We start from the raw sequence: 60,061 nt of genomic DNA, 5'->3' as shown, positions 1-60,061 counted from the left end.
ATCATTTTCTGCACGTAACTTATAGTCATCGTTCATATTAAGATTTTTAGTAGTTAGTAACATATGCACATGGCCACAATTTCTATTCTCATAATGTTTTTATCTAAATACGAGAATGACGTGTAAACACTTAGAAATGTTTTACGAAAAGTGTTTCTTTTTAAAAAAAAATTAACAGCGTTTGGAATCACCCACAATATCTAACTGATTGTTCCTAAGATGGTATGTCAACTATTTATACTGATTTTTATGTTTAAGGTGTGACTCACCCAGGAAGACAGGAACACCATGCATCAAAGAAGAAACCCACAATTATGAGAATTCTTTACTAAGTCAGGTATGGAATCATCATCCCAATGTCATTAGAACAGAAGGTCAACTGTTTCTTTTTAGATTCTCGAGCCGAAAGCTTTATTCATGAATTTTATATCATGATCGGCATGCATTCAGTTATTTCTACTTATAAATTCAATCAATATATACCACATTTGTTTGTAGATCACCGTATCAAAATAAAGCATTTGCCTTTTTCACCATACACTGTAAAAATTTTGATGTGAGTTGTTTGTTGTTAAACTTTAAGTGGGAAATATTGCATCTTCTAGTGCAACTTTACATACCCCAATTGCTTTTTTTCTTTTCTAGGGTTATGTTGAGATGTTGATTCACCCAAACCTAATTATTTTGAAGGTGTGAGAGACATATGTTTTTTATCATTAGATGATAATGTAGACACTCTTTTATAAAGTCGGCGAATGTAAATAGAAATTTTCTTCTTTAAACTATGCATGTGTTGTGAATTAGTTAGTTAAGCATCATGTCACTGTCATGTAAGTAGTGACTTTTAACTAACCAACTCATGAATCATGTGTAATGGATGGGGTAATTAATTGAGATGATGATGGTTGGACCAACAAGAAACTTGTAATGGTGTTGATGTTGTGTTATTGTGACGCTACTCCCTTGGTGTGGCTTCTTGATGACGCCCAGCTTCACATGGTGTGTAGTAGTGTTTGGCGCCCACCTTGCTTGTGTGGCAGGTGGGTGAGGCCCAAATAACCACCAAAAACTTTGTCTTAATAGATGGTTTACCTCATAAAATATTGCTCATGAATTTTTCTACTTGAATGTAATTAGATGATTTCTCAATGTTAATGATAGCTGGTGATAACGTCATGTATCATTGGTGGAGGTTGTACTTTGTCAAATTCTTGTACTTGAATATCTTGATTTAAATGTCTTTTCAAATTCGTAAAATTTATCTCGTGTTTTTAGTCTATATATTGTTCCATCAGTCGTCATGATCTTAACAACTTGACATGGTTCGCACCAATGAGTGACTTGCCATTATATTTCACGATAACGTTTCTAATATTTCAATGCTATGTCACGTATAATGTTCCTGATATAGTATAAGCCAATCAATATGAGCACAATTAAATATCATTAACAATCAAATAAAACATCATGAACACCATCATGTTTAGAGTTAATAGTAGTGCTTCAACAATTCATTTCCAGAATATGAGTACCATTTTATGGGTATAACTATAAAGTCAATCAAAGATAGCTATTAGTTATTATGGAAATGATTTGTGATGAATTGGTTCATCATTTGTTGATGTACGTTATTGTGACATTCGTTAATTTCGGGTCCTATTTGTATTCGTTTGTGTAGTCGTTTATCTCGTTAACCGGCCCGATTTATATCCCGAACATTTCAAATATATAAAATATTGGATTTTATGTTACCAAATCATTCCCATTTGTTTAACCTGAAAAAACCCTTTTACGGATTCGAAAACGCCTTTAAAACGAGCAAATTACATCAAAAACGAACTTCCGGGACACATAACGAACCTCGCAAGACGAGCTGACCAACCCCACCCCTGAGGGGCGTCGCGCCACGCGGCCACCAAGGGGCAGGGTGGTCGTGGGTGGCGGCCTCAGGTTTGCAGCATATATTAGTTGTTGTTTGTGGCTTATATCATTTAACCCAAATCCGAATTTTTTACCCTCTACACCTCTTGCTTATCCTCTCAACCTTATCCCCTTTTATCAAGACCCTTTCCTTCATTCACCATTGCTCTCACTTCATCTTTACACTCAAAATTCTCAAGAGATTCAAAGGTTGTTCTTCATATTTTTAGTAATTGACTTCTCAAGTCGAACTAACCATAATCTTTCATTCTAACTTGTTCATATAGTCTTACTAACACTTGAATATGGTGGCACAACATATATATAATACACACCCCTTGTTACCTTTGGTAGTTACTTTTTCGACTCCGGTTGGTTAAGTTTCAGACTTCGTAAGGCAAGGATTCATGTAGGACTTTTGTGGTCCTTGATATATATACACTTATATAAGTTGTTGCACATATTAATCTTGTTTAACTTATGCTTTTTTTAGTTTGTTTGTCATATTTATGAAGTTCAATGATGGGGTTTGTAGAGACTAACCTCGGTTTAACCGTAAATTATCCAAACTGTGAACCGAACTTCTTTACTAGTTTTTGTTAAATAATTGTTTTAAACATGCTTTATGTTAGATTTAAGTTTCAAAAATCATTTTTACAAGTTATTTAATATTTGGGCGTGTGGAACCCATCAAGGAACATGTTGTGAGATGAAACCTGAACCAAACCGAACTTTCGTTTAAAAGACTTTATTGTTAACTTTTTGGTTGTAAAACTTAAGTATTTTCATTTGTACATTATTATACAAGTTCTTGGTTATTTGAGCATATGGAAACCATCAAGGAACGTATTGTGAGATGGAAACCGAACCAATCCGATTTTTACTTGCTTAAGACACACAAGTGTGTTTTTAGCTATCAAGACTTGTATATTTCTTTAAAAATAGTTTACAAACTGATTTTAAATATTTTCTTAAGTATTTGAAAATGTTGGATCCAACTTGATCTCATAACATAGTTTGGACCGACAAAACCGAATACTCGCTTAACGTGCGTTGTTAGTTCTAAAACAATAGAACTACATACTTGGTTAAGTCTTAATAAGTTTTATTGAGTTATCTCATAACATTCATTATCTTGAAAGGTTGACTTTGGGTTTGACCAATTATCAAGACCCGAACCAACAACCCGAAACACTCATTAAAGACCCGTTTTAGTATCTTTATCCCAAAGGAACTTGCATTTTTTGCATTTCTCTCACCTTATTACTTAACATAGGTTAAGTAAATATTAAGGTTAGATACTTTAAACCGGTTTCGAGCAAACTTACATTTTTAAAGGGTTATTATCATAATTTCTTAAATTGTTACATTTTAAACCTTAAACTTTAATCGTTTACACATCCTATCTTTTTTATTTTAAAGATTTCCTAAAACAACCATTCTAATTCAAGGCTTTTACTTTTATTTAGGCCTTGCTCGTTAGACTCGTCCTTCCGTTTTCCCGTCTTTTACCGACCAAGTTTTATACTTAAATGTGAGTACTTTCATTTCGCTGTTTTCCATCTTTCGTATTGGGGGTGATATTGCATACTTATTTCAATCTAAATGTTTTATACTTGAGTCGTAAATCACAAACTTTATTGTATACTTTACTTAAATAAATGCTCGATTTGGTGTTCTATACTTACATGCTTATGTACTTATGCGTTTACCGCTTTTGGTTGGTTAATTTATAAATCCGTGAACTATCTGGTATTCTCTTATAGCACGGTGCCTTTAGTGTATTCTTATTAACGACCTCATGAAATCCGAATCTATTTGGTATTCTCTTATAAACGGTGCAGTTAATGTATTCTTATTAACTACCTCATATAAAAATCCCGAACCATCTGGTATTCTCTTATGACAGGTGTCGCTAATGTTTTAGCGATCTCATTATTATCCAAATTGTTGCTTTTATTTATTGTGTTGTGTACAAGATTGTGGCATTTCTTATTATATACATATTGTTCAAAAACCATGAAATTGCTCACCAACCTTTGTGTTGACAAACTTTATTTTATGCAATGTTACAGGTTTGACTTTTGTTGACATGAGGACTTGACGAAAAACGTTACCAAGACTATTAGGATATTAGTAAAACGAACAATATAATTGTTTACTTGTATTGAGTTTGTTTGTATGAACGAGATGTGTTGTTTATTGATTTATGAAATAAAAATGAGTTGAATAAATATTGTCACTTTCAATAGTGTCTTGTGTATTTGTCCAATCAACGTTGCACCCCGGCATGTTCCGCTGCCTTTAGTCGGGGTGTGACAGTTATAGCTAAAAAAAAGTTTTGGAGCAAGTAACTTACTCATAAGTTTATATCTGTATCCATAATGAGAACAGAATCCTCAACTATTTTGAAAGTATCACCATTATATATAATTATATACGCTAGGTTGGGATACTGTACAATAATGTCTTAACGTACGATAGGTACGCTAAGCAAAAACTAAACGCTCAAAGGCAAAAAATTCTAAAACGCTAAGCAAAAACTAAAACGTTTAGCCAAAAAACTAAAACGCTCAGCAAACGCTCAAAAACAGATTTCGTGAAAAAGGTATAAAAAAATGATCCATTAACGATCCAAAACTGTTTTTCGGTGAACCAATGATTAATTGGATATATATTGACGATTCCAAAATGTTTGGATGTGATTTCATGGATCGATTTCGTAAATATATGGTATTCGCGTACCTATTGTACGCTAATGTATTATTGTATCCTATCTTTTCTCCGTATACACTTTAATAATGTTAGACTAAAAAGTAAAAAACTTTTGATAGATGATCAAGTAAACTATTTTATAATACCAAGATTATTGATATCATTGACTTAGAAACATAATATGTTAGTTGAATTATAAACCAACAAACATCATAGTCGTGTACCAAGGCCAATTTTAGTTGATCACGCTATTAGTTAGAACCTTGGAATACACGTCATGTATACAACATGATTCTTTAGTGAAGAATCTTAGTGGTAGTTTGACATTACTTTCGTATCAATAAATGCATGATTTTGGCGGGTAGTGGGGAGAAATTTGATTGTATCTTATAGGAAAAAAAATATGTAAAAGACAAATTCTAATTTATAAAATTAAACCTTTAGCTTTAAAATGTATGAATCATATTAAAAGTCGTAACGTGTGATCATATTGTCAAGTTATATTCATGACTTTTCAGATTCAGATAAATTTATTTAAACAGGATATTGACACGTAATGGTCTCATCTATTATCAATCGTTATCAAATTTACTCATTTTATTTTAAAATCCTCTTATAACTTAGTGTTCAGAGGCAGACCTACATCTTATTTAGCATACACGTTTGTGCGTGCACACACACATACACGTTATAGCTTTATTTATATCAACAAATCATGATCGCCCCAAAGAACAAAAACAGGTTAATGTTTATTGATAGAATGAATATAAATAAATTATGATTATGGACAAAAAATTATTTGTTTCAGTTCTTGGAAAGAACAAGAAGAAAACAGAGAATCCGTTGGATTCCAAGTAGTAAGTTTCTGAAGAAACACTAAGTGACCCCGACAGATTAAGGATAATCTTAGGGTTAAGTAGATGTTTCCCACGAGGGTTAGGTCCGGAAAACATGGTTATTCTTCTCAACCTGCAAAACAGACACCGTGAGCTCGTCACTGAGAATAGGGGGGGGGGGGGGTTCCTCCTTGTGACCACCCTCCGGCGTGAGAATCAGACTAGGTTGCTCTGAATATAAATGTATATAGAGAGAAATAGCTAGAGAGAAGATGATGATACCGTTCCAGGGTGCTGGAGTATTTATAGCCGAAGGTAGGTTTCCAAGCAGGTACGGCCAGCTGTATATAATATTCATTTTCCACCAACTATGGGCTACGTTCGTGCCATGATGGGAGTTGGTGGGTAGGCAGCGGCTGATAGTGACATTTTGTACTGGAGCGTGCTCCTCCTTGTACTATTGTCAGTGAGCTGTCACCCCGTGATTGGTTCATGGGTTGCTTTTGTCAGATCTTGTCTATTTGTCCATACCTTGGTAGGTATATTACAAAAGATCTTATAGAAGCGTACGGACTGACTCTTTTGGGCGGGAATATTCCCGCCCTGCTCATTCCTTCTTCAGGTGACATTACTGAAGTATAAGAGTTAGTGCCTTATGCGTGTAGCCTTACTGTTAGTGCGGGTAACCTTCCTTCTTGGCTTGTACCCACAGCTGCGGGAACAGGCAGGGTACTGTACCAAGGGAGGCTTTCCTGCGGGGACAGCTGGCTTACTGCGTGTAAGGTCTTCATCTCTCTGAGCATGGTGGGTCCTGCGGATCCAGTTGGTCTTTGCGCAGACGTACCTCTTCAAGGTGAGTCTTGCGGGTCCAACTGGGCTTTGCGGGGACCTACCTCTTCAAGTCCCCCCAGTCCATTGTTCTTCTCATGAATTGTTAATAAGTGAGGGGAACTTGTGGATTTAAGCAAGGGGTTTTAAAAAGGGGTTTTCGTTTTTTAGGGTTCTCCGTGGGGATTCTTCCCGCAGTTTTCCTAATGTCACTTGCAGAAAATTCCCGACTTTTCCGCCTGATATTTGGGTATGATGCGGGTAGGTGTGTAACCTCTTCGCAAGTCGGGAGCGTTGAGTTTCACTTGTGTAGATTCTCCACGAGGTTTTGGTAGTTTTAGACATAGTGATCAGTTATGTTAAACAACCAATTCCACCTTGAAGCTTCAAACAATCTAGTTCTCAACGTTCCCGCTATGCGGGGGTGTTACTTCTCTTTCCGCAAGCATGGCCCATAAGATCGATCTTCTTGGCTTCAATTCCCTGCAAGTGCTAAGTATTTGAAGGGTTTCGCCTTGACACTGTACCCGCACTTGTCTTATGGTTTCTTGCTTTCCAAGGTAAGGGGGTATATTCCCTCTTATTTTTGAATCTTTTTGAAATTCGAAGGGTTGGTGAAAGGATAAGGATAGTCCAAACGGCTGAAAGGACGTTGGCGTCTTCTGGCGGTTTCAGGATGTGCAGGAAGTTATGACGACGTGACAGCATGTGGTCAATCTGAACGCTTTTTCAGGTGTGTGGGCGCGAGTTTCATGGCACGCACCATTCTGACATCTGTTGCCAGCTTGCTTTACCCACACGTGTCGCCGTGTCATTGCTCCTACGCTCTCTCTCTCATCCGCATTAAATTCATCGCATTCATTGCGATGAGTATATAAGGTGGAGAGGGTGTATTTCGTCCATTATCTTCACTTCACTCTTCTTTTTCTTTTAAGCGATTTCCGGCGAATACTCATCTTTTCCGGCGAGCATTCTCCTGAAACCGCTTTATTTCATTAACATTAAAAAATGACTTCTTCATCTCCTCATAACCCAGAGGTTAACGTCGAAGAGTCCGACGTTTTTCCCTAGAACCTGACGTCAGTGTCTGATAAGGACGATAAGAGTACTGCTGGCGAGTGTCAGTGTACTCTTTCTGTCGATGTATACCATTACATCGTCAAGAAATTCATGCTGGAGCCCTATGAGCCGGAGTTTCCGGAGACCAACCAGACGGTATACGACGCCCCTAAGGGCAAGATAGGGGTTTACGCTTCGTTCTTCATATATGGGAATCTAAGATTCCCATTAACGAAGTTCGTATACCGTGTTTTGGAGAAACACGGTGTTCATTTGACAGAGGTGCACCCAATGGCAATTGCTAAAGTTCGCCATTTCGAATGGGTGTGCCGTATTTTGGATATCGAGCCTCGAGTCGACCGCCTGATGACCTTCTATACTTGGAGGTGCGTCCAGGGTTGGTATACCCTTGTCACTCCGATCAAGGGTTTGAAGATCTGCGCTACTGAGCGTAGTCTTCGTTCTTGGAAGCGTGAATTTTTCTACATTTCCGCTCGCGTCATTCCCATTGCGATGACGTTCAAGAATGGGAGGGCACTTCCTAATCTTCCGGCTTCCAATTACCAGGAGACGGAGTGGTTCACCAAGATTTCCCAAATTCAGACTCCTGTTTATCGCTTCCCGGAATCTGGTGTGACATCTGCCCCGATCCGACCCGACCCAGGTACCCGTTTCTCCTATCCGATCTCTTTCTTTTATGATTTAATATTTATTTATACTTATATTTTACTTTTAATAAAAATATATTTTCCTTTCCGCCGTCCCATCCCTCTTCTTCTCTCTTTCCGCCTTCTTTTCCCTCTTGTCGCCGTCCCGCCCTTAAGCCTTGTTTCCCTGTCCTTTGTTCCTTCCCGCCTAAGGTTGTCTGCGCAGCTCCACGCGCCAGACTCCTTACAAGGAAGCCTGCGTGAAGACCACCTGTTACTGCGATACGCGAGACGAACTGTCCCCGCAGCGCGCTAAGGATTTTAGTTCTTCCCGCGGCGCGCTATGGATACCGTTCTTCCCGCGACGCGCTAAGGAATATAGTTCTCGCGACGCGCCTAGAATTAAAGTTCTTCCCGCAGCGCGCGTAGAAATGTAATTCTTCCCGCGACGTGTTAAGGTTGGTTCTGTCTGCCTTCGCGCTCGCGCACTTTTGCCTTCGCGCTCGATGCCTTCTCGCGCTTAACCCTTGAGTCTCCTGTTTAATCTAGCCGTTAGCTTTGTGTTGTCTTATCTTCTGTGCTGTTGACCTAATCTGCTTTATGTCTGAAAAGTTACTTTCGGCGCAGCATGCGTACCAACCCCATTGGTTGACAGAAAAAGTGACTGACAATATCTTTGGAGATCTGCTTTTCCATGCTTTGACCAGTACCTTTATCTGAACCGCCCATGCCTGTTTACTGTTCCCTGTCAGCTTTTCCTTTGCCCCCTGCAGCTGCCATATCTTTTGATATCTTTTGCTTTTGGAATCTTTTACTTTTTGGAGATCTTTTCCCCTTTTCTAGGGATTGTGTTCCCTAGGGTTTCTCTATAAATAATAATATTATTTTTCCTAACACATCACACACAAACACTTAAATTAAACTCTCCTGTTCTCTCTTGCTCCTTGCTGTTGTCTTCCTCTCTGCCTTCGTCTCTCCTGTTCTGCCCTGATTTCCGGTAATATATAGTATATATAATAATTTACTTATTAATTATGCTAACCTATAATCAAGACTTAAAACAAATCATTAAAACGATAATCTTATTTATAGGTTAACTTGTGCTTGTTTAAAGTTGGTTCTTGCTTTATCTTACACCGCATCGATTATCAAGTGAGTAATCTCGTACCTAATCCCTTTTTGCTTTTAATGTTTTGGGATGTTCATGTGTTCATACAAACTTAGAGTCTTAAACTTGTTTATGAACTTTAGTCGCGCAGTATCCCATGTGTTGAGGACGTAGACTTGGCTGTTTATTTGTATGTGTGGATCATTAACCGTCTTGTCGGTCTATTCCGCAGTTCTCATGGTACCATTAGATGAACACGGGAGAACTATCGTTTATGATTTTCTCTTTTGTTTACACATGCACAGCTTGTCTTGTTTGTGAGCTCAATTGTGAGCACTGGCAGTCTATGAATCTTAGAGTTGGTCCCGATCGGATTACACCCTTGTTGAAAACCAGACATACACATGTTGCGTGCAGCTTAATCTATGTATTGACTATTAAACTTGATTTCTCACCAACACGCAAGTGTTTGACGTTTATTTTAACACATGTTCAGGTTTGCAGTAGCTGTTTTGGAGTTCGAGGACACGTAGGAAGTTCTTTATTTTGGACCTAGATTAAAATGTATCAAGACAAGTTATTGCTGTTCGAATATTTTGATTTATAATATATTGATTTATGTTGGTTTATTTATATATATCTTGTGTATACGTTGCGCATGCGTGAATGAATATATTTATTAAATATTGATACCCAATAGTGTCACGAGTAATGAAACAATATGTGGCGCCCCGATGTATAATCCGCCTTTGGTCGGGGTGTTACAGATTGGTATCAGAGCTCCGTGACTTTAGGATAGGTGGTTAGACGTAACGGCCTAGAATACCTAAGAGTCCCCTCTCGCGCATGAGAGAAATCTCATGTTTGCGCGCTTATTGTTAATTACTCGTGATTTATAAATATGCTTGCGCAGACGCAGTATATGATTTTATTCCGCGATATTTCGATTTTTGTTGAATTTCGATTTTTATTGATTTTACTTACATATTCGTTCGTTGGGGTTGAAAATCCGAAAAGTCATGGTGATACATGAATAGTTGATTTTCAATTTCCATCTACGATTATGTCCTGAGGTTGGAGACTTGAAAAGTCATGGTGATACATGAATTGTCAATCTCCAATGCTCATTTTCTTGTATATTTTATATTGAGGATTGAAAAGTCATGGTGATACATGAATCGTCAATCTCCAATACTCGTTTACTCGTATATTTTAAATTGGGAATTCGGAAAGTCATGGTGATACATGAATTGTCGATTCTTGATTCGAATTTGTTACCCTTATTAAGTCTGCATTTGGGGTCATTTGTTTTACTTTAACTATTGATGGTATCTAACCCCGCGAAACTAAGCTTTATAAGATTTTACTTTACGCTAAGATATTAACTAAAATTAAAACTTTTATAGAATGCCTCCGATATCTCGCCGACATCAGAGGAGAGAAGCCTCGCGCAGACGATCGCAGCACCGTTCCCAGGAAATGGCCATCGCAATAGCCCAAGCTTTGAGCCAAAACAATACCAACACCTCCGGTTACAACATTAAGTCCTTTAATGCGGGTAACCCTCCCAAGTTCACAGGTCTTGAAGGAGCCACCGTGATGCTCCAGTGGCTCGAGAAAATTGAAAACACTTTCCTCCACACCCAATGCCCCTCAGACAGACGAACCCTATATGCCTCCAGTGTCCTGGAATCTAGAGCGCTTACATGGTGGAATGGAGTAGCTCATGCGCATGGCGCAGAAGCTGCTACCAGCATGCTCTGGGAGGAATTTAAGGATCTCTTGACGCGAGAATTCTGCCCTCCCAACGAAGTTAAGCGCCTGGAGGAAGAATTTTGGAATCTTAAGCAATGCAGCGGTGAAGCGCGCGAGTACGCGACGCGCTTCCACGAACTAAGCCTGCTTGTCCCTCACCTTGTTACCCCTTCACGCCGAGCCATAGAGAAATTCCTTGGGGGTCTCCCCATGGAAATTCAAGATTCTGTATGGGCCAGAAACCCAGTAACCCTCCCTGACGCCATTGAGTTGGCCGCTGTGCTCAGCGACAACCATGTCAGAGCAGGAACCCTGTTCCTGCGGGGAACTGAGAAGACCAAACTCACCAAAACTGCCCCTGAACCAACAGAAACCAAACCAGAACCCTCAAACCATAACAACCTCAAGCGCAGGCGCAAAGCCTATGCGCTTACCAACCCGCCCATTGTCCAGCAACCCACCTACCAACCTCTAGTATACGCCCCTCAACCCCTGTCAGCCTACCCAACTCCCCCTATAGTCCACAACTATGCCTTAACCAATCCAGCACTCCCTGCTCCGCCAACTAAGAAACCTTACACAGGAAACCACCCTTTTTGCCCAACCTGTAGACTCCACCACCCACCTCAAGTCCTATGTCGACTTTGTACCCAATGTGGCCGCGCTGGTCACCTTGCAGAAAACTGTAGAGTCCTTCCCGCCAATCCAATTGCGCCAACACCACCAGTCTACCCGCAGAACCCACAACCAACTTACCAAAACCCACGACCCAGATCGTGCTTTAACTGCGGTGATCCCAGTCATTTCCGGAACGCGTGCCCGAGACTACAAGTTCAGATTACGCAAGCGAATCCGGTGAACCAGATTTCGAACCAAGTAACCCGCGGACGAGCTTTTAACATAACCGCGCACCAAGCGCAAGCGAATAATGACGTAGTTAATGGTACATTTTTACTTAACGGAAATTATGCTTCTATACTTTTTGATACTGGCGCCGATCGAAGTTTTATCTCTCGCGCCTTTGAGCAGAAGCTTGCGCGATCGCACGATAACTTAAAAGAAGATTTTTCAGTTGAATTGGCTAATGGTGAAATTATTTTAATTAACTCTGTGATCAAGGATTGTACGCTTAACCTTAACGAAAACGATTTTCTGATCGACCTCATCCCCATGCCTCTTGGAAGTTTTGATGTTATCATTGGTATGGACTGGCTCTCGAAGAACCGCGCTGAAGTTATTTGCGCCAAGAAGATGATTCGCATACCTCGAGAATATGGTGATCTTCATATTTACGGCGAAAAACCCTCCCGCGGTCTTAAACTTATGTCTTGCGCCGAAGCTCAAAGACTCATGCGGAAGAGGTGTATTGCATTTCTAGCCCATGTGGTCAAACCTGCTGAAGAAAATAAGCTTCGCGATATCCCTGTTGTGCGTGATTTCCCTGAAGTTTTTCCTGATGATCTTCCTGGTATTCCTCCCGCTCGTGAAGTTGAGTTTCGTGTTGATCTTGTCCCTGGTGCTTCCCCCGTAGCTAAATCTCCTTACCGTCTTGCGCCCGCTGAGATGCAAGAATTGGCCAGCCAACTTCAAGAGTTGACTTCTAAAGGATTCATTCGCCCTAGCTCTTCGCCCTGGGGTGCTCCGGTGTTGTTCGTTAAAAAGAAAGATGGTTCGTTTCGCATGTGTATCGATTACCGCGAGTTGAACAAACTCACCATTAAGAACCGGTATCCCTTACCGCGTATTGACGACCTCTTCGATCAACTCCAAGGTGCCTCTTGTTTCTCGAAGATTGATCTCCGTTCTGGTTATCATCAGTTGCGTATCCGCGATGAAGATGTTCCGAAGACTGCTTTTCGAACTCGTTATGGCCATTTTGAATTCTTGGTCATGTCCTTCGGTTTAACCAACGCACCCGCTGTTTTCATGGATCTAATGAATCGGGTGTGTAGGCCTTTCTTGGATAAATTCGTGATCGTGTTTATCGATGATGTTCTGGTGTATTCTAAGACCAAGGCCGAGCATGAGCAACATCTTCGGTTGGTGTTGCAAAAGCTTGGAGCCGAGCAGCTATATGCTAAGCTTTCCAAGTGTGAATTCTGGTCTGATGAAGTACAGTTTCTTGGCCATGTTGTGAACAAGATGGGTATTCATGTCGACCCATCCAAAATTGAAGCAATCAAGAACTGGATTACGCCGACCACTCCTACCGAAATCCGTTCCTTTCTGGGCTTAGCTGGTTACTACCGGCGATTTATTTCAAACTTCTCGAAGATCGCTTTGCCTTTAACAGCTCTAACGCACAAAGGTAAACCGTATATTTGGGGCTCGAAGCAAGAAGAAGCCTTTCTGACGCTCAAGCGTTTGTTGTGTGAAGCTCCTGTTCTTGCGCTACCTGAGGGTAATGATGATTTTGTCGTGTATTGCGATGCCTCCAACCAAGGTCTCGGTTGTGTTCTTATGCAACGAGGCAAGGTTATCGCTTACGCATCAAGGCAACTTAAGATTCACGAGAAGAATTATACAACTCACGATCTCGAACTTGGTGCAGTTGTTTTTGCCTTGAAAATCTGGAGACACTACCTTTATGGTACTAAGTGTATCCTCTACACCGACCATAAAAGCCTTCAGCATATCTTTGATCAGAAGGAACTTAACATGAGACAACGCCGATGGAACGAACTCATCAGCGATTACGATTGTGAGATCCGGTATCATCCTGGTAAAGCTAATGTGGTAGCCGATGCGCTCAGCCGAAAACCCTGCCAGCTTAACTGTATCTTGCCGCGCACCCAGCTTCACTTTGCGCCGAATCAGAGCAATCTTGAATCACGCATTCGTGACGCGCAGCGCGCATCCATCAGTAATGGTAACCTTCGCGCCGAGTTAGCGTGTGGCGCGGAAGCCCACTTTGTCCCTAATCTGTCTGGAACTCTTTGTTATCTCAACCGTATCTGGATTCCCTTTGATGAGAATCTTCGCGCTGATATCCTGAGTGAAGCACACAAATCTCGGTATTCTATTCATCCTGGCGCTGATAAGATGTACAAGGATTTGCGCATTACTTATTGGTGGCCCGGTATGAAAAAGGATATTGCTGTGTTCGTAGCTAAATGCCTGACTTGTTCTAAGGTAAAAGCTGAACATCAACGCCCATCTGGTTTGCTCGAACAACCAGAAATTCCTACGTGGAAATGGGAATGTATAGCAATGGACTTCATTACCAAGTTACCTTTGACAGCAAGCAAACATGATAGCATTTGGGTAATAGTGGATCGATTGACTAAGTCTGCTCACTTTCTGCCCATTCGTGAAAACTACCGTGTTGAGCAACTCGCGCAGCTTTATGTCAAGGAAATTGTCTGCCGCCATGGCACTCCTTTGAGCATCATATCCGATCGCGATGGCCGTTTTATATCCCGCTTTTGGAAATCTCACCAATCTGCGCTAGGAACTCGCTTGGACATGAGTACGGCATATCATCCTCAGACTGACGGTCAGTCTGAGCGAACTATTCAAACTCTTGAGGATATGCTCCGATCTTGCGTTCTTGATTTTGGAGGTAATTGGGATTCGCACCTACCTCTGGTCGAGTTCTCTTATAATAACAGCTATCATTCCAGTATTGGTATGGCCCCATTTGAAGCACTTTACGGTCGTAAGTGCCGCTCCCCGATCTGTTGGAGCGAAGTGGGTGAAACTCAAATCACAGGACCCGAACTTGTTCAAGAGACAACCGATAAAATTGCCAAGATCCGTGATCATCTGCTGACTGCCAGAAGCCGACAGAAGAGTTACGCAGATCGCAGGCGAAAGCCTCTCGAATTTCAAGTTGGTGATCTTGTTCTCCTCAAAGTGTCGCCTTGGAAAGGTGTTGTCCGCTTTGGGAAGAAAGGTAAGCTTGCTCCTCGATATGTTGGACCATTCAAGATTCTCGCGCGTGTGGGAAAAGTTGCCTACAAACTTGACCTGCCGCCCGCGCTCAGCAATGTGCATCCAACGTTCCATGTATCCAATCTCAAGAAGTGTTTAGCTGACGAGAACCTTCACATTCCACTTGATGAAGTTCAAGTTGATGAATCTATGCATTTCGTTGAGAAGCCTGTTGAGATTATGGATCGCGAGGTTAAGCAAACCAAGCGCAGTCGTATCCCTATCGTGAAAGTTCGCTGGGAGTCCAAGCGCGGAGCCGAGTTTACATGGGAAAGGGAAGATCAAATGAAGATCAAGTACCCGCACCTGTTCTCTGCGCAACCTACTTCGAGATAAATTTCGGGACGAAATTTCTTAAAGTAGGGGAGACTGTGACATCTGCCCCGATCCGACCCGACCCAGGTACCCGTTTCTCCTATCTGATCTCTTTCTTTTATGATTTAATATTTATTTATACTTATATTTTACTTTTAATAAAAATATATTTTCCTTTCCGCCGTCCCATCCCTCTTCTTCTCTCTTTCCGCCTTCTTTTCCCTCTTGTCGTCGTCCCGCCCTTAAGCCTTGTTTCCCTGTCCTTTGTTCCTTCCCGCCTAAGGTTGTCTGCGCAGCTCCACGCGCCAGACTCCTTACAAGGAAGCCTGCGTGAAGACCACCTGTTACTGCGATACGCGAGACGAACTGTCCCCGCAGCGCGCCAAGGATTTTAGTTCTTCCCGCGGCGCGCTATGGATACCGTTCTTCCCGCGACGCGCTAAGGAATATAGTTCTCGCGACGCGCCTAGAATTAAAGTTCTTCCCGCAGCGCGCGTAGAAATGTAATTCTTCCCGCGACGTGTTAAGGTTGGTTCTGTCTGCCTTCGCGCTCGCGCACTTTTGCCTTCGCGCTCGATGCCTTCTCGCGCTTAACCCTTGAGTCTCCTGTTTAATCTAGCCGTTAGCTTTGTGTTGTCTTATCTTCTGTGCTGTTGACCTAATCTGCTTTATGTCTGAAAAGTTACTTTCGGCGCAGCATGCGTACCAACCCCATTGGTTGACAGAAAAAGTGACTGACAATATCTTTGGAGATCTGCTTTTCCATGCTTTGACCAGTACCTTTATCTAAACCGCCCATGCCTGTTTACTGTTCCCTGTCAGCTTTTCCTTTGCCCCCTGCAGCTGCCATATCTTTTGATATCTTTTGCTTTTGGAATCTTTTACTTTTTGGAGATCTTTTCCCCTTTTCTAGGGATTGTGTTCCCTAGGGTTTCTCTATAAATAATAATATTATTTTTCCTAACACATCACACACAAACACTTAAATTAAACTCTCCTGTTCTCTCTTGCTCCTTGCTGTTGTCTTCCTCTCTGCCTTCGTCTCTCCTGTTCTGCCCTGATTTCCTTTAATATATAGTATATATAATAATTTACTTATTAATTATTCTAACCTATAATCAAGACTTAAAACAAATCATTAAAACGATAATCTTATTTATAGGTTAACTTGTGCTTGTTTAAAGTTGGTTCTTGCTTTATCTTACACCGCATCGATTATCAAGTGAGTAATCTCGTACCTAATCCCTTTTTGCTTTTAATGTTTTGGGATGTTCATGTGTTCATACAAACTTAGAGTCTTAAACTTGTTTATGAACTTTAGTCGCGCAGTATCCCATGTGTTGAGGACGTAGACTTGGCTGTTTATTTGTATGTGTGGATCATTAACCGTCTTGTCGGTCTATTCCGCAGTTCTCATGGTACCATTAGATGAACACGGGAGAACTATCGTTTATGATTTTCTCTTTTGTTTACACATGCACAGTTTGTCTTGTTTGTGAGCTCAATTGTGAGCACTGGCAGTCTATGAATCTTAGAGTTGGTCCCGATCGGATTACACCCTTGTTGAAAACCAGACATACACATGTTGCGTGCAGCTTAATCTATGTATTGACTATTAAACTTGATTTCTCACCAACACGCAAGTGTTTGACGTTTATTTTAACACATGTTCAGGTTTGCAGTAGCTGTTTTGGAGTTCGAGGACACGTAGGAAGTTCTTTATTTTGGACCTAGATTAAAATGTATCAAGACAAGTTATTGCTGTTCGAATATTTTGATTTATAATATATTGATTTATGTTGGTTTATTTATATATATCTTGTGTATACGTTGCGCATGCGTGAATGAATATATTTATTAAATATTGACACCCAATAGTGTCACGAGTAATGAAACAATATGTGGCGCCCCGATGTATAATCCGCCTTTGGTCGGGGTGTTACAGATTGGTATCAGAGCTCCGTGACTTTAGGATAGGTGGTTAGACGTAACGGCCTAGAATACCTAAGAGTCCCCTCTCGCGCATGAGAGAAATCTCATGTTTGCGCGCTTATTGTTAATTACTCGTGATTTATAAATATGCTTGCGCAGACGCAGTATATGATTTTATTCCGCGATATTTCGATTTTTGTTGAATTTCGATTTTTATTGATTTTACTTACATATTCGTTCGTTGGGGTTGAAAATCCGAAAAGTCATGGTGATACATGAATAGTTGATTTTCAATTTCCATCTACGATTATGTCCTGAGGTTGGAGACTTGAAAAGTCATGGTGATACATGAATTGTCAATCTCCAATGCTCATTTTCTTGTATATTTTATATTGAGGATTGAAAAGTCATGGTGATACATGAATCGTCAATCTCCAATACTCGTTTACTCGTATATTTTAAATTGGGAATTCGGAAAGTCATGGTGATACATGAATTGTCGATTCTTGATTCGAATTTGTTACCCTTATTAAGTCTGCATTTGGGGTCATTTGTTTTACTTTAACTATTGATGGTATCTAACCCCGCGAAACTAAGCTTTATAAGATTTTACTTTACGCTAAGACATTAACTAAAATTAAAACTTTTATAGAATGCCTCCGATATCTCGCCGACATCAGAGGAGAGAAGCCTCGCGCAGACGATCGCAGCACCGTTCCCAGGAAATGGCCACCGCAATAGCCCAAGCTTTGAGCCAAAACAATACCAACACCTCCGGTTACAACATTAAGTCCTTTAATGCGGGTAACCCTCCCAAGTTCACAGGTCTTGAAGGAGCCACCGTGATGCTCCAGTGGCTCGAGAAAATTGAAAACACTTTCCTCCACACCCAATGCCCCTCAGACAGACGAACCCTATATGCCTCCAGTGTCCTGGAATCTAGAGCGCTTACATGGTGGAATGGAGTAGCTCATGCGCATGGCGCAGAAGCTGCTACCAGCATGCTCTGGGAGGAATTTAAGGATCTCTTGACGCGAGAATTCTGCCCTCCCAACGAAGTTAAGCGCCTGGAGGAAGAATTTTGGAATCTTAAGCAATGCAGCGGTGAAGCGCGCGAGTACGCGACGCGCTTCCACGAACTAAGCCTGCTTGTCCCTCACCTTGTTACCCCTTCACGCCGAGCCATAGAGAAATTCCTTGGGGGTCTCCCCATGGAAATTCAAGATTCTGTATGGGCCAGAAACCCAGTAACCCTCCCTGACGCCATTGAGTTGGCCGCTGTGCTCAGCGACAACCATGTCAGAGCAGGAACCCTGTTCCTGCGGGGAACTGAGAAGACCAAACTCACCAAAACTGCCCCTGAACCAACAGAAACCAAACCAGAACCCTCAAACCATAACAACCTCAAGCGCAGGCGCAAAGCCTATGCGCTTACCAACCCGCCCATTGTCCAGCAACCCACCTACCAACCTCTAGTATACGCCCCTCAACCCCTGTCAGCCTACCCAACTCCCCCTATAGTCCACAACTATGCCTTAACCAATCCAGCACTCCCTGCTCCGCCAACTAAGAAACCTTACACAGGAAACCACCCTTTTTGCCCAACCTGTAGACTCCACCACCCACCTCAAGTCCTATGTCGACTTTGTACCCAATGTGGCCGCGCTGGTCACCTTGCAGAAAACTGTAGAGTCCTTCCCGCCAATCCAATTGCGCCAACACCACCAGTCTACCCGCAGAACCCACAACCAACTTACCAAAACCCACGACCCAGATCGTGCTTTAACTGCGGTGATCCCAGTCATTTCCGGAACGCGTGCCCGAGACTACAAGTTCAGATTACGCAAGCGAATCCGGTGAACCAGATTTCGAACCAAGTAACCCGCGGACGAGCTTTTAACATAACCGCGCACCAAGCGCAAGCGAATAATGACGTAGTTAATGGTACATTTTTACTTAACGGAAATTATGCTTCTATACTTTTTGATACTGGCGCCGATCGAAGTTTTATCTCTCGCGCCTTTGAGCAGAAGCTTGCGCGATCGCGCGATAACTTAAAAGAAGATTTTTCAGTTGAATTGGCTAATGGTGAAATTATTTTAATTAACTCTGTGATCAAGGATTGTACGCTTAACCTTAACGAAAACGATTTTCTGATCGACCTCATCCCCATGCCTCTTGGAAGTTTTGATGTTATCATTGGTATGGACTGGCTCTCGAAGAACCGCGCTGAAGTTATTTGCGCCAAGAAGATGATTCGCATACCTCGAGAATATGGTGATCTTCATATTTACGGCGAAAAACCCTCCCGCGGTCTTAAACTTATGTCTTGCGCCGAAGCTCAAAGACTCATGCGGAAGAGGTGTATTGCATTTCTAGCCCATGTGGTCAAACCTGCTGAAGAAAATAAGCTTCGCGATATCCCTGTTGTGCGTGATTTCCCTGAAGTTTTTCCTAATGATCTTCCTGGTATTCCTCCCGCTCGTGAAGTTGAGTTTCGTGTTGATCTTGTCCCTGGTGCTTCCCCCGTAGCTAAATCTCCTTACCGTCTTGCGCCCGCTGAGATGCAAGAATTGGCCAGCCAACTTCAAGAGTTGACTTCTAAAGGATTCATTCGCCCTAGCTCTTCGCCCTGGGGTGCTCCGGTGTTGTTCGTTAAAAAGAAAGATGGTTCGTTTCGCATGTGTATCGATTACCGCGAGTTGAACAAACTCACCATTAAGAACCGGTATCCCTTACCGCGTATTGACGACCTCTTCGATCAACTCCAAGGTGCCTCTTGTTTCTCGAAGATTGATCTCCGTTCTGGTTATCATCAGTTGCGTATCCGCGATGAAGATGTTCCGAAGACTGCTTTTCGAACTCGTTATGGCCATTTTGAATTCTTGGTCATGTCCTTCGGTTTAACCAACGCACCCGCTGTTTTCATGGATCTAATGAATTGGGTGTGTAGGCCTTTCTTGGATAAATTCGTGATCGTGTTTATCGATGATGTTCTGGTGTATTCTAAGACCAAGGCCGAGCATGAGCAACATCTTCGGTTGGTGTTGCAAAAGCTTGGAGCCGAGCAGCTATATGCTAAGCTTTCCAAGTGTGAATTCTGGTCTGATGAAGTACAGTTTCTTGGCCATGTTGTGAACAAGATGGGTATTCATGTCGACCCATCCAAAATTGAAGCAATCAAGAACTGGATTACGCCGACCACTCCTACCGAAATCCGTTCCTTTCTGGGCTTAGCTGGTTACTACCGGCGATTTATTTCGAACTTCTCGAAGATCGCTTTGCCTTTAACAGCTCTAACGCACAAAGGTAAACCGTATATTTGGGGCTCGAAGCAAGAAGAAGCCTTTCTGACGCTCAAGCGTTTGTTGTGTGAAGCTCCTGTTCTTGCGCTACCTGAGGGTAATGATGATTTTGTCGTGTATTGCGATGCCTCCAACCAAGGTCTCGGTTGTGTTCTTATGCAACGAGGCAAGGTTATCGCTTACGCATCAAGGCAACTTAAGATTCACGAGAAGAATTATACAACTCACGATCTCGAACTTGGTGCAGTTGTTTTTGCCTTGAAAATCTGGAGACACTACCTTTATGGTACTAAGTGTATCCTCTACACCGACCATAAAAGCCTTCAGCATATCTTTGATCAGAAGGAACTTAACATGAGACAACGCCGATGGAACGAACTCATCAGCGATTACGATTGTGAGATCCGGTATCATCCTGGTAAAGCTAATGTGGTAGCCGATGCGCTCAGCCGAAAACCCTGCCAGCTTAACTGTATCTTGCCGCGCACCCAGCTTCACTTTGCGCCGATTCAGAGCAATCTTGAATCACGCATTCGTGACGCGCAGCGCGCATCCATCAGTAATGGTAACCTTCGCGCCGAGTTAGCGTGTGGCGCGGAAGCCCACTTTGTCCCTAATCTGTCTGGAACTCTTTGTTATCTCAACCGTATCTGGATTCCCTTTGATGAGAATCTTCGCGCTGATATCCTGAGTGAAGCACACAAATCTCGGTATTCTATTCATCCTGGCGCTGATAAGATGTACAAGGATTTGCGCATTACTTATTGGTGGCCCGGTATGAAAAAGGATATTGCTGTGTTCGTAGCTAAATGCCTGACTTGTTCTAAGGTAAAAGCTGAACATCAACGCCCATCTGGTTTGCTCGAACAACCAGAAATTCCTACGTGGAAATGGGAATGTATAGCAATGGACTTCATTACCAAGTTACCTTTGACAGCAAGCAAACATGATAGCATTTGGGTAATAGTGGATCGATTGACTAAGTCTGCTCACTTTCTGCCCATTCGTGAAAACTACCGTGTTGAGCAACTCGCGCAGCTTTATGTCAAGGAAATTGTCTGCCGCCATGGCACTCCTTTGAGCATCATATCCGATCGCGATGGCCGTTTTATATCCCGCTTTTGGAAATCTCTCCAATCTGCGCTAGGAACTCGCTTGGACATGAGTACGGCATATCATCCTCAGACTGACGGTCAGTCTGAGCGAACTATTCAAACTCTTGAGGATATGCTCCGATCTTGCGTTCTTGATTTTGGAGGTAATTGGACCTAGATTAAAATGTATCAAGACAAGTTATTGCTGTTCGAATATTTTGATTTATAATATATTGATTTATGTTGGTTTATTTATATATATCTTGTGTATACGTTGCGCATGCGTGAATGAATATATTTATTAAATATTGACACCCACTAGTGTCACGAGTAATGAAACAATATGTGGCGCCCCGATGTATAATCCGCCTTTGGTCGGGGTGTTACATCTGGGATGGTCATGCTTGGGATGAGTCGCGTGTGGAAGGATGCCGGGTCTGGGACGCCACAAATACCCATCGTTCTTGAATACGGTTTGAACTATATTCCTTATGGTACGCCCCGTCTTTTGTGTTGGTTTAGGGTTTCCTTCTAACATTGTTATCATTTTTATTTCAGAAGGGAACGACTTACAGTCGCTTTTGCACTCGCGGGAGACTGGTGGTCCAACGCGGTTGGGTACTCGTGATGTTGATGAGAACGAGTTGCCCATTTTGGAGAAAACTGCGGATAGGTTCGTAGAGGTCTACCCGCCGGGTCATGAGATTTTAAGCGCCACTCGGCCAGGTAATGAGTTTTTTAATCCTCGTCCTCTTTATGCTCACACTTCTGCTGGAATTCCTCTGATCTTGTCATCTTCTGATGAGGGATCCGCGGATGGGCCTTTTGTTATAAGGAAAAAGAAGGCGGCTAGCGTGAAGGGCAAAACGAAGGTTGCTACCTTCATTGACTTGGGGGGTCAGTCTGATTCCGAGACTGAGAGTGAGGAGGCGGCAAGGAACCTTGGTGGTGGTGGCGAGACCATTGTCTCAGAGATTGAGACAACGACTGTCACTTCCGAGCCGCTAAGCATTGCGAAGGTAACTGGCGTGAAGCGGCCATTTTCATCGGGTCCATCTCCGCCTATCCGGACTTTCAAGATCAAGAAAACCAGTGTATTTTTTGTTTACCTTTTCCGCATCTCCTTTCGCCTTCGTTTTTGATATCATAAGGTTTTTCTTTATGCAGAAGTAGACTTATCTGTTTTTGTGGAGAGCGTTGCGGGAGGAGTTAGTTCAGGACCCACGACGATAGGTTTGGTCAACCTATCCGAGGCGATGACCCAGGCGGCTGCGTCTGTTCCGGTTATGACGTCGTCTGTCATGGCTGCTGTGCCGACGGTGGCGTCCACTTTCATTGCTGCGTTGAGCAGTTCAACTTCTTCGCCAGCCGTCAGTGCCATATTCACCACGTCATTCACCGGACCGGCGGTGACTTTTTCCATGAGCTCATCTGCGATGAGCTCATCTACAGCGAGTGCATCGGTTATGAGTTCATCTCAAATGAGTTCATCTCCAATGGTCTCTACCTTTGTGACTTCTACGGTGTCACATTCGGCGTCAACGACTACTTCGTTCTTGGCCGGTTCTTCAGGTATGTTTAGAGTTGAGGCCTCTAGACTTACCTCTGTTGATGAGGGGGTCCGATCTTTGCCTCCTTCCCATCTCCTTGACCTCTTGGATGGATATCCTTTAGGTTCGGGTGATGGGTTTAGCGGCTATCGGCCTGTTATCGACCCTACAGGTGCGTGGGGTTACTTTGGCCTATTATCCATCCTTAGTCATTTTTTCTTAACTGTTTTTGTTGTTGCAGTTTCAGATTCCAATGAGGTTTATGCCCCAAGGTGGAATATCCGCCGAGGGACAACTCTCAGGACGGCTGCACACTGCGTCGATTGGGCGCGCCATGCCGCTCCAAGTGGCACATTGGGGAAGGCAATGGTTAGCAACTAGGAAGGCAGGTTGTCCACCGAGCTCCGAATTATACTCGCCCGGATGCAGCCGCGTGTCGAATTACTTTGTCGTGAAAACGATAAGTTAAGGACTGCGCGTAGCTTGGAGGGGTCTCAGGTGCGATCGCTGAGGGAAGAGAACATGAAGCTTGCCGCCACCGCTACTGAGAGAGAAAAGGCCTTCAAGGATCTTGAGGCCGAAATGCAAGCTAGGCATGAGGCCCGTTCCAAGGCTACTCAAGTTGTTAATGAACAACTTAGGTTGGCTAAGGAAACTGTGCGTAATGCGACTGAAAGGGCCACCAAAGCTGAAGCTGTTGCTGAGCCTCTACGCACTGAGAATGAGGAACTGAAAGCTAAACTGGAGAAGCTTCAGCAGGCTCATGAGGCTTTGGCTTTGGAGGACGCCAAGAAGCTACAGGAGCTCTTGGATCAGAAGGGTGTGCTTGATCGTACTGAGCGCAAGCTTAAAGGCGTTGAGGAGGCTGCTGCCAAGGAAGTGTTGCTTGCCAACCTAAATAAGAATGAGGCCGAACGCGCACGCGATCAAGCTCAAGCTACCCTTCAAGAGGCTCTGTCCAATAAGGATTGGCTTCTGCGAGAAGCGTTGCCGTAGGTACGCGTAGCTCAATTATTCTTTGCTTTTTGCTTTTTATACTTATTTCTAATTTTTTTTTTGTAGGTTGTGCATCGGATTTTCGCGAACACATCCTATGATGATGCCATGAGCGAGGCCCTCAACGCTTCTCATGATGATGGAGAGAAAGTTGGTTTCTTACTTGGTCTAGGATTTGCAGAGAAAGGTATCTCGCCTTCCAAATTTCCTCTACACGATGTTGATAGTGAGGCTGCCTATAACCAAGCTGTGAACCAGTATGCTGCTTTCTCTCATCCGGTCGCGGAGAAGGTGAATGAAGTTGCTGCTGCTGATGACGGGCTAGCTGTTCTCAAAGCTTTCCTTGAACAGCCGCAGCCAACTGATGGTGCGGGTTCAAGTGGGTTTGGAGGGAGTGGTCCCGAAGCCTGAATCTTGAGATTCCTCCAAGCCGTTAGGATAGATTTGCACTTTTGTAGGCGGGTAGATAGCTAGCCATTTTGTAATGTTTGAACAGCTTTTATCGTAAATATAAATGTTTTGTTAATGCCTTGCCTTATAAACATTATATGATTTGCTCATGCATATTTTTGTTTAACTTAGCAATTTTCTAAGTGTTTGAATAAGTTAACTTCTCGACGCGTGTCAGATAATAGGTTAATGTTCTGTTTCCTCTATCATGATTGTGCGAGTAGGACCGTCACTTTCACTTAGTAGGATGACCAAACTTCGTCTATATCTGACCTGCGTGAAGATTTTCCTCATCTTTTCCTTAGAAATTTTTACTGTTTATTTGTGTTTATGCGGGTTGTGCCGCCTTCCACACGCAACGACTTACTTCCTCCCTCACTTATTTATGCGGTGAATACCGGCATATCAGTGTGGTCAGATCATAAGTATAAAGGTAAGGCTATCAGCATCAATGTGATAAGGAGAATCATTTCCATTAGAAGTGGCTCTAGGCCTGTTCGTTACAAGTTTGGAATTGATCTACATGTAGCATCTGCGTAATTGAGCTCCATTCCATGTTCTTGGGATGGGGGTGCCATCGAGCCTTTCGAGCCGGTATGCGCCCTTTTTCAGAACTTCTTTAATAATGTATGGCCCTTCCCAGACCGGGGCCAGCTTTCCTGGGCGCTCCTGGTTCGAAGCCTCGTTGTTACGCAGTATGTAGTCTCCGACATTGAAGTTGCAGAGTTTCACCCGCGTGTTGTAGTACTTTTGCATTTGTCGCTTGTAGTTCTTTTCACGCGCTGCGGCTAAGTCTCTGCGCTCTTCGGTCAGCATAAGGTCTAACCGTAATTCCGCATCATTGTCTTCTGGTTGAGTTATGACTCTTGGTGAGGGTAGACCAATCTCGATTGGAACCATGGCTTCAGTGCCATAGGTGAGGCTGAATGGGGTTTCGCCCGTGCTTGCTTTTTTCAGCGTTCTGTTTGCCCAAAGGACATGTGGAACTTCGTCCACCCAGCCGGATCTATGCTCCAAGAGTCTTTTCTTTATGCCGTCGACGATGCTCTTGTTTACTCTTTCCACATCACCATTACCCTGCGGGTGTGCCACTGAGGTAAAGGTGTGGGTGATTTGAAGCTCTTTCAGCCACTTTTGTAGCTTCTGGTCAGCAAAGTTGGTGCCGTTATCGCTCACCAAATTCTGTGGAAGTCCAAAACGACAAATAATAAATTCCCAAATAAATTTTTTGATATGTTTTGCGGTTGTTTAGGCTAGGGGTTTTGCTTCTATCCACTTGGTGAAGTAGTCGATGGCTACCACTAGGAACTGAACATTCCCTGCTGCTGTGGGAAATGGGCCTGTAACATCGATGGCCCACTTCTGGAATGGCCATGAAGAAGTGACTGGAACAAGTTCATTCTTCGGGCGATGCGTGTTGGGTGCGTAGAGCTGGCAGGACCTACATTTTCTGATGTAGGCCAGCGCATCCGTGTGCATCCCTGGCCAAAAGTATCCCGCGTTGTTAAGCTTAGCTACAACTGCGCGTGGAACTGCGTGTACTCCACAGATGCCTTCGTGTACTTCCCTTAGGAGGTAGTCGGCATCTTGGTCATCAACGCATCTGAGTAGTGGGCCAAGAAAATTACGCCTGTAAAGTATGTCATCAACAAGTTGATAGTTCAGTGATTTATAGCGTATCTTTCTTGCATGTGTCTTTGACTCTGGTAGTACACCCGTCGCAAGGTAATTTATGATTGGCGTCATCCATGTTCCCGTGCCGGTTTGGATGACACAAATTTCCTTGTGCGGGACTGATGGTGCTCCAAGAAGTTCAACGCGGATGTCCTTTCCCAAGTGGGTGAAGGCTAACGATGCAAGCTTGCTTAGCGCATCCGCAGATTTGTTTTCGCTTCGCTTCATGTGCACAACTTTGCAATTGTTGAAATCGCGCATATGGGTTTTTGATTGTGCGAGGTACAGGGCCATTGTGTCATTCACGGCCGTGTACGTCCCGTTTATCTGGTTGGCTACTAACATGGAATCCACGTGGGCTTCCAAGTTTTTCACCCCCATCTTACGCGCAATTCTTAATCCGGCCAAGAATGCTTCGTACTCCGTTTCGTTATTCGTACTTGGGAAATCCAGCCGAATAGCGTAAGTGTATTCTTGGCCTGCTGGGTTAGTTAGTTTCAACCCTGCGCCTGAACCTTCGTTGTTGGCTGCTCCATCAGTATAGAGTCGCCAGACATCGTTAATGTCTTGTGCTGGAGAGGGTTGAGCCTCTTCCTGGCACTCTTTTTCCCGCGAAGCGGGGACTTCTGCAATAAAGTCGGCCAAGACCTGGCCTTTTATGGCTGGTCTTGGCTTGTACTTTATCGCGTATTCTCCCAACTCAATTGTCCATTTGGCTAGGCGCCCTGACAACTCGGGTTTGCCTAGAACGTTTGCAAGTTTGAAGTTGGTGAGAATGGTGATTAGGTGGCCTTGGAAATATCGTCTTAGCCTGCATGAAGCCTGTACAACCGCTAAGACTAATTTTTCCAGGGTGGAGTACCGGGTTTCCACGTCTGTTAAGACGCGGCTTACATAGTAGATGGGCATCTGGATGCCCTTTCGTTCTACTAATTAGACTGCCCCAGTTGCTCTGTCTGTGGCAGAGAGGTAGAGAATTAATTCCTCCCCCACTTCTGGTGCTGTGAGTGTTGGGAGTTCGACCAAGCGTGACCGAATCTCTTGAAAGGCTGCTTCTGCTTCTGGTGTCCAGCGGAAGTGCGTTTTCTTCAGACAATTTCTCAATGTTGACACGAATGGGAACGACCTATCCGCATGGTTTGCCAAAAAGCGGTTAAGTGCAACTAGTCGTCCATTCAGTGTCTGAGCCTGTTTGATGGTAGTAGGTGATTCCATTTTCATAATGGCTTCAACCTTTTCTGGGTTCGCTCTGAAGCCATCTTTGGTAACGATGACTCCTAAGAACTTCCCATCTTCCATCCCAAAGGAACACTTGCTCGGGTTGAGCTTCATGTTTATCTTTCTGAGCGTGTTGAAAGTTTCTTCGATGTCTTTCAACATCGCCTCTGGCTCGAGGCTTTTGATGACCAAGTCATCCATGTAAACCTCCAAGTTCCTCCCGATTTGGGCATGAAACTCTTTGTCCATCAGGCGTTGGTATGTGGATCCGGCATTCTTTAGTCCGAATGGCATCATTTGGTAACAAAATGTGCCATCGGGCGTCCGAAATGCGGTTTTATCCTGATCGTCAACAGCCATGTGGATTTGATGGTACCCTTTATACGCATCAAGGAAGCATTTAAGGCGAAACGGTGCTAATGAATCTACCTTAAGGTCAATTTCGGGTAACGGGTAACAATCCTTGGGGCATGCTTTGTTTAGGTCTTTAAAATCTATGCACATGCGCCATTGTTTGTTGGATTTTGGTACCATGACGGGATTTGCAACCCATGTTTGATATTTACTAACGCGTACGATGCCTGCGTCAAGGAGTTCCTTGACTTGGGTTCTACACGCGTTAGCCTGCTCAGCACCCATTACGCGACGCTTTTGTATGACTGGCGCAAATGCCGGGTCACACTTGAGCTTATGCTCAGCCTTACTTCGAGGTACACCAGTCATGTCAGCTGGTGTCCACGCGAAGATGTCGGCATTTTTTTGCAACAAGCGTTTGAGTAAGGTGCGTGTGGGATTAGTGATCGTTGGGCCAATGGTAACGGCCTGGTCAGGGTATTTGCCATTAAGGGCCATTCTTCTGGCTCAGAGGTTGTTGGTTTAGCCATTTTTGGTTTGGGTTTAGATGAGACAGATGCGATGCATACCTGGGGAATGCCCGTGATCATAGAGACGCCCTCATCTGTTGGCCATCCCATCATACCATGGACCGAAGACACCACGGCATTAAATCTTGCCATCCCATCTCTCCCGAAGAGAATGTCGTATGTGTGGTGTGGCTTCCTCATTACAACGAAGTCCACGTCTTCTGTGTGGGAGTACTTCCCGTCCGTGAGAGTGACGGGGAAAGATAGGATTCCCAAGGGGGTGTTTGTGCTGCCGTCGAACCCTTCCATCGAGGCTTAAACTGTTTCTAGGTGTTCTTTGTCTTCGTCGTCTAGCTTGTCGAAGAACTGCCTATACATGACCGTTGATGAAGCGCCATTATCAGCAAGGGTGCGGGAAGTGATGTAGTGCCCCATCTGGCTTTTGATGACTATGGGGCCTTCTTTGTTGGGTCCCCCTGGCACACGCGGGAAGCGCACTTCTGCTTCCTTCCACGCACTTGGCTCTGTTGTTCGTCGTTTTCTTTCTCTGATGTTGCCGTGAACCATGTGAATGCTGATGTCGACGGGCTTCCATCCATTGCCCTTGTACAGATTGTCTCTCCTCCCTCCGTTCTTGATTGACGCCACGAGGTGTGTGAGTTTCCCATCTCTGACGAATGTTTCGACGACATCTTTCAAGGATGTGCATTCTTCCGTGGTGTGGCCTTTTGTCCCGTGGAAGTCACAGGATTTGCTCTGATCAGCGTTTTGACGCTGTCGGATTATTGGAGCCTTTGGCCATGGGAGCTTCTCGGTGGCAAATATCTCGGTGACGCTTTTGGTGAGTGGCGTCCATCTGGGATTCCGGTTCGACGACTGCATGTTGTCCCTTCCGCCTAAGAGAGGGCGAGAGCTGGATGAGGTGTCAAAGTTTACCCTTGACTGCCAAATACCAAGCTTCCTCTTTTTGTTTTGTCGGGCGGTACGGACGTTATTTTCTCTTGTTCTCTGGGTGTAGAGGTTTGTGCTCTGGGGAAGATTTCTACCCAGTTGCTTCTCCGTTTCGGCAAAGCGTTTAGCTGCCGTCATGATGGCATCCCACGTGGATGGCATGCCGTCTTTACCTGTCAACGTGCGGATGAGCTCTGGGTACTCAGCGCCCTGGATGAAAGCGGCGCGGACAAGATCTTCGCTAATAGTGCCCAGACTTAGCTTCTTTGAGTTGAAGCGAGTGATGAAGTCTAGCAAAGATTCGTCTTCTTCTCGGATGCAGTTGAGGATCGTCCATTGCTCTTCAGTATATTTTCTTTGTTGACTGAAGTGCTGGCTGAATTTGTGCTAGAAGTCTGCCCAATCGTAGATGTGGTGGACCGGTAGACGATCAAACCACGCTCTGGCTGCCCCGACGAGCGTCATTTGGAACATGTAACACCATGTGGGTTCCGTCCAATTACTGACGGTTGCCCCCGCTATAAATCTGTTCATGTGATCGTCCGGGTCAGATATGCCATCGTAAGTGCCTATGTTGGACATCTGTTTGGCACTCTTTGGAGCGATTGCTTCCGCAATGTCCCTTGCAAATTTGGACGTTCCCGCATTCGCAACAGTTGGTCTGAAAGTTTTGGAGAAGTCACGTGGGTTTCCCCCCGTGTTCTTTGGTTTAAAAGTTTCTTCGAAATTTCTTCTCGAGTGGAAGTCTGCTTCTTTACGCTTCCCTTTCGCCTTATGACGTGGGTTTGCGTCACTGTCAGATTCTTCCCAATCTTCATCATCCACATACTCGCAATCATTGCTCATGTTGAGCTGTTGTCGAGTGCTTCCGAATTTGTCATTGACCTGTTGGAGTGAACGTAAACGTTCGTCCAACTCGGCTTGGAATTCTTTCAGACGTGCTTCCGCCCAAGCTTTAACTTGTTCTGGTGTTTGTCAGGGAAGTCTCGTCTGTTGTTTCCCCAACTGGGTATCAATGAATCCCAGGAGAGGATTGTTTACTGCACTTGCCCCGGCTTGGGTAACTGGGGTAGTGTTCGTAACAATCGTGTATTCACCGGTGTTCCCCCCAGTAGCTGGGGTTGTGGTTACCGGAGTTTCTTGGTTACCCGGTGGCTTTGGCATCGGAGTAACATTAACCATCTTTCCAGAAGTTTGAAAAAACTGGGAAAAAGAAGAATAAGTTCTAGCTTAATGCACGGATGGTGCCAATGAAGAAACACTAAGTGACCCCGACATATTAAGGATAATCTTAGGTTAAGTAGATGTTTCCCACGAGGGTTAGGTCCGACAAAGATGGTTATTCTTCTCAACCTGCAAAACAGACACCGTGAGCTCGTCACTGAGAAGGGGGGGGGGTTCCTCCTTGTGACCACCCTCCGGCGTGAGAATCAGACTAGGTTGCTCTGAATATAAATGTATATAGAGAGAAATAGCTAGAGAGAAGATGATGATACCGTTCCAGGGTGCTGGAGTATTTATAGCCGAAGGTAGGTTTCCAAGCAGGTACGGCCAGCTGTATATAATATTCCTTTTCCACCAACTATGGGCTACGTTCGTGCCATGATGGGAGTTGGTGAGTAGGCAGCGGCTGATAGTGACATTTTGTACTGGAGCGTGCTCCTCCTCGTACTATTGTCAGTGAGCTATTTTCATATGAACTTATTTTTACTCAAAACCAAATTCATACTCTTTTAATGGTAGAAGAATTAACTTTTTTTCATGTAATCCGTGAAACTTGACCCAAGACCTCCAAACCTTTATGTTTTTAAAAAGTTTTACCTTTGCCAGTTAGTGTATAATATTAATTAGCTTATTACCCAAAATTGTAATGAAACAATTATGTAACTCGAATATTTAAGTTACAACATAAAGAGTGGCCCACAATTCATAGGCTCTAATAAAAAAAATGTCACTACTTTAAAAGAAACAAATTTAAAGTCTTCCAAATGGGTCCATATGAAGGATGGCTCAACTGCAATGTTGTGCAAATATTGAATCACTTGTACATAATTTTATGCAATTAAACTATACTTTTCGCCAATAAATTAAACAATATAAATTATGCAATTAAACTGCAATGTTGGCCTTTAACTACCATTCTTTTAACAAGCTCGTTATGGTTTAACTGAAACAATAAATTAAAATAAAAAACAGAAAAAGGGTTATTGGTTGGTCTGAAGTAGACCCTATATCTCACGGGTTCCTTTACGAAGTTAAGGGCAGACGTCTCCCATTTTAACAGCCAATTTTATCACGCTCGTTATGGTTGACGCTGGCAGGTTTAACGCCCACAATGCACAACCTTAAAAAAAAGTTACACAAACCACCATAATGACATAGTAAAAACATGCATTCAAAACATGGATTAAAACCAAAACTCTCTTCAATAAGGTCAACTCAAGTACACCAAAATAAACCCTACCATCATAATTCCTAATCCATTATTCCCATTTCCCAAATTCAAACCTCCAAAATTTAAATAAAAAAAACATAAATAATTAAAACTTTTTTTTTCAAGGCTCATCATCTTCCTTCTCAACCAATATCTTCTTGCAAGCTTCATAACACATAAACGAAATCCCCGCAGCCGGCATAAGCTTCAAACAACTCGGGCCCAGCCCACGATACAGCCCGTTAACACCTTCCTTCTCAAGAATACTTATAAGCGCATGCAGCATATTATCATAAACCCGACCGTTGATCGCGCCAGCCTGCATGTGTTTTCTCGCCACTTCAAGCGGGAAAGTTGCGCTGCTTGAAATTGCACCGGCTGCTGACCCGATTAGCAAAGTTGCAATGTTACCGATATCGTCTTTTTTCGTGATTTTCTTGTAGGTTTTGCGTAAGGTGTCGTAAGCGAAGTAGTTTGTGGCGGCGTATGGGACCACGCCGATAAGGCTCGGGGTTAGGCCTCTGTAGAGTTCGGCGGGCCCCTCTTCTTTTATTATTTTGAGAAACGCGTCGACAAGATTCTTGTAAACTCCCCTCTAGATTAAAAGATAGTTATATTAACAACATATGTTACAAGATAAGCTTGTGTAATTAACAAATTTGAAGCTGAGTTTCACTTAGCGGGCCCGAGCCTAACCTAGCCAATTATTTATAATTTTTATTTAATATATAAATGTATATTTAAATAAATACAAATACTAAAATATTATACAAAATTATAATTTAAAAACATTTACAAAAATTACTTATACGCATACATAAATTAACTAATAAATAATAAATGAAATGAGCTCGAGCTTGAAAAACTATTCACAAGCTTGGAGCTTCAAAACCAGAGCTCAAGCCCCTAAGTTAAACAAGTTTGAGCCTGGCTCGTGATAAACACGCCCCAAGCCTCACTTAACGAACTCGAGCCAGCTAGCAAGCCTAAAGGAGTCGACTCGGTATATAACTTTTAATCTAATATATCATATATATGTCTATATGGTAATGGTTACTATACATTATACAAATTAATTAATTAATGCATATTGTTTTATAAATATAAACAAATTAACAACTAAATAATAAAGAAAAAAGGATCAAGCTCTCATAAGTTAAAAGAGCTTGAGCTCAAGCCTAGTCGAGCTTAGCTCGGTCCGGCCCGACTTGTTTACAATATGTGCCAAAAAACACATTCTTGGAGACTAAAAAACGTCTTGTTAAATGCGAGAAAATAAATCTCTAAATTAGATTAAACAAAAAAAATAATTAAATAAATTTAATTTGCATCTAGCTTACACATTCTTCACCTAAAAAATTCAAAAAAAGCCACCTATAAAGTCAAAAGATTTCAAAAGTCAAGGAGTATGGCTGTTTCTTTTTTTCAAATCAAGTTCACTTCTTGATATACATAAACTATATTAAAACACATGAGTTAACTGCTAAATGAAACAAAAAGTTGCTTTATTTAATTAATAATTGCAATGTTGCATATTTTAATCATTTGAAATAATGAAAGTGAAATGTACCTGGACGGTAAGTCGAGTTTTTAGTAATTCAAGCGGATACGTGCATATGGTAGAGCTGATCCCAGCAACCGCACCAGCAATTAATGACTCGGGTACACGAAATTTAAACTCCTGTCCGGGCTTAGGTGCCAAATTTTTCTTCACGGTATCATAAGCAAATAACTGCAAGAACACAAAATAATAAATTTTTTAACACTTAATAAAAATATAAAATTATATATATTTTTATGCAAGCCGGGCTATTCACTTTCAAGATGGCATTTTTAGAATCATAAACACAAAAGAAGATTCATCAAAAAAGCAAAAGAAGTTATATTTTAACAAAATTCATCAAAAACAATAATTAGACGACTAAAATATCTATACGTTCTCAAATTTACATAGTTGGCAATTAAATGAAACGTCATTTTGATATTAACTTGAAAGGCGTTAATTGGCATCATTTTTTCTGATTTTTAAGAATCATTAAATAATCCTTTTAAGAAAACTGACTATTGAGATTAAAACATAATTTCTACGTAATAAACCAATTACCTAATACTATTGATATGATAAATCTTATATAGAAAAAAGTTTTCAAATTACCTCAATTGCTTTGCTAGGCGCAACACGAATGACATTGACCAAATTACCCCTGAAAAGTCCGGTCCACCCTTCAGTCTTCATAATATCCTGAAACACTTCAGTCGTCGACTGCCCACAAGTACCCACCATCAAATGAGTCCTTATGGTCTCCAACGGTGCAACCGATGTTCTAGAAACCGCACCCGCTATCGCACCACTAATCAACCGCCTCAACGACGGGTTACCAATCTTGATTTTCAATTTCAACCCTCCACCTTTCTTCTTCTTCTTTAACCCCCCTACAACTTCCTCTGCTGCTTCTATTTCGGGTACCGCAACTCGGTAACTCAACTCGGTTGTTGAACTTGATACAAACTTTGATGATAACGGAAGCTTTATACCGCCCGGGTTGTCGGTGTTCTTTGAGCTAGGGGTAACCCCACCAAAACCCCCTTTACCCATCTGCCCCACACTCGCAAAAAACCCGCTCGACTGCGAAAAGTTGTCGTCTCGAGGGCACCAAAGAAACCCAATACCGGAATTTGGGAACAACCCGTCTCCTTGATTTTCAAGTAATCTTGTTGAATCCATTAATTCAATCAATCAAGATTCCCTTTTTCTACATGGGTTAAATGTAAACAATCATAAAAATTAAACTTTTGGAGTTTTGATGTAAAATTAGTTCTGTTATCAAGATTACAAAAACCATATCAAGATTCAGTTTTTTAACATAAAATGCATGTAAACAATCATAAAAATTGCATTTTTGGAGTTTAAATGTGAAATTGATTCTTGTAACCATCAAATTAACTATAAAATTAAAAGAAACCAATGAAGATAACAAAAAATTTTAACATAATAACATGCAAAAAATGATTTTTTGAAGTTTTAATGAAATTGATTCTTGTATCCATTATATCACCTTGATTTTCAAGTAATCTTCTTGAATCCATTATTTCAATCAAGATTTCCCCTTTTTCTACATGGGTTAAATGTAAGCAATCATAAAAATTACATTTTTGAAATTTTAATGTGAAACTGACTCTTGTATCCATTAAATTAACCATCAATATTACAAAAAACCCAATAATAATCAATTACATGTAATGATGTAAACAACCATAAAAATTGAATTTTTGGAATTTTAATGTAAAAATGATTATTGTATTTTTATCTATTAAACTAACCCCAAATATTACATAAAAACCTATCAAGATTCAATTTTTAACATAAATTGCATGTAAACAATCATAAAAATTGGATTTTTGAAGTTTCAATGAAAAAAAGATTTTTGTATCCATTAAATTATCCACCAAGATTATAAGAAACCCAATTAATTCAACTTTTTTACATATATTACATGAAAAAAAAATTATAAAAATGGATTTTTGGAGTTCTAATATGAAACAAACTCTTGTATCCATTAAATTAACCACCAAGAATACAAAAAACCCTATCAAGATTCAATTTTTTAACATAAAATGCATGTAAACAATCATAAAAATTGATTCTTGTATCCATTAAAATACCCATCAAGAATACAAAAAACCAATCAAGATTCAATTTTTATCCATGAAACTGAGCAAGAAAATTAATTATAATAAATGGGTTACAGAATTTTAGATTAAAATCAATGTGGGTTAAATATATATATATATATATATATATATATATATATATATATATATATATATATATATATATATATATCGATGAAAACAATGAAAACAAATAAAAGAATATATTTTGATTAAAATGAAAAAAACATACCAGGTAATAGTATTGAGTTCTTTGATGGCAAGAAAGAAATTGAACAAATGGTTACACTCACTGATTCATCCTCTCTCTAAAATAATAATAATATTGAGGAAGTTGTAGAGAGAGAGAGAGATGGGGGGTTCTGCCGTTTTGGTTTGTAGGAATTACAGTGGCTTATGAATGACCTAATTTTGTATCTTTGGGTGAAATCATAAAGACACTATTAAATGCTAATATTTGTATTTTTGTTTGTTATTTGTAAATCTTTTCCATATAGGATTTTATATTATAGAGTTAATGATCATTTTTTTTTCCATGTAGTTTGCTATTTTTATTACTTAACGTTAAGAGTTTGAAATTTTGTTAATTTAATCTTCACAGTTCTAAACATTAGTTAATTACGTCACACCCGTCTAACGGCATCCAATTATTCGTTATCTTAAGGGTATTTTTGTCTTTCTTCTTTTTATTGTGAGTTAATGGTCATTTCCGTTGTCGTGCTTTGATACTTTTGTCATTTCAGTCCAAATTTGAATATACTAAAAATTAAAAATCATTATTAAATATATAAAATATGAATACACTAAAAATTAATATCCGGTTTTTTTAAAAGATATTATTTATAATTAAGAAATAGTTTTACAGTAAACAAAATAAGCGGGTCATTGGTCTCACCAAACTCATATAGTTTTAAATCGGGTTATAATATCTCATTTATTTTTGAAACTTTTTCATTATCAAACCCTAAGTATATTATCAACTTTCTTACAATATATAAAATTTAAATTCTAAATATATATATTAATCAGAAAAGAATAACGTAAAACAAAACTCTATACAGAAGATAAAACCTAGTTTAAAGATAAAAATAAAAATGTTGTCACATATTTTAATGTTTTAATAATTTCTTAAAACATACCGAATTTGACTACCCGTTGATAAAGACGTGAGCTACCAAAATTTAGCTAAGAGAATCATTAAACTAATCGTTTGTCTTTTGGCGGTCTAGAAAATTTGTAGGTGAGGCCCTTGTTAATATAATAGCCAATTAGGTAATGTTATGTGTATAAGATATTAAGATGATATAACTTTTTTTAACTGCAACTCAAACGCCCTATCTAATTCAACTCCTAAATTACATTAACAATAGACAATGATATTCTTCTCAAGAAACAAAAGTCTTACCACACTCACCCAACCAAGACTTAAAACGGCCGCAAATATGATTAAATAAATCATGATTCTCATCTTCTCAAAGCACTAACAGATTGATTGTTTCCTTGTATAAAAGGATTTGAAACATAAATAAAAATAATAATATACTAATAATTTTACTATAAATAAAAACATAATATTATGTGACTGATTTAGAAGTGTGTATAGTATATAACGTAGTTTGGGTAGTAAAGTTTTGTGCTATAAATGCATAAACGGGTAAATAGTACATGTGTTGAGCTACCAAAGAAGTAATAACCCTTAAAGAAGCTAAAACAAGGCCTAATTGAAAATGAATTGAGATGGGCTGTATCCCTCTCGACGATGAAGCTTATCCCCCATTGTCTCACTGGCCGACCTTGATCCTTATTATTTTGAGGTCATATTTGGTATTCAAAGTTTGCCTCGATTTGGTACTGCTCTCGCGGCCTTAAGCGTTTTCACCATGTTTTCATCATGTGAGTTTACAAACAATAATGTGGAAGGAGCGTCCATCATGACCGATCAGGTATTTTGGAAATACCATCGCAAATCATATAAGTTCGACTTCTGGGTTGAGCTTTGTGTTCACGAAGCTGATGTATAAGCCAAGGATATTATATAATTTTAGGTTAAAAAGTATCTTTAAGATACTTTTTAGGAAGATGGTGTTGCAACCCTTTAGGGTAGTTTTGAGATCAAATGAGATGGCAATATATCATTGAATCTAGCTTGGGTTATTTGTGTTGTGATCCTAAGCTACTATTTCTGTCTCTCTAGGCTTTGCTCTCGCTCATGACTGGTATATGAATCATGAAAATGGATACAATTTTTTTGCTGCTACATAGTATCGGTTATAGGTCTAAGCAGCTACCGAGATCAATGTAGTTAATTATGTGTCTCATAAAAGTTGGTTAGTTACTTATGATTTTGTTCTAGGATTCTTCTTCTTTGTAGGAGTCAAATTCGATCAAAGAAGATCCGAATCACGCTACATAGGATTTGAACCTACGACATCGGGTTTTAGCAGCTTGAAATTCGTTCGTTATAGAACTAACACTGTATAAACATATATCGCTTTATATCTCCGACACACAAGGAAGGACGTAGTGGGAAGGAAGGAGCCCTAGCCTCTGTCCGACTGATCATTACGCTGGCAATCAATCGTATCGATCGTATTCTTGAATTTGGAATGAAAGGAGGAAACTTCCATGGCGTAGATTGACCGTTCACGAATCTGTCTTGAAGAGCACTTGCCGGTCTGAAAAGAGGCTCAACATTCAGGCATATATTTTCGATTGTTAGCAGGAAGAAAAGCAGACTAGATTGTAAGACGAGAAAGGCAAGCGGAAAGCTGCAACTTCCTTGCTAGAATTAGTGTGATCGTTACCTGAAAAGACTAACGTTTTTTCGACGACATACAACTATGACGTTAGAATTTTGTTAGTTGCGGACTGTTGATAAAAAATAATAAAAGATGTGATCGTTACCAGCTAATTCGTTAATTGGGATCAACAACGACCAAAAGAATATTAGAATTAATAAAAATCGATATATCTTTTTTATAGTAGCTAGTATCCCTAATTTGTGGCACTCAATTGTTTTAACACTTATCAAGTATACATTAAATAAATTTACAGTCTATGATCTTTTACAATAAAACCTAGAGAATAAAAACAAGAAACTTGTCAAGTCTAAGAAGAGGTTTATCCACATTTTAAAAGCCACATAAAATGGATAAAAGGCATTCATGTCCTAATTACTTTTGGCCAAGGCAACATTCTAAAGCAACACAAATATTTGTTGACCACATAAATACTTCATTATCCACATCATTTCTATTGAATACTATACAAAGTGTCTCACCAAATTTCTAAAACAGATTAATAGTCTTGTAAATGTGGAATTATAGGTCTCAAAAATTTCATTACACCATGGTATCATAGGTGATAGGTCTTCTTTATCACCAACTAAAAAACCACTTTTAACTACAAAACATCGGGATTAAGATTAATAAAGTGATTTAACAAAATAATCCATTACCAGATAACGAGGTAACATTATCCAAGATCGAACCTCAAAATATTCAAGATGAGTCTTTACAACGTTCTATCCTCAATAGTTTGATCTTAACCCTCTTGCTATACCTAAGGCAAATCAACTTCAAGGATTAGTATGATTGTGTAATATACATAATCAAAATAACGGATACCTCGAAACTAATACAGACAAGACCGGCTTAACGATTTTGGAAGCCTAAATCAAAATGAGATTTTGTGGCATTTTCATAACAATTGTGAATAAAAAAAAGAGAGCGCATAACTAGTCTTGAACTCATGTCTAGCAACATGGCAACACAAAGATTTACTATTAGACCAATACATAATTTTGAGTATCATCTGGCTACTATAATATATATGTTTTTTTTATTTGGAGGTCGTGCACAAACCGCGTATTTCAGGAACCAGATCTGGGTATAGTCGGGCATTTGACCGGGTTTTCCTGGTTTTTTTTGGGTTTCGGGTGGGACAGGGTCGAGTTTTGACCGGGTATTTTCGGGTCCGGTTCCGGCGGGTTCGGGTCGGCTCCTGGTACGACTTCGGGGAGAAATCCTACATCAGGTAGTACCCGTGGGTCGGGTGTGACATCCGTCAATTTCGGGTCGCTTTTGTTATGTAAACCCGACCCGTTTGTAACCCGAACATTTCAAATATATAAAATATTGGATTTTTGTCATTTAGAATATATAAAATATATAAAATATGGGATTTTTATATTATGCATTGTTTAACCATTTAAACATACCAATTTTCGTGCAAACCATAAAAGAATCTTTATACCCAACCCTTCACTCCTTCCCTATATATACACACCCATCTTCTTCATTTTACTCTTGCTACATCTCCAAATTCTCTCTCAAACTCCGTAGATTCAAGGTTGTTATTTCTTATGTATTCTTGAAGGTTTGACTTCTCAAGTCAAACTAACCATAGTCTTTCATTCTAACTTGTTCATCTAACATTACTAACACTTGAATATGGTAGTACAACATATATATATATATATATATATATATATATATATATATATATATAATACACACCCCTTGTTACCTTTGGTAGTTACTTCTCCGACTCCGGTTGGTTAAGTTTCGGACCTCGTAAGACAAGGCTTCATGGAGGACTTCGTGTTCTTGATATATATACACACACATAATTTGTTTGCACATACTAACCATGACTAACTTCTACTTTTTTTAGTTTTTTTTGTCATATTTATGAAGTTTCATGGTGGAGGTTTGTAGAGACTAACCCCGGTTTAACCGTAAATAGTCCAAACCATGAACCGAACTTTTTACTAGTTTGTTAAAATAGTTTTAAACATGTTTAATGTTAGATTCGAGTTTCAAAAATCATTTTTACAAGTTCTTTGATATTAAGCATGTGGAATCCATATATGAACTCGTTGGGAGATGGAAACCGAACCAAACCGAAACTTTTGCTTAAAAGACTTGTTAACTTTTTAGTTGTAAAACTTAAATATTTTTAATTTATAAATTATTGTACAAGATCTATGATATTTGGGCATGTGGAAACCATCAAGGAACATATTGTGAGATGGAAAACGAACCAATCCGATTTTTACTCGCTTAAGACACATAAGTGTGTTTTCAGCTATCAAGACTTGTATATTTCTCTAAAAATAGTTTACAAAATGATTTTTATTATTTTCTTAAGTACTTGAAATGTTGGATCCAACTTGATCTCATAACATAGGTTGGACCAACAAAACCGAATACTCGTTTAACGTACGTTGTTAGTTCTAAAACAATAGATCTACATACTTGGTTAAGTCTTATAAAGTTTTATTGAGTTATCTCATAACATTCATCATTTTGGAAAGTTGACTTTGGGTTTGACCAATTATCAAGACCCGAACCAACAACCCAAATACTCGTTAAAGACCCGGTTTAGTATCTTTGTCCCAAAGGAACTTGCATTTAGCATTTCCCTCACCTTATTACTTAACATAGGTTAAGTAAATATTGAGGTTGGATACTTTAACCCGGTTTCGAGTAAACTTACATTTTTAAAGGGTTATTATTATAAATTCTTAAATAGTTACATTTTAAACCTTGAACTTTAATTGTTTACTTTTTGCAACAATTATTTTATTTAAAAATCTTCAAGACAACCTTTCTAAATCCAAGATTTTCTTTTATTTAGGCTTCATACGTTAACTCGTCGTTCCGGAAAATCTTCAAATTACCAACTTTTCAAGTTTATTACTTGAACGTGAGTAACTTCATACCCGTTTTTCTATCTTTTGTTTTGGGGTGACATTTCATACTTATTCAAATCAAATGCTTTATACTTGAGTCTTAAACCACAAACGTTAATGTATACTTTACTTAAATAAATGCTCAAATGTATACTTTACTTTACTTAAACAACGTTAATGTTCTATGCTTACATGATTATATGTTTATGTGTTTACCGCTTTTGGAAGGTTGAATCATAAATCCGTGAACTATATGGTATTCTCTTATAGCACAGTGCTGTTAATGTAATCTTATTAACGACCTCATGAAATCCGAATCTATTTGGTATTCTCTTATAGACGATGCCGCTAATGTATTCTTATTAGCGACCTCATATTATCCAAATTATTGCTATTTATTTGTTGTTTCGTATATAAGATTGTGGCTTTTCTTATTATATACATATATGCTCAAAAACTATGAATTGCTCACCAACCTTTGTGTTGACAAACTTTATTTTATAAAATGTTACAGGTTTGTATTTAGGTTGATGTTGGATGCTTGGAGAAAACGTCACAAATACCTTTAGGATATTAGTAACAATGAACAATATTTGATTTGCTACATTTTGTGATATGTTGTTGTATTCGACTTATGAATATTATTATGTGACATTTTCGATGTTGTGAAATGAAATGAGTTTGTTAAATATTGTCGTTTTAAATAGTGTCATGCGCTTATGGGCAATCGTTACACCTCGGCATGTTTTGCCGCCTTTGGTCGGGGTGTGACATCGGGTATGGGTAGGAACTGGTTCCGGGTCTGGTCCGGAACCGAGTATTTTGTGCACCTCTATTTAAATGTTTTAATTTAAGTGTGGTCATAAATCCTTGCTTGGGTTTGCTAACCCACGGACCAACCCTGATAATTGATACCATCTAGCGCAATTTACTGTGGCCAACAATATTCATGCTGATCTGAACAAATTTTGGTGCAAATCCTCAACGAGTCTAGTTCCTTCATCATTCGATCATAAGTGAATTAAAATTAAAATGTAACATTTCAAATTTGGGTTTTATGATATAATGAAATGAATTAACGATGTTTATTTTGGGATTTTTGTGTTAACATGTAAGAATGGGTGCTAGGTGTGTGGTTTTAAAAGATATGAAGGGCTACTAGATGGTAATCACCCCTAAATTTAAAGTTTAGCCTAATGTATGAATCTAGCGACCACCATTTCATTATTATTTCTTCACCTCTAGGTTTCCTTTATTAATAAAAGAGTGAACTGTGGTTTTCGTTTTTATGGTTAGTTTAAATATGCGGTTTTAGTCCAACAGTTTCAAATTTGCGATTTTAGTCCAGGTGGTTTCATTTCACCTGCAATTAAACCCGAATTAATTAACCCCGTTAAGTCTTGTCGTTAAATCCATCAACGTGCCCCTCACGCAAGGGGCATTTTTGTCATTTCTTCCCAAATAAACCCCAGTCATAATTCACAAGTCCCGCATCACGTGAGGGGCAGTTTACTCTTAATACAAGTAAGAGAGATATAAAGAATGAAAGAAACCATGGCGTATCTCCATTCAGTTTTAGATTAATATAAGCTCAGGGGAGTGTTAAGACCGTGTTTTGGTGTTGATATATATGTGAAAAGTGTGTTTAAGTCCCCGTCGCCATCTTCATCATCGAGTTAGATTTAGGCTATAGTCCAAAAGGTAAATACTTGACAGAATTACAAAATTTGTCCTTTAAACAAAGCCAATTTACGGTTCGTGTCCTTTATTTAGTTTATTTGCAGGCGGTGTCTTTAAACTTTTTTTTCTACACGTTATGTTCTTTACGCTAACTGGGTTAAAAAAACTCAGCTAAATACCCTCACGTGAGGCGCATGTGAGGGCATATTGGTCTTTTCGTCTACACCTGCAATAAGTTAATCACCCCTCCCACCACTTGCAAAACCCTAAAATCCACCACCAACCCCACCTCTGTTTCCGACCACATGAACCACCACCTCCGTTTCCGGCCACCTGGACCACCACCTCTGTTTTCAGCCACCTGAACCATCACCTTCGATTTCCGGCCACCTGAATCACCACCTCCTTTTTCCGGCCACTTGGACCACTACCATCTTTTTTCGGGCCAGATCTCAACCTTCACCTTCACCGATCTTAACCTCGTTCAGATTTGAACCTTCACCTTCACCTTCACCTGAACCACTACCATCAGATCTTAACCTTCACCGATCTTCACCTTCACTGATCTGAACATCGTTTTCGGGCCAGATCTGAACACCAGTTTCTTCTCCGATCTTCACCTTCACCATCAAATTTTGAGCGTCCAAAGTGTTTAAAGGTATTCAACTGGTGGTGTTGGTGGGGGATTCAAAGATGGGGAAAATGGGATTTTTTTATAAAAGATGATTAGGTGGTGGATTTTAGGGTTTTGCAAGTGGTGGGAGGGGTGATAAACTTTTTGCAGGTGTAGACGAAAAGACCAATATGCCCTCACATGCGCCTCACGTGAGGGTATCTAACTGATTTTTTCTAACACCAGTTAGCGTAAAGGACATAACGTGTAGATAAAAAAAGTTTAAAGTACATCGCCTGCAAAGAAACTAAATAAAGGACACGAACCGTAAATTGGCTTTGTTTAAAGGACAAAATTTGTAATTCTGTCTAAATACTTTCACTTTAAATCTCGCATGTTATCGAGGGGTGATGCCTGTTATAATGCTAAAAGAAGGTTTAAATCGATAAAATTATGATATCGACGCGTTTGGGTAGAACTTCGTGGAAATACGACATTGTTGAAGTTGCTAGGGTTTTCATGTACATTTCGCAGGAAACTAAACTTACACGAAACTTTGTTTAAACGAAAGTTTGTTTATACAAAACTAAAGAAAAAAGGTGAAAGTTTGTCAAAAGCAAAAGAAAGGTTTAGGCGAAAGTTTGCCTTAAGCAAAAGAATGGTCTATGCGAAAATATAGTAACCTAACTTTTGCCCAGATTGATCATGCGAAAGTACGACTTGATTGAAATGCGATAACACACAAGAGTGTTTTGGTGAGAAAATGAGTTTTAACACTTTCGCATGTATAGTCCATGAAAGTTGTGTAAGGGAAGCCTGGAAGGTAAACATTTTCATATAATTAGTTTAAAAAAAGTGTGATAGTTATGAATGATACGTTTTTATGTATGTAATGTTTTAATGAATGAATGGTTATGCATAATGAAAGAGAGACAAATGTTTTATGATGATGAAAAAGGTAAAATTTTGAATAAGTCTTACATTGTAAAAAATATGCATTCGGCCAGTTATGACCAGTCCCTCTGTTATGAACCATACTTATGAGCCCAACCCACTAACCCTATTAAGAAGCCCAACAATGTAATGGACCAGTTGAAGCGATCACTAGATATAAGCATGAAAAAACAGAGACTAGGTTAGAAACACGAATGCTGTTTAGAATGTGGTTGTCTTCGTCTTCCCATCTCCTACTCTATCAACTCTAAGCTTCTCATCCCCTTTTTCATTGGCTATCTTGTATTACATTTGGCACTCTGTTGTGATATTCAGAATATCAATAGAAACGTATCAGATTTAGTACCTATATTACTTGTGTGAAATAACCATTCACAACACCATCAATGGATGTATCGTAAATGAATGATATCATGGCCTGCTATGTTTGTACAATGTGTATGGCTATGATATGAAATGATGACGATCATTCATGTATGTATGTATGGGTAGATTTAGACACTAATATGTTGACGTACAAAATATTATCAAAGCATGTAAGTTTAAAGATTATGTGCCCTTGCGGTATGATTTCCTATGATTCATGTTACGTTATGTTGTCTTAACCGAAAGATTAAAAAATAAAAAAAAATCAAAATTGATAAAGAACTAGGAGGATGGACATATTCATAGAGTATGGGGTTGAGAAGAAGAAGCCAAACATTCTAACAATATTCATTCATACCCCCTACGCTTTCTTCCTAACGTCATATATTAATGACGTCTCACCAATTCATTCTCGTTGGGCCTAATTGCTTTTTTTTTTACTTGGGCTACCCATCTTGCCTCGGGATGTTAAATGGGCCTCAATCAATGTTCATAACATATTTTGACCAACACTTTATGACTAGTTATCATATTCAATCGAATCTCGCTTCATCAGCCATATTACTGAATATTAAATAGTAATACCTCATCAATTTTACAATTAAAAACTATTATAAAACATATAACAAATGTTTGTAAAATTTTTCTAAATAACTTTTTTCAACACTTAAAATTTACTTCATTTTACACTTATGTTTTTAACCTCATTACAACCATACCACCAAACCAGAAAAATCATAGATCACAAAAGTTTATAAACAATATATAAGTTTTAACAAACATTCATAGACATCTTTTCTCTAAAATGGCCATTTTCGTCCCTGTGGTTTGCTACTTTCGCCACTTCAGTCCAAAATTTGTATTTTTGTCAATTTAGTCCTCATAGTTTTAAATATTAGCCAATTACATCCTATCCGTCTAACGGCATCCAGCTATGCCGTTAGTTTAAGGGTATTTTTGTCTTTCTCCCTTTTATTTTGAGTTATTAGTCATTTTCGTCCCTGTGGTTTGATACTTTTGCCAATTCAGTCCAAAGTTTGAAATTTTGTCAATTTAAGTCAGTTTTTTTCTATAACCCTAGAGAGCATTATCCGAGCCCAAAACAAGTCTGCATTTACTCTGTCGACAGCAGTAATCATACCCCCTCCTCTCGTATTTAGTTTCTAGACGGTTCCTAAACTCTCCCCCGTGGTGGAATTCAATGGTAAAGTGGTCAAAGCAATTCCGTGAAACCGAATTGTACGGAAAAAACTAAAAATCGTTTCTTTGATGAATGCATAATATTTAGGGTTTAGAGATTAACATATCATAACGAAAATCTGGGTCGTAATCAACTATTATACATTAATCAACAAAACAATTTTTAGTTTTTTATGTATAATTCGATTTCAGGGAATTACCTTGACCACTTTACCATTGAATTCCACCATGGAGAAGATTTTAGGAAATGTCTAGAAACTAAATATAAGGGGGGGGGGTATGATTACTGTTGTCAACAGAGTAAATGCATACCAGTATTTGAGGTTGCTCGATGGTTTTGGGCTTGACTTATGCTCTTTAGGGTTATAAACAAAAAACATAAAAAATAAAAAAAACTGAATTAAACTGAACATTAAATTGACAAATTTTCAAACTTTGGACTGAATTGGCAAAGATATCAAACCACAGGGACTAAAATGACCATTAACTCAAAATTAAAAGGAGAAAGACAAAAATACCCTTAAACTAACGGCATAGCTGGATGCCGTTAGACGGATGGGACGTAATTGGCTAAAATTTAAAACTATGAGGACTAAATTGACAAAATTAAAAATTTTGGACTGAAGTGGCGAAAGTAGCAAACCACAGGGACGAAAATGGCCATTAACTCATCCAAAAAAAGAGTATATTTTCACAAATAATAAAAAAATATATATTTATTTCATGATATTTTGATAGTCACGTGACACCTATATCGTCAAGAAACGAATGCTACAAAAGTATTAACCCATTAACCTAATCCTTCACACCATCTTGGTTCCCAAATCAATCAAGAACAATCATCTTCAATCGATTCAATCGATCCAATTACCCATCAAGATCCGATCACAATATCCTCAATTCCAACACCCACAATTCAATTCATCCCAAATTCCCCAATTCACGCGATTGGACCCAAATTAGGGCTTTTTCAATCACCCATTATTATTCCAATTCCTTCCTGGGTTTTGTTCCTTGATTGATTTCAGATGGAGGGTAACAAAGATGAAGCGTTAAAATGCTTGCAAATCGGTAAAGACGCCTTAGGGTTAGGCGATCGTGTTCGTGCGTTAAAATTCATCAACAAAGCTCATCGATTGGATCCGAATCTTAATGTTAGCGATCTGTTATCGAGTCTTGAAGGTGTTAACGAGACACCCATCTCGCCGGAATCCGGAACAGGTGTACGGCAGAGAAAAGAGTCATCCGGGTCGGGTCTTGGACTCGGGTCGGGTTCGGGTTTGGGGTCTGTGACCCAGGAACAGATTAGTATTGTGAGGGAGATTAAGAGGAAGAAAGATTATTATGAAATATTAGGGTTGGAGAAAACTTGTAGTGTTGAGGATATTAGGAAGGCTTATAGGAAACTGTCTTTAAAGGTTCATCCTGATAAGAATCAAGCCCCGGGTTCCGAAGAGGCGTTTAAGAAAGTTTCGAAAGCGTTCCAGTGTTTGAGTGGGGAGGAAAGTAGGAAACAGTATGATGTTGTCGGGTCGGACGAGCCAGTTTACGAACGACACACGAGGCGTCGGGCCGGGAACGGGTTTTATTATGAGGGTGATGTGGACGCGGAGGAAATTTTTCGGAACTTTTTTTTCGGTGGGATGAACATGAATCATCGGGCTGCGGCGCAGTTTAACGGGTTTAATTTTGGTAACGGGACGCGTGCGAGAACGGGTCATAACGAGTCGGACGGGTTTAATATCAGGACGTTGCTTCAGTTGTTACCGGTTCTTGTGATTCTGTTGGTTAGCTTTTTGCCATCGACCGAGCCTGTTTACTCGTTATCGAGAAGTTATAGTTATGATCACCGTTTGGTTACGCAAAAAGGGGTTTCGTTTTTTGTGAAGTTGCGTGATTTTGAGCAGCGTTATCCGTTGAATAGTGAGGAAAGGTTGCATCTTGAAGGGAGGATTGAGCATGAGTATTTGTCAATTCTTTCGCATAATTGTCGGTTGGAAACGCAACGGTTGCATTGGGGGTATCAACGCCATACGCCTAATTGTGACGCGTTGAAGAAGTTTGATGCCGGTTTGGTTTCTTGATAAAGGTCCAATTGCTGTTACTTTCATTGCCTTTTAAGTTTTAATAATATTATGCTATTATTACTTGATTTGATATGAAATGCTATTAGCAAATGTACTTATATATGTTAACAATAATGCGTGATTATTAATTTTATTATGTCATATAATTTCGGCATTAGAGATGCATCTTTATAGTCTTGGTTGGATTTTGGCTCTCGGGTGGTTTGAAATTTTTTTTTTAAATACTTTTCAAATCAGTAGTCTGTATCAGAACGTTTGCAACGCTAAAGATGGTTCATGAATATAATACATATACGTAACTTCACATTCCAAACAGTGAACTTGAACCGGTCGACTTGCTTTGTTTTAGTCGGTTTGGTTGGTTTCAATTGTCTATGATCACTCCTAATTTTGGTTTAGCAATTTTTGTTGAATATAAGCTTGAATTTTGTGTCAATTATGTTGTGTTGAAAATTTGAAATGAAAATAAATCACCATGAATTAAGTTTATATGTAACATATAGACACTAAATATGGAAAATTATAATATAGTAAGACACCTTAGATTAATATCTTTTTTTCTGCAGATTTTCTGATCCTAAATATGAAAAATTCTTGAAGCGCTGAGAATATGCTTGAAGGGATTTTTCTATCGACTTAGATCTTGCAAGACGGGTTGTATACTGCTTTCTGGCTTTTGCAGTGAAGTTGTAGAAGCAACTTCAGACAGATTTTCTAGCCTCAACTTGTTTGATCTTCATAAGTTTGAAACTATATGTTTACGCGTACAATAGACCATTTTAAGTAAACTTCGGACCGAGTTTGGAGTGTTTATTTATGTTATAATTTGCTGTATACTTTTGTTCAGATGAATTTGATGGACTCAGTTGCTTGAAATATAACATTGATACAGGTTGCAGTTTTGAGCCTGACGTGAAAATGAACGCGTTAGGATGGGTCTAAAGGGGTTGATCTATGGTTAGAATAATCCGCTAACCCGTTTACAGATCACCCAACCTGTTTACAATCTGCTTGCTATCCGCTTAACCCATTAATCCATTAGATACGGGTTGTGTAAGTGTGTAACCCAGTCTCTTGATGACTGAGTTTAGCATGTCCGAGTGTATTAATCTAATTTATCATATTAAACACACAAATTTGTATTAAAAAACAATAACAAAGTTAAATATTCATAAGAGAATATGGTTTTTCAATAATGTAGCTATGTGTCACGAACTCGTCTTGTGAACATTTGGATTTCTAATGACCAGCCTTTCTCTCCGCTTATGATTGTGGATCATTGCTTTCGTCTTGTAGTCTCATAAGCGGATCATTGCTTTCATCTTGTCACGGACTACGGGCTCATAAAGAAAGTGGCCTCAATTCCCAAGTAAGCGAGGTGTCAATAAGTTGCATTTTCGAAAGATATGCACGAGTGAACAAAAATCCACACGTTTGAGTATATGTATGTTTTCGAGTAGGTACGGTCTCTAATTGTTTTACCCATCAACATGTACACACTTTATCCTATCATGCAATGACTAGTTTCTCGACATTGATTATCATACATCGTTGCTTTGACCCGCTTTGATACCATTTTGCCCCACTTATATAGTTGACAATGTTTAATAAATCATAATGTAAAGGTTAGTATAGATAGAAAAAATCTTTAAATGCCATATCAAATTTACGCATGAACATTACGTTCATATATAGAGAAAAGATAGAATACAATAATTGCTTAACGCATATTAGGTACAAAAATATTTATATTCCATGACATTGATATGTGAAATCATTCTCTAAATCGAATATATCTCTAAACTAGTTTTTATCCCCCATATTACATGGTTGTTTTATATTATTTATTTTTAATATTTATATATATTTTTGGATTCTAATTTTATTTATTTTAAGGAAGCTATATTAGGATTTGCTGATGAAAGAGTTTCACAAATAAATGAGATGTTATAACCCGTTTTAAAAACTATCTGGGTTTGATGAGACCATGAGCCACTTACTTTTTTTTACTATGAAATTGATTCTTAATTATAAATATTTTTTTTCAAAAATAAAAAAACATCAGGATATTAGTTTTTAGTATATCCTTATTTTATAGGAATTTTCATATAAAATATTTGATGAGATTAATTTTTAATTTATTATAACCCATTTAAGGGTTATCTGGGTTTGGTTTGGTGAGACCCATACCCATGAATTCGGGTCAAATGCGTAACAACCTTCATTTACAAATAAAACAATCTGGTGGCTTGAGAAAAAGTAGGGAGCTACCCGAGAGCTTTTAAAGGTTTCGTATATATATATATATATATATATATATATATATATATATATATATATATATATATATATATATATATGGGAGGGTTATCCTAAAAATAAGTAGATTTCTATGAATACTAGGAATAAATTATAGCCATTGGTTCATGTTAATCAATGGTTGAGATTTAAAATTACCAATAACCGACATATTTTCCTAGAATTACTCTTTCATCATTATAACCGACATAGTTTTATAGAAATGTTCTTTCACTATAATTTGTAATGCCAAATGTCAAAAATTTATTGGTTCTTACCATTCATATGAAAAAAACTCGATTATTTTTATTTGAACCCTTATGAAAAAAACTCGATTATTTTTATTTGAACCCTTATATATGTATGGGAAAGTTAACATACAAAAGAAATCAACATGCTAAACGCAAGAATCAAGTAGAGTAATTACATAATTACTCTACTTGTAAATATAATTACTCTATTTGATTTTCACGTTTAGCATGCTAATTTCATTTATATTTGATCAAAGCCCTATAGTGTATACCCACACACACACACACACACACACGGGGTGTTCTTCGGGTAATTTAATCGAGTTTCGGGTTGTTCGGGTCGGGCCATTCGAGTTTGAGCATAAAGGCAATTGGCCCTAGAACTTACCCAAATAAGTTCGGGTTGTTCGGGGTTCGGATTGAACAAGTCGGGTTAACTCATATCGGTTTCGGGTTTAACAAGAAAAAAAAGTCAACTTTAACAAAATCATAAATATATAAAACCAATATATTATAATTTAGAGGACATCTATTATTCAAATATAAAACATGATTGAATATATCATTAGTATATAATGTGATTATAGGAAATACATCCAACGTAAACATTAATTCTGTTACAAACTGATTATAGATTGAATAGTATTGAACAACATTAGTATGGAACATAATATAGAACATGTTTATATTTGTTATTACCTTGAATCAATTATAACGAAAACAAAGCTTATGTCAAATTTCTAATGTTAATGTGATGCTTCTAGTAGAATTGAAAATAAAGAATGACCGAGCAGTTATCAATTCATATAAATTGATATAAATACCACTTAGTATTTAGGGTTCATTAAATTGATTTTGAGGCTGATTAACTGTGACACTCGTCAATTTCAGGTTAACTCCGTTAACTCAAACTCCGTCAATTCAAACTTAAGATCACTGGATCTATAACGCACACCTCATTACATTTAAACTAAGGGTTTAAATAACGCTTGACAATTACTACATGTGTAGTCTTTCGGAATTGCACCGAAACGCAAACGAGTTGACGCAAACCATTGGTGAATAAACGAAAAACATCAAAACAACAAATACGTGATAACCTTATGTTAACATATGTGTTACTTGATTATATTATGTGTGGTGCTAAACAAGAAACGAGAACTAAATTAATTATACTAGAAACTTAACAAACTAGAAGTAGAGGGACTAAAGTGTAAAATAATTATTATTAATAATAAACAAAACCCTACACCCCTCCCTCCCCATTCAATCGATCGATCCCCTCCTCCCCTCCCTCTCTTGGCGACGGCAGCCCTTCACCACCACCATACCACCCTTGTTTGATCTTGGTTTTCACAATTGAAGCATCCCACACTCGTTTCTAGTCATCTCTCACCTTCCTCTTGCTTGTTTTTGTGCTTTTGAAGGTTTAATTCTAAACCCTAGATTTCGAAAATTATATATATGGTGCTCATATGCTTTGTTTTGATTAGATGATGTTTAATTATGTATTGATTGTTGATTTGATAACTAGAATTGATGTTATTGCATGTTAATCGCTTGTTTCTTTGATTTTGAGTTCAAGTAAAACCCTAATCATGTATGTAGTGTGTAATTGATGTGCATGGATAGTGATTATGGTGTCTAGAATGTCATATGAACGGATTGTGGTCTATAGATGGTTAATATGTTGAGTTTGGATGCAAACTGTTTCTGGACAGATTGTGTTGTTGATGTTCAATTGACTGTAACGGGGTGTGAATGTGAGAATTGGTCGAGATTATTAATACTACAGTGTACTATATTGAGTCTAGTTTCTAAAGAATGTAAATTTGTAATTTTTGGACGAGTAAAAGTTAATCTTTATGAATTTACAAAACTGAAGTGCAAATCTGAGTTGTGAGACCTGCTGTTAAGTTGTTTTGTAATTATCATATCTCGTGAACTACAAGACCAAATGGGTTGGTTCCACTTCTGGAAGTTAACTTGTTGAGTTAAGAATCTAACCCAAGTGGTCTTGTATTTGTTGGAATTTTCATTTAACGGGAATTACAAATAACATTCTGTTGCGCATGAATTTGATTGTTATGAGTTTGCTGTAATGTTTTGATCATTGTGAGAAATCTATGTGGAATAAAAATATAATAAAATATGTTCTGGAAACCTAACACATGTGTGCTCTTGTGATGATTTTTGATGAATTAATTGATGAGTTATGATCTGTGGGTTAGAGTAATCTTTACTAGTTGTAATCTGTCTCGGTAAAGCTAGTTGCTGAGTTAGGCGAAAGTACATGAAATATGTTGATAATCGATAATTGCTACGTGTTTGACCAAAATACCCTTGTGTTAGATTATTACTAGAAGTATGCTATGTTAATACCTGATGCTTGAGAAGTTGTTTACACTTGTGCCGAGTCACTAATGTGCTTGTCGAGTCACACGAAATTCACAAACGAAACACGAAGTGTATTATTTACATAGATATTACGTGCCGAGTCTAGAGACTCGTTAATAGCTTAAATACTTAGAAAAATCTCATTTTTGTCTTAGAGCTCGAGTGAGGATTTTTCTGTGACGCGCATCTATCGGACTTTTGTTTTTAGTAATCTTCGCAAACAGTGAGTTTCACTTTCCCCTTTTAAACTCTTTAAACGCTTTTCACTTGGGGGAGATAACATACTCCGAAAACGCTTTTAGATTTTGTTATGAAATTATATATAACTTGTAAAGGCTAAGTGGCAAACGAAATAATTGAAGTCCTTCACACATCGAACCGTTTAGTATTGTAAAATAGCGAGTCATTGTTGAGTAGTACTACTGGGTTTGACAAACCCCACCCAACGCTAAGCTCGACTGGAGGTCGAGTGGGTGTAATCTTGGCTAAACACATTACCATGGTCGGGATAGACCTGGTGGCAAGGCACATGATAAACAGTCAGCTTCGGTGTCGAACACTTAGTAATACTTCCTTTATAGGCTAGCTACCTATAGATATATAATCGATTTAACACTATCTGGTAACTCAAACGCTAAACGCTAAACACAAATGCAAACGCTTTATTGTATATACACTTGTGAACTCACCAACCCCGTGTTGACACTTTTAGTATGTTATTCTCAGGTAGCCGAGGCGGGCGCGCGTTATAGGATCATGCATTGTTTTGAACACTACTGTTATGCAAACATGTTTTAAATTATTATTACTTGGGTTTTTAAGCCGTCCTGCGTGACACAACTTTTGGTTAAAGGTTTTACGTTTCCGCATTTAATTACACTTAATTGTTTTCGTGGTTTGAAAACTTTACTTATGGTTTGATTATAACTAATGATTCCGATCCTGTTAGTTCACACCCTCTGACGGTAAAACTCCGTTAGTGGATTTTGAGGGTGTGACAGATTGGTATCAGAGCCATTGGTTATAGTGAACTAGAAACTGCATGCATACTAGACTATAACCGCAACGACCCATTAGTTATAATGATACGCACTGCATATGTTTTGTGTAGTCTTTGTTATCTTATTTCTTTACCTCATTCACTCATACGCGCGTATACACGGCTTACCTGTAGGGATGTCGACGCCACCATCATCATCCGATCAGATGACTCATGCTCATGGGAAGGAACCGCAGTTACCTACCTCATCGCCACCCTGAGTAGTCCCGGAACTCGAAGCCCCTGCACCGAAGAGGTATCTCTTATCTGGAGGCATGCACGAAGACGAAGTTAGCTGGGATTGGTACCCGAATATGATCAGGCGTATGGTCTATCACGAACAAGTTCCCCCACTACCTCACCCGAGTCGTCCTGCTTACCCCAACACCTTACCACCTATAACCGAACCTGTAGAGCGTGTGCTCGCAGTTGTTGTTTTCTTGTTTGGAGCGTGACGTTGGTTATATGCGCTATACGAGAGCGAACGTTTCCGGACTATTAAAAGATGGAACCGAAACTAAGGAGGAAATTTCCCGCCTGACAGCAGCTATGAAGGAAATGCAAGAGGCTAGTGATCAACAGATGAAGATTATGAGAAAAATGCAAGCCGAGATGATAGACTTGCAAGAGCAACTCCAAGTGGCAAGGACCCGAACCGAGATAGCTTTAGAGCGTTGCGATGTCTTACAAATGCAAATTGCTCAGAACGCAGCGGAACCTGAGGCAGAACCTAAAGAGGAACCTGAAGAGGAACCTGAAGAGGAACCCGAAGAGGAACCGGAGGAAGAACCGACTGAGGAGGAGGCACACTCAGAGGTGTCCTCAGACGATGACATCTAAGGATGATAACACCTAGATGGAGGGGTTGTCTCCATCCAAACTATTATTTTCTAAGATTTTAAGGATTGGTTTTAAATACTTTGTAGTGAATACAATGGTTTTAATCATGAATTATTATTTGGATTAATATATGATTGTGATGTGATGTTTGTTCTCTTATTTCTTTCTTACCTATCTTTTTATTACATGTATGGTGTGTTGCATATGAAACCGAAAAATTCATGTTTATCATTTTATGCTGTGATTCTAGGAAATGGCTGGAAGAAACGCTGGACACGGTCGCGGTAATATCAACTTGACTGCAGCAGAACTCCAAACTCTGCTGAACGACCACGCGGCGGCCGCTCTAGCCGCACATGTTCAGAATCAAGCTGGAGGTCCAACTGGAACGTGTACTTTCAAGAACTATCTGGATTGCAAGCCCAATTCGTTTAAGGGCACTGAGGGAGCTATAGGCTTCCTGCGTTGGGCTGAGAAGGCCGAATCAGCGTTTGAGATGTGTAATTGTCCACCTGCCAGTAGGGTCAAATTTGCTGCTGGAACACTGGAAGATTCTGCTCTCACTTGGTGGAATTCAAATGTGCAGATTCTTGGATTGGAACTGGCTAACGCTATGAACTGGGAGGTGTTCAAGAATATGATGCGGGAAGAGTATTGTCCCAGAGAGGAGATTGCAAAGTTGGAATCCGAGTTTTGGTCGTTGAAGATGGTGGGTTCCGAAATTGAAGCCTACACCACCCGTTCTCACGAGTTAGCTGTGATGTGTCCACGAATGGTAGACCCGCCGAGTAAGAGGATCGAGATGTATATTGATGGGTTAGCACCGCAAATTCAGGGCATGGTGACGTCTTCCAGACCAGCCACGATTCAACAAGCGATCCGATTAGCTCACAAACTTACGGATCAAGCAGTGACCCAAGGTGCGTTACCACCTAGAGGTTCAACCACTAAAGCCCGTGACAACCCGAGCACTGACAACAACAGCAACAACAACCCGAGTAATGGAAAGAGAAAGTTCGACAACGCCAGGTCCTCATTCTCGAACCCCCCACAGCAACAACACTACCGTAAGCCCGAACTCACCCGGAGCTTCAACCATCAGGGTCCCAACAATAACAACAACGGTAGCGGGCAGGGTTCGAGCGGCTATGCTGGGAAACACCCGAAATGCAACAGGTGCAACTATCACCATGCTGGCCCGTGTGACCGTGTCAAGTGTCTGAGATGCGGAAAAATGGGTCATCAGGCCAAGGAATGTAGGGGAGACCTAGCGGCAAAGGGTGCTCCTAAACCACCTATGGCGACTAAGGGATGTTTCGAATGTGGTCAAGAGGGTCATTTCAGGAAGGATTGTCCCAAACTAAAACAGAACGAGAACAATGGAGGCAGCAGCGGTGGCGGAAGTAATGGTAAAGGAAGAGCTTTCGTCATCGGGTCGGGTCAAGCCCGCAACGCTCCGTATGTGATGACTGGTAAGTTTCCTGTGAACGACTGTTTTGCTTCTGTTTTGTTTGACACTGGAGCTGATAGGAGTTTTGTGTCGAGAGCCTTTAGTAAACTATTATACTTAACTCCAACCCCGTTAGATGCTAAGTTTCCTGTTGAATTAGCTGACGGAAAGTCTATATAAACAACTCATGTACTTGCGGGATGTAAGTTGAAATTGTCAGGTCATATTTTTGATATCGACCTTATACCTTTTACGCTTGGTAGTTTCGATGTCGTTGTCGGCATGGACTGATTATCCGAGAACCGAGCGGAGATTATATGTCACGACAAGATAGTCCACATCACTACCCCTTCCGGCGAGATCATTTCGATTCAGGGCGAGAAAAACGGCATGACCACCAGCGTCATCACCCTCATGAAGGCGCAGAAGTATCTACGAAAGGGTCATCCGGAAATTTTAGTGCATATTGTCGAGAAACCCGCAGAGGAGAAGCGAATCGAAGATATACCGATTGTGCGAGATTTTCCGGAAGTTTTCCCGAAGGATTTGCCTGGACTCCCTCCTATTCGACAAGTCGAGTTCCAAATCGAGTTGACCCCCGGTGCAGCGCCCATAGCACGAGCCCCGTATCGGCTCGCACCGGCGGAGCTTCAGGAGTTGTCCACCCAATTGCAAGATTTGTTGGATAAAGGTTTTATCCGACCCAGCTCATCGTCATGGGGAGCCCCTGTCTTATTTGTCCGAAAGAAGGACGGGACTTTCCGCATGTGCATCGACTACCGGGAGTTGAACAAGGTGACGATCAAGAATCGTTATCCCTTACCCCGAATTGATGATCTGTTCGACCAACTACAATGATCGAGTTACTACTCGAAGATCGATCTGCGTTCTGGTTACCATCAACTAAGAGTGCGCGAGGAAGATATTTCAAAGACGGCTTTCAGCACCCGGTACGGACACTTTGAGTTTTCGGTTATGCCTTTTGGCTTAACCAACACACCAGCCGTATTTATGGATCTCATGAATCGAGTATGCAAGGCGTACCTCGACAAGTTTGTGATTGTTTTTATTGATGATATTCTCGTCTACTCCAAGGACAAGGCTGACCACGAAGAACACTTGAGATTAATTCTGGAATTGCTAAAGAAGGAACAACTGTACGCTAAACTCTCGAAATGCGAATTTTGGCTTCGCGAGGTTCATTTCTTAGGACATGTGATCAATGAGAGTGGTATCCATGTCGATCCCGGTAAGGTAGAGGCCATCAAAAACTGGGAAGCACCTAAGACCCCGACTGAGGTGCGGCAATTCCTAGGACTGGCCGGCTACTACAGGCGTTTTATCGAGGGATTTTCAAAGATTGCTCAACCCCTCACCGCTTTGACTCACAAGGGTACTAAGTACAATTGGGGTGACGCACAAGAATCCGCTTTTCAACTGTTGGGTCGAGCTACTTAAGGATTATGATTGTGCCATCAAGTACCACCCTGGCAAGGCCAATGTAGTGGCCGATGCTCTCAGCAGAAAAGAAACCGATAAACCCAGGCGAGTGCGAGCATTGCAACTCACGATTCATGCCAACTTACCCGATCAGATTCGCGATGCGCAACTCGAAGCTTTGAAAGATGATAATCTTCCATCAGAACTCATGCGTGGCATGAATAAGCAACTTGAAACCAAATCGGACGGGGTCCGATATTTTGAGAACCGGATTTGGATTCCACGATACGGAGAGTTGAGAACTCTAGTGATGGACGAAGCTCACAAGTCCCGATATTCTATCCACCCCGGCTCAGATAAAATATACCATGACCTAAAGGCACTTTACTGGTGGCCAAACATGAAAGCCGACATTGCCACCTACGTGAGCAAATGCTTGACTTGTGCCAGAGTCAAAATAGAATATCAGAAACCATCTGGTCTGCTACAGCAACCGGAACTTCCAACGTGGAAATGGGAACACATTTCAATGGACTTTATCACGGGATTACCCAAAACACCGACGGGATGCGATACCATCTGGGTGATTGTTGACCGGTTGACTAAGTCTGCACACTTCTTAGCAATCAAAGAATCGGACAAAATGGAAAGACTGACTCGCGTCTACATGAAAGAAGTGGTGTTTAGACACGGAGTGCCTGTCTCAATCATATCTGATCGAGATTCCTGTTTCACTTCGCACTTTTGGAAGTCACTACAGAGTGCCCTAGGCACACGCCTTGATATGAGTACAGCATACCATCCTCAGACGGATGGGCAAAGTGAACGCACTATTCAGACCTTGGAGGACATGTTGCGTGCATGTGTGTTGGATTTCGGAAAAAGTTGGGAACCCCACTTACCTTTGGTAGAGTTTTTGTATAATAACAGCTACCACGCAAGTATTAAAGCAGCGCCGTTTGAAGCGTTGTACGGACGGAAGTGTCGATCACCTCTCTGCTGGGCAGATGTGGGTGACAGCCAAATCACTGGTCCAGAATTGGTACTCGAAACCTCTGAAAAGATTTTTCAAATCCGAAACCGCATGGCAGCAGCACGAGATCGCCAAAAGAGTTACGCCGACAAGCGCCGAAAGCTTCTCGAATTTCTAGTGAACGACCAAGTTTTACTCAAAGTCTTACCTTGGAAAGGTGTGGTTCGCTTTGGAAAGCGAAACAAACTCAACCCACGATACGTTGGTCCTTACCGGATAACTGAGCGCATTGGTCCGGTGGCGTACCGACTGGATCTACCATCGGAACTCAGCAGTGTACACAATGTATTCCACGTATCCAATTTAAAGAAATGCCTATCCGATGATACCCAAGCAGTTCTTTTGGACGAATTACAGGTTGATGAACAGCTACGCTTCATTGAAGAACCAGTTGAAGTTTTGGATTGGGAAACCAAAACACTCAAGCACAACAAAATTCCAATAGTTAAGGTTCGTTGGAACTCGAGACGTGGACTGGAGTTCACGTGGGAACGCGAGGATCAAATGATGAAAAAGTATCCTCACCTTTTTGAAGGGTTGACCAAACATCGGAAACCGCGAAACCCGACAAACCGTCAGAAATCACCGGAGGTATGAATTAAATTTCGGGACGAAATTTCTTTCTACTAGGGGATGATATGACAAACTGAAAATTTTTCTTATTTTTTCAGACACTCATCGCGACTTGACTCAAATTTTCGGGATGAAAATTCTTTAACATGGGAATGATGTGACACTCGTCAATTTCAGGTTAACTCCGTTAACTCAAACTCCGTCAATTCAAACTTAAGATCACTGGATCTATAACGCACACCTCATTACATTTAAACTAAGGGTTTAAATAACGCTTGACAATTACTACATGTGTAGTCTTTCGGAATTGCACCGAAACGCAAACGAGTTGACGCAAACCATTGGTGAATAAACGAAAAACATCAAAACAACAAATACGTGATAACCTTATGTTAACATATGTGTTACTTGATTATATTATGTGTGGTGCTAAACAAGAAACGAGAACTAAATTAATTATACTAGAAAATTAACAAACTAGAAGTAGAGGGACTAAAGTGTAAAATAATTATTATTAATAATAAACAAAACCCTACACCCCTCCCTCCCCATTCAATCGATCGATCCCCTCCTCCCCTCCCTCTCTTGGCGATGGCAGCCCTTCACCACCACCATACCACCCTTGTTTGATCTTGGTTTTCACAATTGAAGCATCCCACACTCGTTTCTAGTCATGTCTCACCTTCCACTTGCTTGTTTTTGTGCTTTTGAAGGTTTAATTCTAAACCCTAGATTTCGAAAATTATATATATGGTGCTCATATGCTTTGTTTTGATTAGATGATGTTTAATTATGTATTGATTGTTGATTTGATAACTAGAATTGATGTTATTGCATGTTAATCGCTTGTTTCTTTGATTTTGAGTTCAAGTAAAACCCTAATCATGTAT

At 40.0% G+C, this 60,061-nt stretch overlaps 1 protein-coding gene and 1 pseudogene across 2 annotated transcripts; one reads left to right on the top strand and one right to left on the bottom strand.

Moving 5' to 3' along the window:
- Positions 1 to 31,552: 31,552 nt before the first annotated feature.
- On the bottom strand, positions 31,553 to 35,628 carry LOC143589057 (adenine nucleotide transporter BT1, chloroplastic/mitochondrial-like). Its single transcript, XM_077069915.1, has 4 exons — positions 35,484 to 35,628; positions 33,739 to 34,336; positions 33,154 to 33,315; positions 31,553 to 32,178 (listed from the first exon to the last, which is right to left on the bottom strand). Exons 2-4 carry the CDS (start codon positions 34,306 to 34,308, stop codon positions 31,705 to 31,707), a joined length of 1,206 nt encoding a protein of 401 aa, XP_076926030.1. The 5' UTR covers positions 34,309 to 34,336; positions 35,484 to 35,628; the 3' UTR covers positions 31,553 to 31,704.
- Positions 35,629 to 46,488: 10,860 nt separating this feature from the next.
- On the top strand, positions 46,489 to 48,711 carry LOC143589048 (chaperone protein dnaJ 49 pseudogene; annotated as a pseudogene). Its single transcript, XR_013145203.1, has 2 exons — positions 46,489 to 47,852; positions 48,417 to 48,711. The product of XR_013145203.1 is annotated as a chaperone protein dnaJ 49 pseudogene (transcript).
- Positions 48,712 to 60,061: the final 11,350 nt, after the last annotated feature.

Source organism: Bidens hawaiensis, unplaced genomic scaffold (genome assembly GCF_021521415.1).
Source record: "Bidens hawaiensis isolate Kalapana, Puna unplaced genomic scaffold, B.hawaiensis_p1.1 tig00001576_1, whole genome shotgun sequence".
In the NCBI taxonomy this organism is placed as follows: domain Eukaryota; kingdom Viridiplantae; phylum Streptophyta; class Magnoliopsida; order Asterales; family Asteraceae; genus Bidens; species Bidens hawaiensis.
The sequence above is the reverse complement of the archived record's forward strand: the minus strand, read 5'-3'. Positions and strand labels throughout refer to the sequence as shown.

Coding starts and splice junctions, on each gene's coding strand:
- LOC143589057 (XM_077069915.1), bottom strand. CDS start 34,308: ATGGATTCAACAAGATTACTTGAAAATCAAGGAGACGGGTTGTTCCCA. Junction 33,316..33,738: donor CGCCTAGCAAAGCAATTGAG/GTAATTTGAAAA, acceptor GTGTTCTTGCAG/TTATTTGCTTATGATACCGT. Junction 32,179..33,153: donor AAACTCGACTTACCGTCCAG/GTACATTTCACT, acceptor CTTTTAATCTAG/AGGGGAGTTTACAAGAATCT.